The 68,784-nt window shown below is 38.4% G+C and overlaps 30 non-coding genes and 2 pseudogenes across 30 annotated transcripts; all 32 read left to right on the top strand.

Moving 5' to 3' along the window:
* The first annotated feature begins 7,978 nt into the window (after positions 1-7,978).
* On the top strand, positions 7,979-8,052 carry TRNAN-GUU (transfer RNA asparagine (anticodon GUU)). The gene has a single exon. It is a non-coding gene; the product is annotated as a tRNA-Asn (tRNA).
* A 16,299-nt stretch (positions 8,053-24,351) lies between these two features.
* Positions 24,352-24,425, top strand: TRNAN-AUU (transfer RNA asparagine (anticodon AUU)). The gene has a single exon. It is a non-coding gene; the product is annotated as a tRNA-Asn (tRNA).
* Positions 24,426-29,072: 4,647 nt separating this feature from the next.
* On the top strand, positions 29,073-29,236 carry LOC135030542 (U1 spliceosomal RNA). Its single transcript, XR_010226532.1, has one exon. It is a non-coding gene; the product is annotated as a U1 spliceosomal RNA (small nuclear RNA).
* Positions 29,237-29,388: 152 nt separating this feature from the next.
* Positions 29,389-29,530, top strand: LOC135030497 (U1 spliceosomal RNA; annotated as a pseudogene).
* Positions 29,531-30,222: 692 nt separating this feature from the next.
* LOC135030510 (U1 spliceosomal RNA) lies at positions 30,223-30,386 on the top strand. Its single transcript, XR_010226502.1, has one exon. It is a non-coding gene; the product is annotated as a U1 spliceosomal RNA (small nuclear RNA).
* A 152-nt stretch (positions 30,387-30,538) lies between these two features.
* LOC135030487 (U1 spliceosomal RNA) lies at positions 30,539-30,701 on the top strand. Its single transcript, XR_010226484.1, has one exon. It is a non-coding gene; the product is annotated as a U1 spliceosomal RNA (small nuclear RNA).
* Positions 30,702-31,366: 665 nt separating this feature from the next.
* LOC135030509 (U1 spliceosomal RNA) lies at positions 31,367-31,530 on the top strand. Its single transcript, XR_010226501.1, has one exon. It is a non-coding gene; the product is annotated as a U1 spliceosomal RNA (small nuclear RNA).
* A 152-nt stretch (positions 31,531-31,682) lies between these two features.
* On the top strand, positions 31,683-31,845 carry LOC135030477 (U1 spliceosomal RNA). Its single transcript, XR_010226474.1, has one exon. It is a non-coding gene; the product is annotated as a U1 spliceosomal RNA (small nuclear RNA).
* A 671-nt stretch (positions 31,846-32,516) lies between these two features.
* LOC135030508 (U1 spliceosomal RNA) lies at positions 32,517-32,680 on the top strand. The gene has a single exon (XR_010226500.1). It is a non-coding gene; the product is annotated as a U1 spliceosomal RNA (small nuclear RNA).
* A 152-nt stretch (positions 32,681-32,832) lies between these two features.
* On the top strand, positions 32,833-32,995 carry LOC135030489 (U1 spliceosomal RNA). The gene has a single exon (XR_010226486.1). It is a non-coding gene; the product is annotated as a U1 spliceosomal RNA (small nuclear RNA).
* Positions 32,996-33,667: 672 nt separating this feature from the next.
* LOC135030531 (U1 spliceosomal RNA) lies at positions 33,668-33,831 on the top strand. The gene has a single exon (XR_010226522.1). It is a non-coding gene; the product is annotated as a U1 spliceosomal RNA (small nuclear RNA).
* Positions 33,832-33,983: 152 nt separating this feature from the next.
* On the top strand, positions 33,984-34,125 carry LOC135030502 (U1 spliceosomal RNA; annotated as a pseudogene).
* Positions 34,126-34,817: 692 nt separating this feature from the next.
* On the top strand, positions 34,818-34,981 carry LOC135030526 (U1 spliceosomal RNA). The gene has a single exon (XR_010226517.1). It is a non-coding gene; the product is annotated as a U1 spliceosomal RNA (small nuclear RNA).
* A 152-nt stretch (positions 34,982-35,133) lies between these two features.
* LOC135030470 (U1 spliceosomal RNA) lies at positions 35,134-35,296 on the top strand. The gene has a single exon (XR_010226467.1). It is a non-coding gene; the product is annotated as a U1 spliceosomal RNA (small nuclear RNA).
* Positions 35,297-35,967: 671 nt separating this feature from the next.
* On the top strand, positions 35,968-36,131 carry LOC135030524 (U1 spliceosomal RNA). The gene has a single exon (XR_010226515.1). It is a non-coding gene; the product is annotated as a U1 spliceosomal RNA (small nuclear RNA).
* Positions 36,132-36,283: 152 nt separating this feature from the next.
* Positions 36,284-36,446, top strand: LOC135030481 (U1 spliceosomal RNA). The gene has a single exon (XR_010226478.1). It is a non-coding gene; the product is annotated as a U1 spliceosomal RNA (small nuclear RNA).
* A 671-nt stretch (positions 36,447-37,117) lies between these two features.
* On the top strand, positions 37,118-37,281 carry LOC135030518 (U1 spliceosomal RNA). The gene has a single exon (XR_010226510.1). It is a non-coding gene; the product is annotated as a U1 spliceosomal RNA (small nuclear RNA).
* A 151-nt stretch (positions 37,282-37,432) lies between these two features.
* On the top strand, positions 37,433-37,595 carry LOC135030476 (U1 spliceosomal RNA). Its single transcript, XR_010226473.1, has one exon. It is a non-coding gene; the product is annotated as a U1 spliceosomal RNA (small nuclear RNA).
* A 671-nt stretch (positions 37,596-38,266) lies between these two features.
* On the top strand, positions 38,267-38,430 carry LOC135030540 (U1 spliceosomal RNA). Its single transcript, XR_010226530.1, has one exon. It is a non-coding gene; the product is annotated as a U1 spliceosomal RNA (small nuclear RNA).
* Positions 38,431-38,582: 152 nt separating this feature from the next.
* On the top strand, positions 38,583-38,745 carry LOC135030494 (U1 spliceosomal RNA). Its single transcript, XR_010226491.1, has one exon. It is a non-coding gene; the product is annotated as a U1 spliceosomal RNA (small nuclear RNA).
* A 671-nt stretch (positions 38,746-39,416) lies between these two features.
* On the top strand, positions 39,417-39,580 carry LOC135030507 (U1 spliceosomal RNA). Its single transcript, XR_010226499.1, has one exon. It is a non-coding gene; the product is annotated as a U1 spliceosomal RNA (small nuclear RNA).
* Positions 39,581-39,732: 152 nt separating this feature from the next.
* Positions 39,733-39,895, top strand: LOC135030484 (U1 spliceosomal RNA). The gene has a single exon (XR_010226481.1). It is a non-coding gene; the product is annotated as a U1 spliceosomal RNA (small nuclear RNA).
* A 671-nt stretch (positions 39,896-40,566) lies between these two features.
* On the top strand, positions 40,567-40,730 carry LOC135030517 (U1 spliceosomal RNA). Its single transcript, XR_010226509.1, has one exon. It is a non-coding gene; the product is annotated as a U1 spliceosomal RNA (small nuclear RNA).
* A 152-nt stretch (positions 40,731-40,882) lies between these two features.
* LOC135030475 (U1 spliceosomal RNA) lies at positions 40,883-41,045 on the top strand. Its single transcript, XR_010226472.1, has one exon. It is a non-coding gene; the product is annotated as a U1 spliceosomal RNA (small nuclear RNA).
* A 671-nt stretch (positions 41,046-41,716) lies between these two features.
* On the top strand, positions 41,717-41,880 carry LOC135030534 (U1 spliceosomal RNA). Its single transcript, XR_010226525.1, has one exon. It is a non-coding gene; the product is annotated as a U1 spliceosomal RNA (small nuclear RNA).
* Positions 41,881-42,032: 152 nt separating this feature from the next.
* Positions 42,033-42,195, top strand: LOC135030545 (U1 spliceosomal RNA). The gene has a single exon (XR_010226535.1). It is a non-coding gene; the product is annotated as a U1 spliceosomal RNA (small nuclear RNA).
* A 671-nt stretch (positions 42,196-42,866) lies between these two features.
* Positions 42,867-43,030, top strand: LOC135030516 (U1 spliceosomal RNA). The gene has a single exon (XR_010226508.1). It is a non-coding gene; the product is annotated as a U1 spliceosomal RNA (small nuclear RNA).
* Positions 43,031-43,182: 152 nt separating this feature from the next.
* LOC135030474 (U1 spliceosomal RNA) lies at positions 43,183-43,345 on the top strand. Its single transcript, XR_010226471.1, has one exon. It is a non-coding gene; the product is annotated as a U1 spliceosomal RNA (small nuclear RNA).
* A 671-nt stretch (positions 43,346-44,016) lies between these two features.
* On the top strand, positions 44,017-44,180 carry LOC135030533 (U1 spliceosomal RNA). The gene has a single exon (XR_010226524.1). It is a non-coding gene; the product is annotated as a U1 spliceosomal RNA (small nuclear RNA).
* Positions 44,181-44,332: 152 nt separating this feature from the next.
* LOC135030473 (U1 spliceosomal RNA) lies at positions 44,333-44,495 on the top strand. The gene has a single exon (XR_010226470.1). It is a non-coding gene; the product is annotated as a U1 spliceosomal RNA (small nuclear RNA).
* A 671-nt stretch (positions 44,496-45,166) lies between these two features.
* On the top strand, positions 45,167-45,330 carry LOC135030506 (U1 spliceosomal RNA). The gene has a single exon (XR_010226498.1). It is a non-coding gene; the product is annotated as a U1 spliceosomal RNA (small nuclear RNA).
* A 152-nt stretch (positions 45,331-45,482) lies between these two features.
* On the top strand, positions 45,483-45,645 carry LOC135030499 (U1 spliceosomal RNA). The gene has a single exon (XR_010226493.1). It is a non-coding gene; the product is annotated as a U1 spliceosomal RNA (small nuclear RNA).
* The last annotated feature ends 23,139 nt before the right edge of the window (positions 45,646-68,784 follow it).

The following is a 68,784-nucleotide window of genomic DNA, read 5'->3' as shown; positions in this document are numbered from 1 at the left end:
TTTTATAAAAACAGCTTGGAAGCACAATTTAGCAGTGGGTTGCAGAGAAAAAAAATATGCTGGCAGAAAAATCCAATTGAGTGATTAAACAGTTTTTTATTTTCTGGCTTTATTTTTATGCTAACAAATTTGTTCTCTGAAAAGTGTCCACAAAGCCAAGTCTCTGATTAACACCTTTGTAAGGATGGTTTTTCACCTATTACTAAATTAAACTTGCTTCATTGGAAAGGCAGCAAGATGCATCCTCATTTCAATGTCTACTGAAATAATACAGGTTGACACCAGGAAACATTAACGCCACTGCATCCTTGCTGCTTTCTCATGTGGAAGTCTGTTTAATGTGAAAACAAGGTGATATCTAATTAGCACACAGGTAAGGAATTAAGAAAATCTTTATTTAAGGGTGAAGATGTTTCTCACAAAATCGTTGCCCCAATGCATCATTGAAATTATAGCTGGAAAGATGATTTTAATATATCACTTGTACATTTTGTATTGCTCTTCTGGTGACAATGTAGTTTGTTTTTGTCAATTACCATTTTAATAATAGGGTAAAGAAAATGAAGTGGATTTTTGAAAGAAAACAATACTGTCAATATACTATTAAAACAAATTAAAATGGTAAAAGTTATTGTACTTTAAGTAAAAATAAAAGAGACAAAATATCAATCCCAGTTTTGGATTACTTTAATTAACAAACAAAAAAATGCATATAGCAGAGGATAGTTTCAATCTGCCTACCTCTGGGTTATGGGCCCAGCATGCTTCCATTGCAGTACTCTGCTGCACATGTAAGTGCAAGAGATCCTGAAGCACTCACTCATCATGGGAAAGTACCAATGTGTTTCTTCGTTGGTTGATGGAAGAAACATCTTACAAAAACTCTCCTGATTATTGACTTTTTAAAGTTTTTCTAGGAAACGTTTTAGATGAATGCTTATTAGCCTTTGTCAGTATGAACTTTTGCAAAGTGTCTCTGTGGCGCAATCAGTTAGTATGTACGGCTATTAACCAAAAGGTTGTTGGTTCAATCCCACCCAGGGACCTAATTGACCTTGTTATCAGATTTTGGTGATCTTTAAGTAGACAAGTCAAATTTCATACCCCCTGTTATGGTGTAGGGTACCTGGCCTTCTCTGATGTAATCAGAGTTAGATTTGATTCAGTGATTTTATAAAAACATCTAGGAAGCACAATTTAGCAGTGGGTTGCAGAGAAAAAGAAATATGCTGGCAAAAAAATCAAATTGCGTGATTAAACAGCTCTTCATTTTCTGGCTTTATTTTTATGCTAACAAATTTGTTCTCTGAAAAGTGTCCACAAAGCCAAGTCTCTGATTAACACCTTTGTAGGGATGGTTTTTCACCTATTACTAAATTAAACTTGCTTCATTGGAAAGGCAGCAAGATGCATCCTCATTTCAATGTCTACTGAAATAATACAGGTTGACACCAGGAAACATTAACGCCACTGCATCCTTGCTGCTTTCTCATGTGGAAGTCTGTTTAATGTGAAAACAAGGTGATATCTAATTAGCACACAGGTAAGAAATTACGAAAATCTTTATTTAAGGGTGAAGATGTTTCTCACAAAATTGTTGCCCCAATGCATCATTGAAATTCAAGCTGGAAAGATGATTTTAATATATCACTTGTACATTTTGTATTGCTCTTCTGGTGACAATGTAGTTTTTTTTGTCAATTACCATTTTAATAATAGGGTAAAGAAAATTAAGTGGATTTTTGAAAGAAAACTATACTGTCAATATACTATTAAAACAAATTAAAATGGTAAAAGTTATTGTACTTTAAGTAAAAATAAAAGAGCAAAAATATCAATCCCAGTTTTGATTACTTAAATTAACCAAAAAAAATGCATATAGCAAAGGATAGTTTCAATCTGCCTACCTCTGGGTTATGGGTCCAGCATGCTTCCATTGCAGTACTCTGCTGCACATGTAAGTGCAAGAGATCCTGAAGCACTCCCTCATCATGGGAAAGTACCAATGTGTTTATTCATTGGTTGATGGAAGAAACATCTTACAAAAACTCTCCAGATTATTGATTTTTTAATATTTTTCTAGGAAACGTTCTAGATGTATGCTTATTAGCCTTTGTCAGTATGTACTGTTTGCAAAGTGTCTCGGTGGCGCAATCGGTTAGTGTGTTCGGCTATTAACCAAAAGGTTGGTGGTTCAATCCCACCCAGGGACGTAATTGACCTTGTGATCAGATTTTGGTGATATTTAAGTAGACAAGTCAAAATTTCAAACCCCCTCTTATTGTGTAGGGTACCTGGCCTTCTCTGATGTAATCAGAGTTAGATTTGATTCAGTGATTTTATAAAAAACAGCTAGGAAGCACAATTTAGCAGTGGGTTGCAGAGAAAAAAAATATGCTGGCAGAAAAATCCAATTGAGTGATTAAACAGCTCTTCATTTTCTGGAATTTATTTTTATGCTAACAAATTTGTTCTCTGAAAAGTGTCCACAAAGCCAAGTCTCTGATTAACACCTTTGTAAGGATGGTTTTTCACCTATTACTAAATTAAACTTGCTTCATTGGAAAGGCAGCAAGATGCATCCTCATTTCAATGTCTACTGAAATAATACAGGTTGACACCAGGAAACATTAACGCCACTGCATCTTTGCTGCTTTCTCACATGGAAGTCTGTTTAATGTGAAAACAAGGTGATATCTAATTAGCACACAGGTAAGGAATTACGAAAATCTTTATTTAAGGGTGAAGATGTTTCTCACAAAATTGTTGCCCCAATGCATCATTGAAATTCAAGCTGGAAAGATGATTTTAATATATCACTTGTACATTTTGTATTGCTCTTCTGGTGACAATGTAGTTTTTTTGTCAATTACCATTTTAATAACAGGGTAAAGAAAATTAAGTGGATTTTTGAAAGAAAACTATACTGTCAATATACTATTAAAACAAATTAAAATGGTAAAAGTTATTGTACTTTAAGTAAAAATAAAAGAGCAAAAATATCAATCCCAGTTTTGATTACTTAAATTAACAAAAAAAATGCATATAGCAAAGGATAGTTTCAATCTGCCTACCTCTGGGTTATGGGTCCAGCATGCTTCCATTGCAGTACTCTGCTGCCCATGTAAGTGCAAGAGATCCTGAAGCACTCACTCATCATGGGAAAGTACCAATGTGTTTATTTGTTGGTTGATGGAAGAAACATCTTACAAAAACTCTCCAGATTATTGATTTTTTAATGTTTTTCTAGGAAACGTTCTAGATGTATGCTTATTAGCCTTTGTCAGTATGTACTGTTTGCAAAGTGTCTCTGTGGCGCAATCGGTTAGTGTGTTCGGCTATTAACCAAAAGGTTGGTGGTTCAATCCCACCCAGGGACGTAATTAACCTTGTGATCAGATTTTGGTGATATTTAAGTAGACAAGTCAAAATTTCAAACCTCCTCTTATGGTGTAGGGTACATGGCCTTCTCTGATGTAATCAGAGTTAGATTTGATTCAGTGATTTTATAAAAAACAGCTAGGAAGCACAATTTAGCAGTGGGTTGCAGAGAAAAAAAATATGCTGGCAGAAAAATCCAATCGAGTGATTAAACAGCTCTTCATTTTCTGGCTTTATTTTTATGCTAACAAATTTGTTCTCTGAAAAGTGTCCACAAAGCCAAGTCTCTGATTAACACCTTTGTAAGGATGGTTTTTCACCTATTACTAAATTAAACTTGCTTCATTGGAAAGGCAGCAAGATGCATCCTCATTTCAATGTCTACTGAAATAATACAAGTTGACACCAGGAAACATTAACGCCACTGCATCCTTGCTGCTTTCTCATGTGGAAGTCTGTTTAATGTGAAAACAAGGTGATATCTAATTAGCACACAGGTAAGGAATTAAGAAAATCTTTATTTAAGGGTGAAGATGTTTCTCACAAAATTGTTGACCCAATGCATCATTGAAATTCAAGCTGGAAAGATGATTTTAATATATCACTTGTACATTTTGTATTGCTCTTCTGGTGACAATGTAGTTTGTTTTTGTCAATTACCATTTTAATAATAGGGTAAAGAAAATTAAGTGGATTTTTGAAAGAAAACAATACTGTCAATATACTATTAAAACAAATTAAAATGGTAAAAGTTATTGTACTTTAAGTAAAAATAAAAGAGACAAAATATCAATCCCAGTTTTGGATTACTTTAATTAACAAAAAAAAAATGCATATAGCAGAGGATAGTTTCAATCTGCCTACCTCTGGGTTATGGGCCCAGCATGCTTCCATTGCAGTACTCTGCTGCACATGTAAGTTCAAGAGATCCTGAAGCACTCACTCATCATGGGAAAGTACCAATGTGTTTCTTCGTTGGTTGATGGAAGAAACATCTTACAAAAACTCTCCAGATTATTGACTTTTTAAAGTTTTGCTAGGAAACGTTTTAGATGAATGCTTATTAGCCTTTGTCAGTATGGAAATTTGCAAAGTGTCTCTGTGGCGCAATCAGTTAGTATGTACGGCTTTTAACCAAAAGGTTGGTGGTTTAATCCCACCTAGGGACCTAATTGACCTTGTTATCAGATTTTGGTGATCTTTAAGTAGACAAGTCAAAATTTCAAACCCCCTGTTAAGGTGTAGGATACTTGGCCTTCTCTGATGTAATCAGAGTTAGATTTGATTCAGTGATTTTATAAAAACAGCTAGGAAGCACAATTTAGCAGTGGGTTGCAGAGAAAAAAAATATGCTGGCAGAAAAATCCAATTGAGTGATTAAACAGCTCTTTATTTTCTGGCTTTATTTTTATGCTAACAAATTTGTTCTCTGAAAAGTGTCCACAAAGCCAAGTCTCTGATTAACACCTTTGTAAGGATGGTTTTTCACCTATTACTAAATTAAACTTGCTTCATTGGAAAGGCAGCAAGATGCATCCTCATTTCAATGTCTACTGAAATAATACAGGTTGACACCAGGAAACATTAACGCCACTGCATCCTTGCTGCTTTCTCATGTAAAAGTCTGTTTAATATGAAAACAAGGTGATATCTAATTAGCACACAGGTAAGGAATTAAGAAAATCTTTATTTAAGGGTGAAGATGTTTCTCACAAAATCGTTGCCCCAATGCATCATTGAAATTCAAGCTGGAAAGATGATTTTAATATATCACTTGTACATTTTGTATTGCTCTTCTGGTGACAATGTAGTTTGTTTTTGTCAATTACCATTTTAATAATAGGGTAAAGAAAATGAAGTGGATTTTTGAAAGAAAACAATACTGTCAATATACTATTAAAACAAATTAAAATGGTAAAAGTTATTGTACTTTAAGTAAAAATAAAAGAGCCAAAATATCAATCCCAGTTTTGGATTACTTTAATTAACAAAAAAAAATGCATATAGCAGAGGATAGTTTCAATCTGCCTACCTCTGGGTTATGGGCCCAGCATGCTTCCATTGCAGTACTCTGCTGCACATGTAAGTGCAAGAGATCCTGAAGCACTCACTCATCATGGGAAAGTACCAATGTGTTTCTTCGTTGGTTGATGGAAGAAACATCTTACAAAAACTCTCCAGATTATTGACTTTTTAAAGTTTTTCTAGGAAACGTTTTAGATGAATGCTTATTAGCCTTTGTCAGTATGAACTTTTGCAAAGTGTCTCTGTGGCGCAATCAGTTAGTATGTACGGCTATTAACCAAAAGGTTGGTGGTTCAATCCCACCCAGGGACCTAATTGACCTTGTTATCAGATTTTGGTGATCTTTAAGTAGACAAGTCAAATTTCATACCCCCTGTTATGGTGTAGGGTACCTGGCCTTCTCTGATGTAATCAGAGTTAGATTTGATTCAGTGATTTTATAAAAACATCTAGGAAGCACAATTTAGCAGTGGGTTGCAGAGAAAAAGAAATATGCTGGCAAAAAAATCAAATTGCGTGATTAAACAGCTCTACATTTTCTGGCTTTATTTTTATGCTAACAAATTTGTTCTCTGAAAAGTGTCCACAAAGCCAAGTCTCTGATTAACACCTTTGTAGGGATGGTTTTTCACCTATTACTAAATTAAACTTGCTTCATTGGAAAGGCAGCAAGATGCATCCTCATTTCAATGTCTACTGAAATAATACAGGTTGACACCAGGAAACATTAACGCCACTGCATCCTTGCTGCTTTCTCATGTGGAAGTCTGTTTAATGTGAAAACAAGGTGATATCTAATTAGCACACAGGTAAGAAATTACGAAAATCTTTATTTAAGGGTGAATATGTTTCTCACAAAATTGTTGCCCCAATGCATCATTGAAATTCAAGCTGGAAAGATGATTTTAATATATCACTTGTACATTTTGTATTGCTCTTCTGGTGACAATGTAGTTTTTTTTGTCAATTACCATTTTAATAATAGGGTAAAGAAAATTAAGTGGATTTTTGAAAGAAAACTATACTGTCAATATACTATTAAAACAAATTAAAATGGTAAAAGTTATTGTACTTTAAGTAAAAATAAAAGAGCAAAAATATCAATCCCAGTTTTGATTACTTAAATTAACAAAAAAAAATGCATATAGCAAAGGATAGTTTCAATCTGCCTACCTCTGGGTTATGGGTCCAGCATGCTTCCATTGCAGTACTCTGCTGCACATGTAAGTGCAAGAGATCCTGAAGCACTCCCTCATCATGGGAAAGTACCAATGTGTTTATTCATTGGTTGATGGAAGAAACATCTTACAAAAACTCTCCAGATTATTGATTTTTTAATATTTTTCTAGGAAACGTTCTAGATGTATGCTTATTAGCCTTTGTTAGTATGTACTGTTTGCAAAGTGTCTTGGTGGCGCAATCGGTTAGTGTGTTCGGCTATTAACCAAAAGGTCGGTGGTTCAATCCCACCCAGGGACGTAATTGACCTTGTGATCAGATTTTGGTGATATTTAAGTAGACAAGTCAAAATTTCAAACCCCCTCTTATTGTGTAGGGTACCTGGCCTTCTCTGATGTAATCAGAGTTAGATTTGATTCAGTGATTTTATAAAAAACAGCTAGGAAGCACAATTTAGCAGTGGGTTGCAGAGAAAAAAAATATGCTGGCAGAAAAATCCAATTGAGTGATTAAACAGCTCTTCATTTTCTGGAATTTATTTTTATGCTAACAAATTTGTTCTCTGAAAAGTGTCCACAAAGCCAAGTCTCTGATTAACACCTTTGTAAGGATGGTTTTTCACCTATTACTAAATTAAACTTGCTTCATTGGAAAGGCAGCAAGATGCATCCTCATTTCAATGTCTACTGAAATAATACAGGTTGACACCAGGAAACATTAACGCCACTGCATCTTTGCTGCTTTCTCACATGGAAGTCTGTTTAATGTGAAAACAAGGTGATATCTAATTAGCACACAGGTAAGGAATTACGAAAATCTTTATTTAAGGGTGAAGATGTTTCTCACAAAATTGTTGCCCCAATGCATCATTGAAATTCAAGCTGGAAAGATGATTTTAATATATCACTTGTACATTTTGTATTGCTCTTCTGGTGACAATGTAGTTTTTTTGTCAATTACCATTTTAATAACAGGGTAAAGAAAATTAAGTGGATTTTTGAAAGAAAACTATACTGTCAATATACTATTAAAACAAATTAAAATGGTAAAAGTTATTGTACTTTAAGTAAAAATAAAAGAGCAAAAATATCAATCCCAGTTTTGATTACTTAAATTAACAAAAAAAATGCATATAGCAAAGGATAGTTTCAATCTGCCTACCTCTGGGTTATGGGTCCAGCATGCTTCCATTGCAGTACTCTGCTGCCCATGTAAGTGCAAGAGATCCTGAAGCACTCACTCATCATGGGAAAGTACCAATGTGTTTATTCGTTGGTTGATGGAAGAAACATCTTACAAAAACTCTCCAGATTATTGATTTTTTAATGTTTTTCTAGGAAACGTTCTAGATGTATGCTTATTAGCCTTTGTCAGTATGTACTTTTTGCAAAGTGTCTCTGTGGCGCAATCGGTTAGTGTGTTTGGCTGTTAACCAAAAGGTTGGTGGTTCAATCCCACCCAGGGACGTAATTAACCTTGTGATCAGATTTTGGTGATATTTAAGTAGACAAGTCAAAATTTCAAACCTCCTCTTATGGTGTAGGGTACATGGCCTTCTCTGATGTAATCAGAGTTAGATTTGATTCAGTGATTTTATAAAAAACAGCTAGGAAGCACAATTTAGCAGTGGGTTGCAGAGAAAAAAAATATGCTGGCAGAAAAATCCAATCGAGTGATTAAACAGCTCTTCATTTTCTGGCTTTATTTTTATGCTAACAAATTTGTTCTCTGAAAAGTGTCCACAAAGCCAAGTCTCTGATTAACACCTTTGTAAGGATGGTTTTTCACCTATTACTAAATTAAACTTGCTTCATTGGAAAGGCAGCAAGTTGCATCCTCATTTCAATGTCTACTGAAATAATACAAGTTGACACCAGGAAACATTAACGCCACTGCATCCTTGCTGCTTTCTCATGTGGAAGTCTGTTTAATGTGAAAACAAGGTGATATCTAATTAGCACACAGGTAAGGAATTAAGAAAATCTTTATTTAAGGGTGAAGATGTTTCTCACAAAATTGTTGACCCAATGCATCATTGAAATTCAAGCTGGAAAGATGATTTTAATATATCACTTGTACATTTTGTATTGCTCTTCTGGTGACAATGTAGTTTGTTTTTGTCAATTACCATTTTAATAATAGGGTAAAGAAAATGAAGTGGATTTTTGAAAGAAAACAATACTGTCAATATACTATTAAAACAAATTAAAATGGTAAAAGTTATTGTACTTTAAGTAAAAATAAAAGAGACAAAATATCAATCCCAGTTTTGGATTACTTTAATTAACAAAAAAAAATGCATATAGCAGAGGATAGTTTCAATCTGCCTACCTCTGGGTTATGGGCCCAGCATGCTTCCATTGCAGTACTCTGCTGCACATGTAAGTGCAAGAGATCCTGAAGCACTCACTCATCATGGGAAAGTACCAATGTGTTTCTTCGTTGGTTGATGGAAGAAACATCTTACAAAAACTCTCCAGATTATTGACATTTTAAAGTTTTTCTAGGAAACGTTTTAGATGAATGCTTATTAGCCTTTGTCAGTATGGAAATTTGCAAAGTGTCTCTGTGGCGCAATCAGTTAGTATGTATGGCTTTTAACCAAAAGGTTGGTGGTTTAATCCCACCCAGGGACCTAATTGACCTTGTTATCAGATTTTGGTGATCTTTAAGTAGACAAGTCAAAATTTCAAACCCCCTGTTATGGTGTAGGGTACTTGGCCTTCTCTGATGTAATCAGAGTTAGATTTGATTCAGTGATTTTATAAAAACAGCTAGGAAGCACAATTTAGCAGTGGGTTGCAGAGAAAAAAAATATGCTGGCAGAAAAATCCAATTGAGTGATTAAACAGCTCTTTATTTTCTGGCTTTATTTTTATGCTAACAAATTTGTTCTCTGAAAAGTGTCCACAAAGCCAAGTCTCTGATTAACACCTTTGTAAGGATGGTTTTTCACCTATTACTAAATTAAACTTGCTTCATTGGAAAGGCAGCAAGATGCATCCTCATTTCAATGTCTACTGAAATAATACAGGTTGACACCAGGAAACATTAACGCCACTGCATCCTTGCTGCTTTCTCATGTAAAAGTCTGTTTAATATGAAAACAAGGTGATATCTAATTAGCACACAGGTAAGGAATTAAGAAAATCTTTATTTAAGGGTGAAGATGTTTCTCACAAAATCGTTGCCCCAATGCATCATTGAAATTCAAGCTGGAAAGATGATTTTAATATATCACTTGTACATTTTGTATTGCTCTTCTGGTGACAATGTAGTTTTTTTTTGTCAATTACCATTTTAATAATAGGGTAAAGAAAATTAAGTGGATTTTTGAAAGAAAACTATACTGTCAATATACTATTAAAACAAATTAAAATGGTAAAAGTTATTGTACTTTAAGTAAAAATAAAAGAGCAAAAATATCAATCCCAGTTTTGATTACTTAAATTAACAAAAAAAATGCATATAGCAAAGGATAGTTTCAATCTGCCTACCTCTGGGTTATGGGTCCAGCATGCTTCCATTGCAGTACTCTGCTGCACATGTAAGTGCAAGAGATCCTGAAGCACTCACTCATCATGGGAAAGTACCAATGTGTTTATTCATTGGTTGATGGAAGAAACATCTTACAAAAACTCTCCAGATTATTGATTTTTTAATATTTTTCTAGGAAACGTTCTAGATGTATGCTTATTAGCCTTTGTCAGTACGTACTGTTTACAAAGTGTCTCGGTGGCGCAATCGGTTAGTGTGTTCGGCTATTAACCAAAAGGTTGGTGGTTCAATCCCACCCAGGGACGTAATTGACCTTGTGATCAGATTTTGGTGATATTTAAGTAGACAAGTCAAAATTTCAAACCCCCTCTTATTGTGTAGGGTACCTGGCCTTCTCTGATGTAATCAGAGTTAGATTTGATTCAGTGATTTTATAAAAAACAGCTAGGAAGCACAATTTAGCAGTGGGTTGCAGAGAAAAAAAATATGCTGGCAGAAAAATCCAATCGAGTGATTAAACAGCTCTTCATTTTCTGGCTTTATTTTTATGCTAACAAATTTGTTCTCTGAAAAGTGTCCACAAAGCCAAGTCTCTGATTAACACCTTTGTAAGGATGGTTTTTCACCTATTACTAAATTAAACTTGCTTCATTGGAAAGGCAGCAAGATGCATCCTCATTTCAATGTCTACTGAAATAATACAAGTTGACACCAGGAAACATTAACGCCACTGCATCCTTGCTGCTTTCTCATGTGGAAGTCTGTTTAATGTGAAAACAAGGTGATATCTAATTAGCACACAGGTAAGGAATTAAGAAAATCTTTATTTAAGGGTGAAGATGTTTCTCACAAAATTGTTGACCCAATGCAACATTGAAATTCAAGCTGGAAAGATGATTTTAATATATCACTTGTACATTTTGTATTGCTCTTCTGGTGACAATGTAGTTTGTTTTTGTCAATTACCATTTTAATAATAGGGTAAAGAAAATGAAGTGGATTTTTGAAAGAAAACAATACTGTCAATATACTATTAAAACAAATTAAAATGGTAAAAGTTATTGTACTTTAAGTAAAAATAAAAGAGACAAAATATCAATCCCAGTTTTGGATTACTTTAATTAACAAAAAAAAAATGCATATAGCAGAGGATAGTTTCAATCTGCCTACCTCTGGGTTATGGGCCCAGCATGCTTCCATTGCAGTACTCTGCTGCACATGTAAGTTCAAGAGATCCTGAAGCACTCACTCATCATGGGAAAGTACCAATGTGTTTCTTCGTTGGTTGATGGAAGAAACATCTTACAAAAACTCTCCAGATTATTGACTTTTTAAAGTTTTTCTAGGAAACGTTTTAGATGAATGCTTATTAGCCTTTGTCAGTATGGACTTTTGCAAAGTGTCTCTGTGGCGCAATCAGTTAGTATGTACGGCTATTAACCAAAAGGTTGGTGGTTCAATCCCACCCAGGGACCTAATTGACCTTGTTATCAGATTTTGGTGATCTTTAAGTAGACAAGTCAAAATTTCAAACCCCCTGTTATGGTGTAGGGTACCTGGCCTTCTCTGATGTAATCAGAGTTAGATTTGATTCAGTGATTTTATAAAAAACAGCTAGGAAGCACAATTTAGCAGTGGGTTGCAGAGAAAAAAAATATGCTGGCAGAAAAATCCAATCGAGTGATTAAACAGCTCTTCATTTTCTGGCTTTATTTTTATGCTAACAAATTTGTTCTCTGAAAAGTGTCCACAAAGCCAAGTCTCTGATTAACACCTTTGTAAGGATGGTTTTTCACCTATTACTAAATTAAACTTGCTTCATTGGAAAGGCAGCAAGATGCATCCTCATTTCAATGTCTACTGAAATAATACAAGTTGACACCAGGAAACATTAACGCCACTGCATCCTTGCTGCTTTCTCATGTGGAAGTCTGTTTAATGTGAAAACAAGGTGATATCTAATTAGCACACAGGTAAGGAATTACGAAAATCTTTATTTAAGGGTGAAGATGTTTCTCACAAAATTGTTGACCCAATGCAACATTGAAATTCAAGCTGGAAAGATGATTTTAATATATCACTTGTACATTTTGTATTGCTCTTCTGGTGACAATGTAGTTTGTTTTTGTCAATTACCATTTTAATAATAGGGTAAAGAAAATGAAGTGGATTTTTGATAGAAAACTATACTGTCAATATACTATTAAAACAAATTAAAATGGTAAAAGTTATTGTACTTTAAGTAAAAATAAAAGAGACAAAATATCAATCCCAGTTTTGGATTACTTTAATTAACAAAAAAAAAAAATGCATATAGCAGAGGATAGTTTCAATCTGCCTACCTCTGGGTTATGGGCCCAGCATGCTTCCATTGCAGTACTCTGCTGCACATGTAAGTTCAAGAGATCCTGAAGCACTCACTCATCATGGGAAAGTACCAATGTGTTTCTTCGTTGGTTGATGGAAGAAACATCTTACAAAAACTCTCCAGATTATTGACTTTTTAAAGTTTTTCTAGGAAACGTTTTAGATGAATGCTTATTAGCCTTTGTCAGTATGGACTTTTGCAAAGTGTCTCTGTGGCGCAATCAGTTAGTATGTACAGCTATTAACCAAAAGGTTGGTGGTTCAATCCCACCCAGGGACCTAATTGACCTTGTTATCAGATTTTGGTGATCTTTAAGTAGACAAGTCAAATTTCATATCCCCCTGTTATGGTGTAGGGTACCTGGCCTTCTCTGATGTAATCAGAGTTAGATTTGATTCAGTGATTTTATAAAAACATCTAGGAAGCACAATTTAGCAGTGGGTTGCAGAGAAAAAGAAATATGCTGGCAAAAAAATCAAATTGCGTGATTAAACAGCTCTTCATTTTCTGGCTTTATTTTTATGCTAACAAATTTGTTCTCTGAAAAGTGTCCACAAAGCCAAGTCTCTGATTAACACCTTTGTAGGGATGGTTTTTCACCTATTACTAAATTAAACTTGCTTCATTGGAAAGGCAGCAAGATGCATCCTCATTTCAATGTCTACTGAAATAATACAGGTTGACACCAGGAAACATTAACGCCACTGCATCCTTGCTGCTTTCTCATGTGGAAGTCTGTTTAATGTGAAAACAAGGTGATATCTAATTAGCACACAGGTAAGAAATTACGAAAATCTTTATTTAAGGGTGAAGATGTTTCTCACAAAATTGTTGCCCCAATGCATCATTGAAATTCAAGCTGGAAAGATGATTTTAATATATCACTTGTACATTTTGTATTGCTCTTCTGGTGACAATGTAGTTTTTTTTGTCAATTACCATTTTAATAATAGGGTAAAGAAAATTAAGTGGATTTTTGAAAGAAAACTATACTGTCAATATACTATTAAAACAAATTAAAATGGTAAAAGTTATTGTACTTTAAGTAAAAATAAAAGAGCAAAAATATCAATCCCAGTTTTGATTACTTAAATTAACAAAAAAAAATGCATATAGCAAAGGATAGTTTCAATCTGCCTACCTCTGGGTTATGGGTCCAGCATGCTTCCATTGCAGTACTCTGCTGCACATGTAAGTGCAAGAGATCCTGAAGCACTCACTCATCATGGGAAAGTACCAATGTGTTTATTCATTGGTTGATGGAAGAAACATCTTACAAAAACTCTCCAGATTATTGATTTTTTAATATTTTTCTAGGAAACGTTCTAGATGTATGCCTATTAGCCTTTGTCAGTATGTACTGTTTGCAAAGTGTCTCGGTGGCGCAATCGGTTAGTGTGTTTGGCTATTAACCAAAAGGTTGGTGGTTCAATCCCACCCAGGGACGTAATTGACCTTGTGATCAGATTTTGGTGATATTTAAGTAGACAAGTCAAAATTTCAAACCCCCTTTTATTGTGTAGGGTACCTGGCCTTCTCTGATGTAATCAGAGTTAGATTTGATTCAGTGATTTTATAAAAAAACAGCTAGGAAGCACAATTTAGCAGTGGGTTGCAGAGAAAAAAAATATGCTGGCAGAAAAATCCAATTGAGTGATTAAACAGCTCTTCATTTTCTGGAATTTATTTTTATGCTAACAAATTTGTTCTCTGAAAAGTGTCCACAAAGCCAAGTCTCTGATTAACACCTTTGTAAGGATGGTTTTTCACCTATTACTAAATTAAACTTGCTTCATTGGAAAGGCAGCAAGATGCATCCTCATTTCAATGTCTACTGAAATAATACAGGTTGACACCAGGAAACATTAAAGCCACTGCATCCTTGCTGCTTTCTCATGTGGAAGTCTGTTTAATGTGAAAACAAGGTGATATCTAATTAGCACACAGGTAAGAAATTACGAAAATCTTTATTTAAGGGTGAAGATGTTTCTCACAAAATTGTTGCCCCAATGCATCATTGAAATTCAAGCTGGAAAGATGATTTTAATATATCACTTGTACATTTTGTATTGCTCTTCTGGTGACAATGTAGTTTTTTTTGTCAATTACCATTTTAATAATAGGGTAAAGAAAATTAAGTGGATTTTTGAATGAAAACTATACTGTCAATATACTATTAAAACAAATTAAAATGGTAAAAGTTATTGTACTTTAAGTAAAAATAAAAGAGCAAAAATATCAATCCCAGTTTTGATTACTTAAATTAACAAAAAAAAATGCATATAGCAAAGGATAGTTTCAATCTGCCTACCTCTGGGTTATGGGTCCAGCATGCTTCCATTGCAGTACTCTGCTGCACATGTAAGTGCAAGAGATCCTGAAGCACTCACTCATCATGGGAAAGTACCAATGTGTTTATTCATTGGTTGATGGAAGAAACATCTTACAAAAACTCTCCAGATTATTGATTTTTTAATATTTTTCTAGGAAACGTTCTAGATGTATGCTTATTAGCCTTTGTCAGTATGTACTTTTTGCAAAGTGTCTCGGTGGCGCAATCGGTTAGTGTGTTTGGCTATTAACCAAAAGGTTGGTGGTTCAATCCCACCCAGGGACGTAATTGACCTTGTGATCAGATTTTGGTGATATTTAAGTAGACAAGTCAAAATTTCAAACCCCCTCTTATTGTGTAGGGTACCTGGCCTTCTCTGATGTAATCAGAGTTAGATTTGATTCAGTGATTTTATAAAAAAACAGCTAGGAAGCACAATTTAGCAGTGGGTTGCAGAGAAAAAAAAATATGCTGGCAGAAAAATCCAATTGAGTGATTAAACAGCTCTTCATTTTCTGGAATTTATTTTTATGCTAACAAATTTGTTCTCTGAAAAGTGTCCACAAAGCCAAGTCTCTGATTAACACCTTTGTAAGGATGGTTTTTCACATATTACTAAATTAAACTTGCTTCATTGGAAAGGCAGCAAGATGCATCCTCATTTCAATGTCTACTGAAATAATACAGGTTGACACCAGGAAACATTAAAGCCACTGCATCCTTGCTGCTTTCTCATGTGGAAGTCTGTTTAATGTGAAAACAAGGTGATATCTAATTAGCACACAGGTAAGGAATTACGAAAATCTTTATTTAAGGGTGAAGATGTTTCTCACAAAATTGTTGCCCCAATGCATCATTGAAATTCAAGCTGGAAAGATGATTTTAATATATCACTTGTACATTTTGTATTGCTCTTCTGGTGACAATGTAGTTTTTTTGTCAATTACCATTTTAATAACAGGGTAAAGAAAATTAAGTGGATTTTTGAAAGAAAACTATACTGTCAATATACTATTAAAACAAATTAAAATGGTAAAAGTTATTGTACTTTAAGTAAAAATAAAAGAGCCAAAATATCAATCCCAGTTTTGGATTACTTTAATTAACAAACAAAAAAATGCATATAGCAGAGGATAGTTTCAATCTGCCTACCTCTGGGTTATGGGCCCAGCATGCTTCCATTGCAGTACTCTGCTGCACATGTAAGTGCAAGAGATCCTGAAGCACTCACTTATCATGGGAAAGTACCAATGTGTTTCTTCGTTGGTTGATGGAAGAAACATCTTACAAAAACTCTCCAGATTATTGACTTTTTAAAGTTTTTCTAGGAAACGTTTTAGATGAATGCTTATTAGCCTTTGTCAGTATGGACTTTTGCAAAGTGTCTCTGTGGCGCAATCAGTTAGTGTGTTTGGCTATTAACCAAAAGGTTGGTGGTTCAATCCCACCCAGGGACGTAGTTAACCTTGTGATCAGATTTTGGTGATATTTAAGTAGACAAGTCAAAATTTCAAACCTCCTCTTATGGTGTAGGGTACATGGCCTTCTCTGATGTAATCAGAGTTAGATTTGATTCAGTGATTTTATAAAAAACAGCTAGGAAGCACAATTTAGCAGTGGGTTGCAGAGAAAAAAAATATGCTGGCAGAAAAATCCAATCGAGTGATTAAACAGCTCTTCATTTTCTGGCTTTATTTTTATGCTAACAAATTTGTTCTCTGAAAAGTGTCCACAAAGCCAAGTCTCTGATTAACACCTTTGTAAGGATGGTTTTTCACCTATTACTAAATTAAACTTGCTTCATTGGAAAGGCAGCAAGATGCATCCTCATTTCAATGTCTACTGAAATAATACAAGTTGACACCAGGAAACATTAACGCCACTGCATCCTTGCTGCTTTCTCATGTGGAAGTCTGTTTAATGTGAAAACAAGGTGATATCTAATTAGCACACAGGTAAGGAATTAAGAAAATCTTTATTTAAGGGTGAAGATGTTTCTCACAAAATTGTTGACCCAATGCAACATTGAAATTCAAGCTGGAAAGATGATTTTAATATATCACTTGTACATTTTGTATTGCTCTTCTGGTGACAATGTAGTTTGTTTTTGTCAATTACCATTTTAATAATAGGGTAAAGAAAATGAAGTGGATTTTTGAAAGAAAGCAATACTGTCAATATACTATTAAAACAAATTAAAATGGTAAAAGTTATTGTACTTTAAGTAAAAATAAAAGAGACAAAATATCAATCCCAGTTTTGGATTACTTTAATTAACAAAAAAAAAAATGCATATAGCAGAGGATAGTTTCAATCTGCCTACCTCTGGGTTATGGGCCCAGCATGCTTCCATTGCAGTACTCTGCTGCACATGTAAGTTCAAGAGATCCTGAAGCACTCACTCATCATGGGAAAGTACCAATGTGTTTCTTCGTTGGTTGATGGAAGAAACATCTTACAAAAACTCTCCAGATTATTGACTTTTGAAAGTTTTTCTAGGAAACGTTTTAGATGAATGCTTATTAGCCTTTGTCAGTATGGACTTTTGCAAAGTGTCTCTGTGGCGCAATCAGTTAGTATGTACGGCTATTAACCATAAGGTTGGTGGTTCAATCCCACCCAGGGACCTAATTGACCTTGTTATCAGATTTTTGTGATCTTTAAGTAGACAAGTCAAAATTTCAAACCCCCTGTTATGGTGTAGGGTACCTGGCCTTCTCTGATGTAATCAGAGTTAGATTTGATTCAGTGATTTTATAAAAACAGCTAGGAAGCACAATTTAGCAGTGGGTTGCAGAGAAAAAAAATATGCTGGCAGAAAAATCCAATTGAGTGATTAAACAGCTCTTTATTTTCTGGCTTTATTTTTATGCTAACAAATTTGTTCTCTGAAAAGTGTCCACAAAGCCAAGTCTCTGATTAACACCTTTGTAAGGATGGTTTTTCACCTATTACTAAATTAAACTTGCTTCATTGGAAAGGCAGCAAGATGCATCCTCATTTCAATGTCTACTGAATTAATACAGGTTGACACCAGGAAACATTAACGCCACTGCATCCTTGCTGCTTTCTCTTGTGGAAGTCTGTTTAATGTGAAAACAAGGTGATATCTAATTAGCACACAGGTAAGGAATTAAGAAAATCTTTATTTAAGGGTGAAGATGTTTCTCACAAAATCGTTGCCCCAATGCATCATTGAAATTCAAGCTGGAAAGATGATTTTAATATATCACTTGTACATTTTGTATTGCTCTTCTGGTGACAATGTAGTTTGTTTTTGTCAATTACCATTTTAATAATAGGGTAAAGAAAATTAAGTGGATTTTTGAAAGAAAACAATACTGTCAATATACTATTAAAACAAATTAAAATGGTAAAAGTTATTGTACTTTAAGTAAAAATAAAAGAGCCAAAATATCAATCCCAGTTTTGGATTACTTTAATTAACAAACAAAAAAATGCATATAGCAGAGGATAGTTTCAATCTGCCTACCTCTGGGTTATGGGCCCAGCATGCTTCCATTGCTGTACTCTGCTGCACATGTAAGTGCAAGAGATCCTGAAGCACTCACTCATCATGGGAAAGTACCAATGTGTTTCTTCGTTGGTTGATAGAAGAAACATCTTACAAAAACTCTCCAGATTATTGACTTTTTTAAGTTTTTCTAGGAAACGTTTTAGATGAATGCTTATTAGCATTTGTCAGTATGTGCTTTTGCAAAGTGTCTCTGTGGCGCAATCAGTTAGTGTGTACGGCTATTAACCAAAAGGTTGGTGGTTCAATCCCACCCAGGGACGTAATTGACCTTGTTATCAGATTTTGGTGATCTTTAAGTAGACAAGTCAAATTTCATACCCCCTGTTATGGTGTAGGGTACCTGGCCTTCTCTGATGTAATCAGAGTTAGATTTGATTCAGTGATTTTATAAAAACATCTAGGAAGCACAATTTAGCAGTGGGTTGCAGAGAAAAAGAAATATGCTGGCAAAAAAATCAAATTGCGTGATTAAACAGCTCTTCATTTTCTGGCTTTATTTTTATGCTAACAAATTTGTTCTCTGAAAAGTGTCCACAAAGCCAAGTCTCTGATTAACACCTTTGTAGGGATGGTTTTTCACCTATTACTAAATTAAACTTGCTTCATTGGAAAGGCAGCAAGATGTATCCTCATTTCAATGTCTACTGAAATAATACAGGTTGACACCAGGAAACATTAACGCCACTGCATCCTTGCTGCTTTCTCATGTGGAAGTCTGTTTAATGTGAAAACAAGGTGATATCTAATTAGCACACAGGTAAGGAATTAAGAAAATCTTTATTTAAGGGTGAAGATGTTTCTCACAAAATTGTTGACCCAATGCAACATTGAAATTCAAGCTGGAAAGATGATTTTAATATATCACTTGTACATTTTGTATTGCTCTTCTGGTGACAATGTAGTTTGTTTTTGTCAATTACCATTTTAATAATAGGGTAAAGAAAATGAAGTGGATTTTTGAAAAAAAACAATACTGTCAATATACTATTAAAACAAATTAAAATGGTAAAAGTTATTGTACTTTAAGTAAAAATAAAAGAGACAAAATATCAATCCCAGTTTTGGATTACTTTAATTAACAAAAAAAAATGCATATAGCAGAGGATAGTTTCAATCTGCCTACCTCTGGGTTATGGGCCCAGCATGCTTCCATTGCAGTACTCTGCTGCACATGTAAGTGCAAGAGATCCTGAAGCACTCACTCATCATGGGAAAGTACCAATGTGTTTCTTCGTTGGTTGATGGAAGAAACATCTTACAAAAACTCTCCAGATTATTGACTTTTGAAAGTTTTTCTAGGAAACGTTTTAGATGAATGCTTATTAGCCTTTGTCAGTATGTGCTTTTGCAAAGTGTCTCTGTGGCGCAATCAGTTAGTGTGTACGGCTATTAACCAAAAGGTTGGTGGTTCAATCCCACCCAGGGACCTAATTGACCTTGTTATCAGATTTTGGTGATCTTTAAGTAGACAAGTCAAAATTTCAAACCCCCTGTTATGGTGTAGGGTACCTGGCCTTCTCTGATGTAATCAGAGTTAGATTTGATTCAGTGATTTTATAAAAACAGCTAGGAAGCACAATTTAGCAGTGGGTTGCAGAGAAAAAAAATATGCTGGCAGAAAAATCCAATTGAGTGATTAAACAGCTCTTTATTTTCTGGCTTTATTTTTATGCTAACAAATTTGTTCTCTGAAAAGTGTCCACAAAGCCAAGTCTCTGATTAACACCTTTGTAAGGATGGTTTTTCACCTATTACTAAATTAAACTTGCTTCATTGGAAAGGCAGCAAGATGCATCCTCATTTCAATGTCTACTGAATTAATACAGGTTGACACCAGGAAACATTAACGCCACTGCATCCTTGCTGCTTTCTCTTGTGGAAGTCTGTTTAATGTGAAAACAAGGTGATATCTAATTAGCACACAGGTAAGGAATTAAGAAAATCTTTATTTAAGGGTGAAGATGTTTCTCACAAAATCGTTGCCCCAATGCATCATTGAAATTCAAGCTGGAAAGATGATTTTAATATATCACTTGTACATTTTGTATTGCTCTTCTGGTGACAATGTAGTTTGTTTTTGTCAATTACCATTTTAATAATAGGGTAAAGAAAATTAAGTGGATTTTTGAAAGAAAACAATACTGTCAATATACTATTAAAACAAATTAAAATGGTAAAAGTTATTGTACTTTAAGTAAAAATAAAAGAGCCAAAATATCAATCCCAGTTTTGGATTACTTTAATTAACAAACAAAAAAATGCATATAGCAGAGGATAGTTTCAATCTGCCTACCTCTGGGTTATGGGCCCAGCATGCTTCCATTGCTGTACTCTGCTGCACATGTAAGTGCAAGAGATCCTGAAGCACTCACTCATCATGGGAAAGTACCAATGTGTTTCTTCGTTGGTTGATAGAAGAAACATCTTACAAAAACTCTCCAGATTATTGACTTTTTTAAGTTTTTCTAGGAAACGTTTTAGATGAATGCTTATTAGCATTTGTCAGTATGTGCTTTTGCAAAGTGTCTCTGTGGCGCAATCAGTTAGTGTGTACGGCTATTAACCAAAAGGTTGGTGGTTCAATCCCACCCAGGGACGTAATTGACCTTGTTATCAGATTTTGGTGATCTTTAAGTAGACAAGTCAAATTTCATACCCCCTGTTATGGTGTAGGGTACCTGGCCTTCTCTGATGTAATCAGAGTTAGATTTGATTCAGTGATTTTATAAAAACATCTAGGAAGCACAATTTAGCAGTGGGTTGCAGAGAAAAAGAAATATGCTGGCAAAAAAATCAAATTGCGTGATTAAACAGCTCTTCATTTTCTGGCTTTATTTTTATGCTAACAAATTTGTTCTCTGAAAAGTGTCCACAAAGCCAAGTCTCTGATTAACACCTTTGTAGGGATGGTTTTTCACCTATTACTAAATTAAACTTGCTTCATTGGAAAGGCAGCAAGATGTATCCTCATTTCAATGTCTACTGAAATAATACAGGTTGACACCAGGAAACATTAACGCCACTGCATCCTTGCTGCTTTCTCATGTGGAAGTCTGTTTAATGTGAAAACAAGGTGATATCTAATTAGCACACAGGTAAGGAATTAAGAAAATCTTTATTTAAGGGTGAAGATGTTTCTCACAAAATTGTTGACCCAATGCAACATTGAAATTCAAGCTGGAAAGATGATTTTAATATATCACTTGTACATTTTGTATTGCTCTTCTGGTGACAATGTAGTTTGTTTTTGTCAATTACCATTTTAATAATAGGGTAAAGAAAATGAAGTGGATTTTTGAAAAAAAACAATACTGTCAATATACTATTAAAACAAATTAAAATGGTAAAAGTTATTGTACTTTAAGTAAAAATAAAAGAGACAAAATATCAATCCCAGTTTTGGATTACTTTAATTAACAAAAAAAAAATGCATATAGCAGAGGATAGTTTCAATCTGCCTACCTCTGGGTTATGGGCCCAGCATGCTTCCATTGCAGTACTCTGCTGCACATGTAAGTGCAAGAGATCCTGAAGCACTCACTCATCATGGGAAAGTACCAATGTGTTTCTTCGTTGGTTGATGGAAGAAACATCTTACAAAAACTCTCCAGATTATTGACTTTTGAAAGTTTTTCTAGGAAACGTTTTAGATGAATGCTTATTAGCCTTTGTCAGTATGTGCTTTTGCAAAGTGTCTCTGTGGCGCAATCAGTTAGTGTGTACGGCTATTAACCAAAAGGTTGGTGGTTCAATCCCACCCAGGGACCTAATTGACCTTGTTATCAGATTTTGGTGATCTTTAAGTAGACAAGTCAAAATTTCAAACCCCCTGTTATGGTGTAGGGTACCTGGCCTTCTCTGATGTAATCAGAGTTAGATTTGATTCAGTGATTTTATAAAAACAGCTAGGAAGCACAATTTAGCAGTGGGTTGCAGAGAAAAAAAATATGCTGGCAGAAAAATCCAATTGAGTGATTAAACAGCTCTTCATTTTCTGGCTTTATTTTTATGCTAACAAATTTGTTCTCTGAAAAGTGTCCACAAAGCCAAGTCTCTGATTAACACCTTTGTAAGGATGGTTTTTCACCTATTACTAAATTAAACTTGCTTCATTGGAAAGGCAGCAAGATGCATCCTCATTTCAATGTCTACTAAAATAATACAAGTTGACACCAGGAAACATTAACGCCACTGCATCCTTGCTGCTTTCTCATGTGGAAGTCTGTTTAATATGAAAACAAGGTGATATCTAATTAGCACACAGGTAAGGAATTAAGAAAATCTTTATTTAAGGGTGAAGATGTTTCTCACAAAATCGTTGCCCCAATGCATCATTGAAATTCAAGCTGGAAATGTGATTTTAATATATCACTTGTACATTTTGTATTGCTCTTCTGGTGACAATGTAGTTTGTTTTTGTCAATTACCATTTTAATAATAGGGTAAAGAAAATGAAGTGGATTTTTGAAAGAAAACAATACTGTCAATATACTATTAAAACAAATTAAAATGGTAAAAGTTATTGTACTTTAAGTAAAAATAAAAGAGACAAAATATCAATCCCAGTTTTGGATTACTTTAATTAACAAAAAAAAATGCATATAGCAGAGGATAGTTTCAATCTGCCTACCTCTGGGTTATGGGCCCAGCATGCTTCCATTGCAGTACTCTGCTGCACATGTAAGTTCAAGAGATCCTGAAGCACTCACTCATCATGGGAAAGTACCAATGTGTTTCTTCGTTGGTTGATGGAAGAAACATCTTACAAAAACTCTCCAGATTATTGACTTTTTAAAGTTTTTCTAGGAAACGTTTTAGATGAATGCTTATTAGCCTTTGTCAGTATAGACTTTTGCAAAGTGTCTCTGTGGCGCAATCAGTTAGTATGTACGGCTATTAACCAAAAGGTTGGTGGTTCAATCCCACCCAGGGACCTAATTGACCTTGTTATCAGATTTTGGTGATCTTTAAGTAGACAAGTCAAAATTTCAAACCCCCTGTTATGGTGTAGGGTACCTGGCCTTCTCTGATGTAATCAGAGTTAGATTTGATTCAGTGATTTTATAAAAACAGCTAGGAAGCACAATTTAGCAGTGGGTTGCAGAGAAAAAAAATATGCTGGCAGAAAAATCCAATTGAGTGATTAAACAGCTCTTTATTTTCTGGCTTTATTTTTATGCTAACAAATTTGTTCTCTGAAAAGTGTCCACAAAGCCAAGTCTCTGATTAACACCTTTGTAAGGATGGTTTTTCACCTATTACTAAATAAAACTTGCTTCATTGGAAAGGCAGCAAGATGCATCCTCATTTCAATGTCTACTGAAATAATACAGGTTGACACCAGGAAACATTAACGCCACTGCATCCTTGCTGCTTTCTCATGTGGAAGTCTGTTTAATGTGAAAACAAGGTGATATCTAATTAGCACACAGGTAAGGAATTAAGAAAATCTTTATTTAAGGGTGAAGATGTTTCTCACAAAATCGTTGCCCCCATGCATCATTGAAATTCAAGCTGGAAAGATGATTTTAATATATCACTTGTACATTTTGTATTGCTCTTCTGGTGACAATGTAGTTTGTTTTTGTCAATTACCATTTTATTATAGGGTAAAGAAAATTAAGTGGATTTTTGAAAGAAAACAATACTGTCAATATACTATTAAAACAAATTAAAATGGTAAAAGTTATTGTACTTTAAGTAAAAATAAAAGAGCCAAAATATCAATCCCAGTTTTGGATTACTTTAATTAACAAACAAAAAAATGCATATAGCAGAGGATAGTTTCAATCTGCCTACCTCTGGGTTATGGGCCCAGCATGCTTCCATTGCAGTACTCTGCTGCACATGTAAGTGCAAGAGATCCTGAAGCACTCACTTATCATGGGAAAGTACCAATGTGTTTCTTCGTTGGTTGATGGAAGAAACATCTTACAAAAACTCTCCAGATTATTGACTTTTTAAAGTTTTTCTAGGAAACGTTTTAGATGAATGCTTATTAGCCTTTGTCAGTATGAACTTTTGCAAAGTGTCTCTGTGGCGCAATCGGTTAGTGTGTTTGGCTATTAACCAAAAGGTTGGTGGTTCAATCCCACCCAGGGACGTAATTAACCTTGTGATCAGATTTTGGTGATATTTAAGTAGACAAGTCAAAATTTCAAACCTCCTCTTATGGTGTAGGGTACATGGCCTTCTCTGATGTAATCAGAGTTAGATTTGATTCAGTGATTTTATAAAAAACAGCTAGGAAGCACAATTTAGCAGTGGGTTGCAGAGAAAAAAAATATGCTGGCAGAAAAATCCAATCGAGTGATTAAACAGCTCTTCATTTTCTGGCTTTATTTTTATGCTAACAAATTTGTTCTCTGAAAAGTGTCCACAAAGCCAAGTCTCTGATTAACACCTTTGTAAGGATGGTTTTTCACCTATTACTAAATTAAACTTGCTTCATTGGAAAGGCAGCAAGATGCATCCTCATTTCAATGTCTACTGAAATAATACAAGTTGACACCAGGAAACATTAACGCCACTGCATCCTTGCTGCTTTCTCATGTGGAAGTCTGTTTAATGTGAAAACAAGGTGATATCTAATTAGCACACAGGTAAGGAATTAAGAAAATCTTTATTTAAGGGTGAAGATGTTTCTCACAAAATTGTTGACCCAATGCAACATTGAAATTCAAGCTGGAAAGATGATTTTAATATATCACTTGTACATTTTGTATTGCTCTTCTGGTGACAATGTAGTTTGTTTTTGTCAATTACCATTTTAATAATAGGGTAAAGAAAATTAAGTGGATTTTTGAAAGAAAACAATACTGTCAATATACTATTAAAACAAATTAAAATGGTAAAAGTTATTGTACTTTAAGTAAAAATAAAAGAGACAAAATATCAATCCCAGTTTTGGATTACTTTAATTAACAAAAAAAAAAATGCATATAGCAGAGGATAGTTTCAATCTGCCTACCTCTGGGTTATGGGCCCAGCATGCTTCCATTGCAGTACTCTGCTGCACATGTAAGTTCAAGAGATCCTGAAGCACTCACTCATCATGGGAAAGTACCAATGTGTTTCTTCGTTGGTTGATGGAAGAAACATCTTACAAAAACTCTCCAGATTATTGACTTTTGAAAGTTTTTCTAGGAAACGTTTTAGATGAATGCTTATTAGCCTTTGTCAGTATGGACTTTTGCAAAGTGTCTCTGTGGCGCAATCAGTTAGTATGTACGGCTATTAACCATAAGGTTGGTGGTTCAATCCCACCCAGGGACCTAATTGACCTTGTTATCAGATTTTTGTGATCTTTAAGTAGACAAGTCAAAATTTCAAACCCCCTGTTATGGTGTAGGGTACCTGGCCTTCTCTGATGTAATCAGAGTTAGATTTGATTCAGTGATTTTATAAAAACAGCTAGGAAACACAATTTAGCAGTGGGTTGCAGAGAAAAAAAATATGCTGGCAGAAAAATCCAATTGAGTGATTAAACAGCTCTTTATTTTCTGGCTTTATTTTTATGCTAACAAATTTGTTCTCTGAAAAGTGTCCACAAAGCCAAGTCTCTGATTAACACCTTTGTAAGGATGGTTTTTCACCTATTACTAAATTAAACTTGCTTCATTGGAAAGGCAGCAAGATGCATCCTCATTTCAATGTCTACTGAATTAATACAGGTTGACACCAGGAAACATTAACGCCACTGCATCCTTGCTGCTTTCTCTTGTGTAAGTCTGTTTAATGTGAAAACAAGGTGATATCTAATTAGCACACAGGTAAGGAATTAAGAAAATCTTTATTTAAGGGTGAAGATGTTTCTCACAAAATCGTTGCCCCAATGCATCATTGAAATTCAAGCTGGAAAGATGATTTTAATATATCACTTGTACATTTTGTATTGCTCTTCTGGTGACAATGTAGTTTGTTTTTGTCAATTACCATTTTAATAATAGGGTAAAGAAAATTAAGTGGATTTTTGAAAGAAAACAATACTGTCAATATACTATTAAAACAAATTAAAATGGTAAAAGTTATTGTACTTTAAGTAAAAATAAAAGAGCCAAAATATCAATCCCAGTTTTGGATTACTTTAATTAACAAACAAAAAAATGCATATAGCAGAGGATAGTTTCAATCTGCCTACCTCTGGGTTATGGGCCCAGCATGCTTCCATTGCTGTACTCTGCTGCACATGTAAGTGCAAGAGATCCTGAAGCACTCACTCATCATGGGAAAGTACCAATGTGTTTCTTCGTTGGTTGATAGAAGAAACATCTTACAAAAACTCTCCAGATTATTGACTTTTTTAAGTTTTTCTAGGAAACGTTTTAGATGAATGCTTATTAGCATTTGTCAGTATGTACTTTTGCAAAGTGTCTCTGTGGCGCAATCAGTTAGTGTGTACGGCTATTAACCAAAAGGTTGGTGGTTCAATCCCACCCAGGGACGTAATTGACCTTGTTATCAGATTTTGGTGATCTTTAAGTAGACAAGTCAAATTTCATACCCCCTGTTATGGTGTAGGGTACCTGGCCTTCTCTGATGTAATCAGAGTTAGATTTGATTCAGTGATTTTATAAAAACATCTAGGAAGCACAATTTAGCAGTGGGTTGCAGAGAAAAAGAAATATGCTGGCAAAAAAATCAAATTGCGTGATTAAACAGCTCTTCATTTTCTGGCTTTATTTTTATGCTAACAAATTTGTTCTCTGAAAAGTGTCCACAAAGCCAAGTCTCTGATTAACACCTTTGTAGGGATGGTTTTTCACCTATTACTAAATTAAACTTGCTTCATTGGAAAGGCAGCAAGATGTATCCTCATTTCAATGTCTACTGAAATAATACAGGTTGACACCAGGAAACATTAACGCCACTGCATCCTTGCTGCTTTCTCATGTGGAAGTCTGTTTAATGTGAAAACAAGGTGATATCTAATTAGCACACAGGTAAGGAATTAAGAAAATCTTTATTTAAGGGTGAAGATGTTTCTCACAAAATTGTTGACCCAATGCATCATTGAAATTCAAGCTGGAAAGATGATTTTAATATATCACTTGTACATTTTGTATTGCTCTTCTGGTGACAATGTAGTTTGTTTTTGTCAATTACCATTTTAATAATAGGGTAAAGAAAATGAAGTGGATTTTTGAAAGAAAACAATACTGTCAATATACTATTAAAACAAATTAAAATGGTAAAAGTTATTGTACTTTAAGTAAAAATAAAACAGACAAAATATCAATCCCAGTTTTGGATTACTTTAATTAACAAACAAAAAAATGCATATAGCAGAGGATAGTTTCAATCTGCCTACCTCTGGGTTATGGGCCCAGCATGCTTCCATTGCAGTACTCTGCTGCACATGTAAGTTCAAGAGATCCTGAAGCACTCACTCATCATGGGAAAGTACCAATGTGTTTCTTCGTTGGTTGATGGAAGAAACATCTTACAAAAACTTTCCAGATTATTGACTTTTTAAAGTTTTTCTAGGAAACGTTTTAGATGAATGCTTATTAGCCTTTGTCAGTATGGACTTTTGCAAAGTGTCTCTGTGGCGCAATCAGTTAGTATGTACGGCTATTAACCAAAAGGTTGGTGGTTCAATCCCACCCAGGGACCTAATTGACCTTGTTATCAGATTTTGGTGATCTTTAAGTAGACAGTCAAAATTTCATACCCCCTTTTATGGTGTAGGGTACCTGGCCTTCTCTGATGTAATCAGAGTTAGATTTGATTCAGTGATTTTATAAAAACAGCTAGGAAGCACAATTTAGCAGTGGGTTGCAGAGAAAAAAAATATGCTGGCAGAAAAATCCAATTGAGTGATTAAACAGCTCTTTATTTTCTGGCTTTATTTTTATGCTAACAAATTTGTTCTCTGAAAAGTGTCCACAAAGCCAAGTCTCTGATTAACACCTTTGTAAGGATGGTTTTTCACCTATTACTAAATTAAACTTGCTTCATTGGAAAGGCAGCAAGATGCATCCTCATTTCAATGTCTACTGAAATAATACAGGTTGACACCAGGAAACATTAACGCCACTGCATCCTTGCTGCTTTCTCATGTGGAAGTCTGTTTAATGTGAAAACAAGGTGATATCTAATTAGCACACAGGTAAGGAATTAAGAAAATCTTTATTTAAGGGTGAAGATGTTTCTCACAAAATCGTTGCCCCAATGCATCATTGAAATTCAAGCTGGAAAGATGATTTTAATATATCACTTGTACATTTTGTATTGCTCTTCTGGTGACAATGTAGTTTGTTTTTGTCAATTACCATTTTAATAATAGGGTAAAGAAAATGAAGTGGATTTTTGAAAGAAAACAATACTGTCAATATACTATTAAAACAAATTAAAATGGTAAAAGTTATTGTACTTTAAGTAAAAATAAAAGAGACAAAATATCAATCCCAGTTTTGGATTACTTTAATTAACACAAAAAAAATGCATATAGCAGAGGATAGTTTCAATCTGCCTACCTCTGGGTTATGGGCCCAGCATCACTGTATGCAAATCCGTCTTCTGCAGACCTTCCCCCAGGAATGCTTGTACTAGTTGTTGCATTTGGTTTGTTGTTTGGGGGTGCTTCAGTATTAGGCAGCCTTCTGCCCTCCCATGTTCATTTGAAAATATGTGTTCTCCCTGCAGTTGTTGTCCCCAGATGAGAGTTCCCTTGTGCTGCCTCAGTTGAATCGCCTTTACTTGACAGAGATGTGCCTGAGCAGCGGCCCTCCCCAGCCCTATCCCAAATCATACTTATTTTGCATAGGAGATATCATGGTCATGAAGATTGTTCTCCCAGGGTGAGGTTCATTCATTGCATTCTGGGTATGATGACCCCTGTGATTTCCCCAAATATGGGAAACTCGACTGCATTATTTGTGGTAGTGGGGGACTGTGTTTGTGCTTTCCTCTGGTCAGCTCTGGTAAAAGTCAGATTTCTTTGTCTCAGATCTTCCTCTAGCCTTGTTCTTCTTTCGAGAGTTCCCTTGTGCTGCCTCAGTTGGATCTCCTTCACTTGACAGGGGGGTGCCCGAGCAGCGACCCTCCCCAGCTCTAGCCCAACTCCTACTTACCTGCCAGGTGAGATACTATGATCAGGAAGGTGCTTCTCCCAGGGCAAGGCTCACCCATTGCACTCTGGGTGTGCTGCCCCTTTGATTTCCCCAAATGTGGGACACTTGACTGCATAATTTGTGTTTCCCCTGGTCGGCTCTCATATAATTCAGATCTCTTTGTCTCAGGTCTCTCTTCAGCCTAGTTTGCTGTCTGTTTCCACTTCTCTTTTCTTGAGCCGCTCCCTTCTATGCCCTTGCACACTAGCCTGACTTCTCCCATCTGCTTACTTTGTGCCTTCCAACGCACAATGCGAACTACAGGTAGTGCTGCAGGGCCCACACCCTTTTACTTGCCTTACAGAGCAGCTCTGGAGCTGTTACAGTGCCCAGCTGCTGCAAGAAATCAGCTTGAATGCTTCAGGGGCTGGGGCATAGCCAACATGAGCCCCACACCGAAGGAGGGTGGAGGTGTTTAATGCGAACTAGGGGTCATCCAAGCGCCGCAAAAGGCCGCCATGCCCTGCATGCCCCTTTTCTCTTTTCATATGCAGACGAGGGTTGAAGCCAACTTTGACCCACTGCTTGGATGACATCACCATATGCAAATCCATCTGCTGCAGGCCTTCCCCCAGGAATGCTTGCACTAGTTGTTGCATTTGGTTTGTTGTTTGGGGGTGCTTCAGTATTAGGCAGCCTTCTGCCCTCCCATGTTCATCTGAAAATATGTGTTCTCCCTGCAGTTGTTGTCCCCAGATGAGAGTTCCCTTGTGCTGCCTCAGTTGAATCTCCTTTACTTGACAGAGATGTGCCTGAGCAGCGGCCCTCCCCAGCCCTATCCCAAATCATACTTATTTTGCATAGGAGATACCATGGTCATGAAGATTGTTCTCCCAGGGTGAGGTTCATTCATTGCATTCTGGGTATGCTGACCCCTGTGATTTCCCCAAATGTGGGAAACTCGACTGCATTATTTGTGGTAGTGGGGGACTGTGTTTGTGCTTTCCTCTGGTCAGCTCTGGTAAAAGTCAGATTTCTTTGTCTCAGATCTTCCTCTAGCCTTGTTCTTCTTTCGAGAGTTCCCTTGTGCTGCCTCAGTTGGATCTCCTTCACTTGACAGGGGGGTGCCCGAGCAGCGACCCTCCCCAGCTCTAGCCCAACTCCTACTTACCTGCCAGGTGAGATACTATGATCATGAAGGTGCTTCTCCCAGGGCAAGGCTCATCCATTGCACTCTGGGTGTGCTGCTCCTGTGATTTCCCCAAATGTGGGAAACTTGACTGCATAATTTGTGTTTCCACTGGTCGGCTTTCATATAATTCAGATCTCTTTGTCTCAGGTCTCTCTCCAGCCTAGTTTGCTGTCTGTTTCCACTTCTTTTTTTTTGAGCCCCTCCCTTCTATACCCTTGTGCACTATCCTGACTTCTACTCCTGTCTGCTTACTTTGTGCCTTCCAATGCACAATGCAAACTACAGGTAGTGCTGCAGGGCCCACAACCTTTTACTTGCCTTACAGAGCAGCTCTGGAGCTGTTACAGTGCCAAGCTGCTGCAAGAAATCAGCTTGAATGCTGGGGCATTGCCAATATGAGCCCCACACCGAAGGAGGGTGGGGGTGTTTAATGCGAACTAAGGGTCATCCAAGCGCCGCAAAAGGCCGCCATGCCCTGCATACCCCTTTTCTCTTTTCATATGCAGATGAGGGTTCCAGCCAACTTTGGCCCACTGCTTGGATGACATCACTGTATGCAAATCCGTCTTCTGCAGACCTTCCCCCAGGAATGCTTGTACTAGTTGTTGCATTTGGTTTGTTGTTTGGGGGTGCTTCAGTATTAGGCAGCCTTCTGCCCTCCCATGTTCATTTGAAAATATGTGTTCTCCCTGCAGTTGTTGTCCCCAGATGAGAGTTCCCTTGTGCTGCCTCAGTTGAATCTCCTTTACTTGACAGAGATATGCCTGAGCAGCGGCCCTCCCCAGCCCTATCCCAAATCATACTTATTTTGCATAGGAGATACCATGGTCATGAAGATTGTTCTCCCAGGGTGAGGTTCATTCATTGCATTCTGGGTATGCTGACCCCTGTGATTTCCCCAAATGTGGGAAACTCGACTGCATTATTTGTGGTAGTGGGGGACTGTGTTTGTGCTTTCCTCTGGTCAGCTCTGGTAAAAGTCAGATTTCTTTGTCTCAGATCTTCCTCTAGCCTTGTTCTTCTTTCGAGAGTTCCCTTGTGCTGCCTCAGTTGGATCTCCTTCACTTGACAGGGGGGTGCCCGAGCAGCGACCCTCCCCAGCTCTAGCCCAACTCCTACTTACCTGCCAGGTGAGATACTATGATCAGGAAGGTGCTTCTCCCAGGGCAAGGCTCACCCATTGCACTCTGGGTGTGCTGCTCCTGCGATTTCCCCAAATGTGGGACACTTGACTGCATAATTTGTGTTTCCTCTGGTCGGCTCTCGTATAATTCAGATCTCTTTGTCTCAGGTCTCTCTCCAGCCTAGTTTGCTGTCTGTTTCCACTTCTCTTTTCTTGAGCCGCTCCCTTCTATGCCCTTGCGCACTATCCTGACTTCTCCCGTCTGCTTACTTTGTGCCTTCCAACGCACAATGCGAACTACAGGTAGTGCTGCAGGGCCCACACCCTTTTAGTTGCCTTACAGAGCAGCTCTGGAGCTGTTACAGTGCCCAGCTGCTGCAAGAAATCAGCTGGAATGCTTCAGGGGCTGGGGCATTGCCAACATGAGCCCCACACCGAAGGAGGGTGGGGGTGTTTAATGCGAACTGAGGGTCATCCAAGCGCCGCAAAAGGCCGCCATGCCCTGCATACCCCTTTTCTCTTTTCATATGCAGATGAGGGTTCCAGCCAACTTTGGCCCACTGCTTGGATGACATCACTGTATGCAAATCCGTCTTCTGCAGACCTTCCCCCAGGAATGCTTGTACTAGTTGTTGCATTTGGTTTGTTGTTTGGGGGTGCTTCAGTATTAGGCAGCCTTCTGCCCTCCCATGTTCATTTGAAAATATGTGTTCTCCCTGCAGTTGTTGTCCCCAGATGAGAGTTCCCTTGTGCTGCCTCAGATGAATCTCCTTTACTTGACAGATATATGCCTGAGCAGCGGCCCTCCCCAGCCCTATCCCAAATCATACTTATTTTGCATAGGAGATACCATGGTCATGAAGATTGTTCTCCCAGGGTGAGGTTCATTCATTGCATTCTGGGTATGCTGACCCCTGTGATTTCCCCAAATGTGGGAAACTCGACTGCATTATTTGTGGTAGTGGGGGACTGTGTTTGTGCTTTCCTCTGCTCAGCTCTGGTAAAAGTCAGATTTCTTTGTCTCAGATCTTCCTCTAGCCTTGTTCTTCTTTCGAGAGTTCCCTTGTGCTGCCTCAGTTGGATCTCCTTCACTTGACAGGGGGGTGCCCTAGCAGCGACCCTCCCCAGCTCTAGCCCAACTCCTACTTACCTGCCTGGTGAGATATTATGATCAGGAAGGTGCTTCTCCCAGGGCAAGGCTCACCCATTGCACTCTGGGTGTGCTGCTCCTGCGATTTCCCCAAATGTGGGGCACTTGACTGCATAATTTGTGTTTCCTCTGGTCGGCTCTCGTATAATTCAGATCTCTTTGTCTCAGGTCTCTCTCCAGCCTAGTTTGCTGTCTGTTTCCACTTCTCTTTTCTTGAGCCGCTCCCTTCTATGCCCTTGCGCACTATCCTGACTTCTCCCGTCTGCTTACTTTGTGCCTTCCAACGCACAATGCGAACTACAGGTAGTGCTGCAGGGCCCACACCCTTTTACTTGCCTTACAGAGCAGCTCTGGAGCTGTTACAGTGCCCAGCTGCTGCAAGAAATCAGCTTGAATGCTTCAGGTGCTGGGGCATAGCCAACATGAGCCCCACACCGAAGGAGGGTGGAGGTGTTTAATGCGAATTAGGGGTCATGCAAGCGCCGCAAAAGGCCGCCATGCCCTGCACATCCCTTTTTTCTTTTCATATGCAGACGAGGGTTGAAGCCAACTTTGACCCACTGCTTGGATGACATCACCATATGCAAATCCATCTGCTGCAGGCCTTCCCCCAGGAATGCTTGCACTAGTTGTTGCATTTGGTTTGTTGTTTTTTGGGTGCTTCAGTATTAGGCAGCCTTCTGCCCTCCCATGTTCATCTGAAAATATGTGTTCTCCCTGCAGTTGTTGTCCCCAGATGAGAGTTCCCTTGTGCTGCCTCAGTTGAATCGCCTTTACTTGACAGAGATGTGCCTGAGCAGCGGCCCTCCCCAGCCCTATACCAAATCATACTTATTTTGCATAGGAGATATCATGGTCATGAAGATTGTTCTCCCAGGGTGAGGTTCATTCATTGCATTCTGGGTATGATGACCCCTGTGATTTCCCCAAATGTGGGAAACTCGACTGCATTATTTGTGGTAGTGGGGGACTGTGTTTGTGCTTTCCTCTGGTCAGCTCTGGTAAAAGTCAGATTTCTTTGTCTCAGATCTTCCTCTAGCCTTGTTCTTCTTTCGAGAGTTCCCTTGTGCTGCCTCAGTTGGATCTCCTTCACTTGACAGGGGGGTGCCCGAGCAGCGACCCTCCCCAGCTCTAGCCCAACTCCTACTTACCTGCCAGGTGAGATACTATGATGATGTAGGTGCTTCTCCCAGGGCAAGGCTCACCCATTGCACTCTGGGTGTGCTGCCCCTTTGATTTCCCCAAATGTGGGAAACTTGACTGCATAATTTGTGTTTCCCCTGGTCGGCTCTCATATAATTCAGATCTCTTTGTCTCAGGTCTCTCTTCAGCCTAGTTTGCTGTCTGTTTCCACTTCTCTTTTCTTGAGCCGCTCCCTTCTATGCCCTTGCGCACTATCCTGACTTCTCCCATCTGCTTACTTTGTGCCTTCCAACGCACAATGCGAACTACAGGTAGTGCTGCAGGGCCCACACCCTTTTACTTGCCTTACAGAGCAGCTCTGGAGCTGTTACAGTGCCCAGCTGCTGCAAGAAATCAGCTTGAATGCTTCAGGGGCTGGGGCATAGCCAACATGAGCCCCACACCGAAGGAGGGTGGAGGTGTTTAATGCGAACTAGGGGTCATCCAAGCGCCGCAAAAGGCCGCCATGCCCTGCACGCCCCTTTTCTCTTTTCATATGCAGATGAGGGTTGAAGCCAACTTTGACCCACTGCTTGGATGACATCACCATATGCAAATCCATCTGCTGCAGGCCTTCCCCCAGGAATGCTTGTACTAGTAGTTGCATTTGGTTTGTTGTTTGGGGGTGCTTCAGTATTAGGCAGCCTTCTGCCCTCCCATGTTCATCTGAAAATATGTGTTCTCCCTGCAGTTGTTGTCCCCAGATGAGAGTTCCCTTGTGCTGCCTCAGTTGAATCTCCTTTACTTGACAGAGATGTGCCTGAGCAGCGGCCCTCCCCAGCCCTATCCCAAATCATACTTATTTTGCATAGGAGATACCATGGTCATGAAGATTGTTCTCCCAGGGTGAGGTTCATTCATTGCATTCTGAGTATGCTGACCCCTGTGATTTCCCCAAATGTGGGAAACTCGACTGCATTATTTGTGGTAGAGGGGGACTATGTTTGTGCTTTCCTCTGGTCAGCTCTGTTAAAAGTCAGATTTCTTTGTCTCAGATCTTCCTCTAGCCTTGTTCCTCTTTCGAGAGTTCCCTTGTGCTGCCTCAGTTGGATCTCCTTCACTTGACAGGGGGGTTCCCGAGCAGCGACCCTCCCCAGCTCTAGCCCAACTCCTACTTACCTGCCAGGTGAGATACTATGATCATGAAGGTGCTTCTCCCAGGGCAAGGCTCACCCATTGCACTCTGGGTGTGCTGCTCCTGCAATTTCCCCAAATGTGGGACACTTGACTGCATAATTTGTGTTTCCTCTGGTCGGCTCTCGTATAATTCAGATCTCTTTGTCTCAGGTCTCTCTCCAGCCTAGTTTGCTGTCTGTTTCCACTTCTCTTTTCTTGAGCCGCTCCCTTCTATGCCCTTGCGCACTATCCTGACCTCTCCCGTCTGCTTACTTTGTGCCTTCCAACGCACAATGCATACTACAGGTAGTGCTGCAGGGCCCACACCCTTTTACATGCTTTACAGAACAGCTCTGGAGCTGTTACAGTGCCCAGCTGCTGCAAGAAATCATCTTGAATGCTTCAGGGGCTGGGGCATAGCCAACATGAGCCCCACACCGAAGGAGGGTGGAGATGTTTAATGCGAATTAAGGGTCATCCAAGCGCCACAAAAGGACGCCATGCCCTGCACATCCCTTTTTTCTTTTCATATGCAGACGAGGGTTGAAGCCAACTTTGACCCACTGCTTGGATGACATCACCATATGCAAATCCATCTGCTGCAGGCCTTCCCCCAGGAATGCTTACACTAGTTGTTGCATTTGGTTTGTTGTTTGGGGGTGCTTCAGTATTAGGCAGCCTTCTGCCCTCCCATGTTCATCTGAAAATATGTGTTCTCCCTGCAGTTGTTGTCCCCAGATGAGAGTTCCCTTGTGCTGCCTCAGTTGAATCTCCTTTACTTGACAGAGATGTGCCTGAGCAGCGGCCCTCCCCAGCCCTATCCCAAATCATACTTATTTTGCATAGGAGATACCATGGTCATGAAGATTGTTCTCCCAGGGTGAGGTTCATTCATTGCATTCTGGGTATGCTGACCCCTGTGATTTCCCCAAATGTGGGAAACTCGACTGCATTATTTGTGGTAGTGGGGGACTGTGTTTGGGCTTTCCTCTGCTCAGCTCTGGTAAAAGTCAGATTTCTTTGTCTCAGATCTTCCTCTAGCCTTGTTCTTCTTTCGAGAGTTCCCTTGTGCTGCCTCAGTTGGATCTCCTTCACTTGACAGGGGGGTGCCCGAGCAGCGACCCACCCCAGCTCTAGCCCAACTCCTACTTACCTGCCAGGTGAGATACTATGATCAGGAAGGTGCTTCTCCCAGGGCAAGGCTCACCCATTGCACTCTGGGTGTGCTGCTCCTGTGATTTCCCCAAATGTGGGAAACTTGACTGCATAATTTGTGTTTCCTCTGGTCGGCTCTCGTATAATTCAGATCTCTTTGTCTCAGGTCTTTCTCCAGCCTAGTTTGCTGTCTGTTTCCACTTCTCTTTTCTTGAGCCGCTCCCTTCTATGCCCTTGCGCACTATCCTGACCTCTCCCGTCTGCTTACTTTGTGCCTTCCAACGCACAATGCATACTACAGGTAGTGCTGCAGGGCCCACACCCTTTTACATGCTTTACAGAACAGCTCTGGAGCTGTTACAGTGCCCAGCTGCTGCAAGAAATCATCTTGAATGCTTCAGGGGCTGGGGCATAGCCAACATGAGCCCCACACCGAAGGAGGGTGGAGATGTTTAATGCGAATTAAGGGTCATCCAAGCGCCACAAAAGGACGCCATGCCCTGCACATCCCTTTTTTGTTTTCATATGCAGACGAGGGTTGAAGCCAACTTTGACCCACTGCTTGGATGACATCACCATATGCAAATCCATCTGCTGCAGGCCTTCCCCCAGGAATGCTTACACTAGTTGTTGCATTTGGTTTGTTGTTTGGGGGTGCTTCAGTATTAGGCAGCCTTCTGCCCTCCCATGTTCATCTGAAAATATGTGTTCTCCCTGCAGTTGTTGTCCCCAGATGAGAGTTCCCTTGTGCTTCCTCAGTTGAATCTCCTTTACTTGACAGAGCTGTGCCTGAGCAGCGGCCCTCCCCAGCCCTATCCCAAATCATACTTATTTTGCATAGGAGATACCATGGTCATGAAGATTGTTCTCCCAGGGTGAGGTTCATTCATTGCATTCTGGGTATGCTGACCCCTGTGATTTCCCCAAATGTGGGAAACTCGACTGCATTATTTGTGGTAGTGGGGGACTGTGTTTGTGCTTTCTTCTGGTCAACTCTGGTAAAAGTCAGATTTCTTTACTCAGATCTTCCTCTAGCCTTGTTCTTCTTTCGAGAGTTCCCTTGTGCTGCCTCAGTTGGATCTCCTTCACTTGACAGGGGGGTGCCCGAGCAGCGACCCTCCCCAGCTCTAGCCCAACTCCTACTTACCTGCCAGGTGAGATACTATGATCAGGAAGGTGCTTCTCCCAGGGCAAGGCTCACCCATTGCACTCTGGGTGTGCTGCTCCTGCGATTTCCCCAAATGTGGGACACTTGACTGCATAATTTGTGTTTCCTCTGGTCGGCTCTCGTATAATTCAGATCTCTTTGTCTCAGGTCTCTCTCCAGCCTAGTTTGCTGTCTGTTTCCACTTCTCTTTTCTTGAGCCGCTCCCTTCTATGCCCTTGCGCACTATCCTGACTTCTCCCGTCTGCTTACTTTGTGCCTTCCAACGCACAATGCGAACTACAGGTAGTGCTGCAGGGCCCACACCCTTTTAGTTGCCTTACAGAGCAGCTCTGGAGCTGTTACAGTGCCCAGCTGCTGCAAGAAATCAGCTTGAATGCTTCAGGTGCTGGGGCATAGCCAACATGAGCCCCACACCTAAGGAGGGTGGAGGTGTTTAATGCGAATTAGGGGTCATGCAAGCGCCGAAAAAGGCCGCCATGCCCTGCACATCCCTTTTTTCTTTTCATATGCAGACGAGGGTTGAAGCCAACTTTGACCCACTGCTTGGATGACATCACCATATGCAAATCCATCTGCTGCAGGCCTTCCCCCAGGAATGCTTGCACTAGTTGTTGCATTTGGTTTGTTGTTTGGGGGTGCTTCAGTATTAGGCAGCCTTCTGCCCTCCCATGTTCATCTGAAAATATGTGTTCTCCCTGCAGTTGTTGTCCCCAGATGAGAGTTCCCTTGTGCTGCCTCAGTTGAATCTCCTTTACTTGACAGAGATGTGCCTGAGCAGCGGCCCTCCCCAGCCCTATCCCAAATCATACTTATTTTGCATAGGAGATACCATGGTCATGAAGATTGTTCTCCCAGGGTGAGGTTCATTCATTGCATTCTGGGTATGATGACCCCTGTGATTTCCCCAAATGTGGGAAACTCGACTGCATTATTTGTGGTAGTGGGGGACTGTGTTTGTGCTTTCTTCTGGTCAACTCTGGTAAAAATCAGATTTCTTTGTCTCAGATCTTCCTCTAGCCTTGTTCCTCTTTCGAGAGTTCCCTTGTGCTGCCTCAGTTGGATCTCCTTCACTTGACAGGGGGGTACCCGAGCAGCGACCCTCCCCAGCTCTAGCCCAACTCCTACTTACCTGCCAGGTGAGATACTATGATCATGTAGGTGCTTCTCCCAGGGCAAGGCTCACCCATTGCACTCTGGGTGTGCTGCCCCTGTGATTTCCCCAAATGTGGGAAACTTGACTGCATAATTTGTGTTTCCCCTGGTCGTCTCTCGTATAATTCAGATCTCTTTGTCTCAGGTCTCTCTCCAGCCTAGTTTGCTGTCTGTTTCCACTTCTCTTTTCTTGAGCCGCTCCCTTCTATGCCCTTGCGCACTATCCTGACTTCTCCCGTCTGCTTACTTTGTGCCTTCCAACACACAATGCAAACTACAGGTAGTGCTGCAGGGCCCACACCCTTTTACTTGCCTCACAGAGCAGCTCTGGAGCTGTTACAGTACCCAGCTGCTGCAAGAAATCAGCTTGAATGCTTCAGGGGCTGGGGCATTGCCAACATGAGCCCCACACCGAAGGAGGGTGGAGGTGTTTAATGCGAACTAAGGGTCACCCAAGCGCCGCAAAAGGCCGCCATGCCCTGCACGCCCCTTTTCTCTTTTCATATGCAGACGAGGGTTGAAGCCAACTTTGACCCACTGCTTGGATGGCATTACCATATGCAAATCAATCTGCTGCAGGCCTTCCCCCAGGAATGCTTGCACTAGTTGTTGCATTTGGTTTGTTGTTTGGGGGTGCTTCGGTATTAGGCAGCCTTCTGCCCTCCCATGTTCATCTGAAAATATGTGTTCTCCCTGCAGTTGTTGTCCCCAGATGAGAGTTCCCTTGTGCTGCCTCAGTTGAATCTCCTTTACTTGACAGAGATGTGCCTGAGCAGCGGCCCTCCCCAGCCCTATCCCAAATCATACTTATTTTGCATAGGAGATACCATGGTCATGAAGATTGTTCTCCCAGGGTGAGGTTCATTCATTGCATTCTGGGTATGCTGACCCCTGTGATTTCCCCAAATGTGGGAAACTCGACTGCATTATTTGTGGTAGTGGGGGACTGTGTTTGTGCTTTCCTCTGCTCAGCTCTGGTAAAAGTCAGATTTCTTTGTCTCAGATCTTCCTCTAGCCTTGTTCTTCTTTCGAGAGTTCCCTTGTGCTGCCTCAGTTGGATCTCCTTCACTTGACAGGGGGGTGCCCGAGCAGCGACCCTCCCCAGCTCTAGCCCAACTCCTACTTACCTGCCAGGTGAGATACTATGATCAGGAAGGTGCTTCTCTCAGGGCAAGGCTCACCCATTGCACTCTGGGTGTGCTGCTACTGCGATTTCCCCAAATGTGGGAAACTTGACTGCATAATTTGTGTTTCCTCTGGTCGGCTCTCGTATAATTCAGATCTCTTTGTCTCAGGTCTTTCTCCAGCCTAGTTTGCTGTCTGTTTCCACTTCTCTTTTCTTGAGCCGCTCCCTTCTATGCCCTTGCGCACTATCCTGACCTCTCCCGTCTGCTTACTTTGTGCCTTCCAACGCACAATGCATACTACAGGTAGTGCTGCAGGGCCCACACCCTTTTACATGCTTTAAAGAACAGCTCTGGAGCTGTTACAGTGCCCAGCTGCTGCAAGAAATCATCTTGAATGCTTCAGGGGCTGGGGCATAGCCAACATGAGCCCCACACCGAAGGAGGGTGGAGATGTTTAATGCGAATTAAGGGTCATCCAAGCGCCACAAAAGGACGCCATGCCCTGCACATCCCTTTTTTCTTTTCATATGCAGACGAGGGTTGAAGCCAACTTTGACCCATTGCTTGGATGACATCACCATATGCAAATCCATCTGCTGCAGGCCTTCCCCCAGGAATGCTTACACTAGTTGTTGCATTTGGTTTGTTGTTTGGGGGTGCTTCAGTATTAGGCAGCCTTCTGCCCTCCCATGTTCATCTGAAAATATGTGTTCTCCCTGCAGTTGTTGTCCCCAGATGAGAGTTCCCTTGTGCTGCCTCAGTTGAATCTCCTTTACTTGACAGAGATGTGCCTGAGCAGCGGCCCTCCCCAGCCCTATCCCAAATCATACTTATTTTGCATAGGAGATACCATGGTCATGAAGATTGTTCTCCCAGGGTGAGGTTCATTCATTGCATTCTGGGTATGCTGACCCCTGTGATTTCCCCAAATGTGGGAAACTCGACTGCATTATTTGTGGTAGTGGGGGACTGTGTTTGTGCTTTCTTCTGGTCAACTCTGGTAAAAGTCAGATTTATTTGTCTCAGATCTTCCTCTAGCCTTGTTCTTCTTTCGAGAGTTCCCTTGTGCTGCCTCAGTTGGATCTCCTTCACTTGACAGGGGGGTGCCCGAGCAGCGACCCTCCCCAGCTCTAGCCCAACTCCTACTTACCTGCCAGGTGAGATACTATGATCAGGAAGGTGCTTCTCCCAGGGCAAGGCTCACCCATTGCACTCTGGGTGTGCTGCTCCTGCGATTTCCCCAAATGTGGGACACTTGACTGCATAATTTGTGTTTCCTCTGGTCGGCTCTCGTATAATTCAGATCTCTTTGTCTCAGGTCTCTCTCCAGCCTAGTTTGCTGTCTGTTTCCACTTCTCTTTTCTTGAGCCGCTCCCTTCTATGCCCTTGCGCACTATCCTGACTTCTCCTGTCTGCTTACTTTGTGCCTTCCAACGCACAATGCGAACTACAGGTAGTGCTGCAGGGCCCACACCCTTTTAGTTGCCTTACAGAGCAGCTCTGGAGCTGTTACAGTGCCCAGCTGCTGCAAGAAATCAGCTTGAATGCTTCAGGTGCTGGGGCATAGCCAACATGAGCCCCACACCTAAGGAGGGTGGAGGTGTTTAATGCGAATTAGGGGTCATGCAAGCGCCGCAAAAGGCCGCCATGCCCTGCACATCCCTTTTTTCTTTTCATATGCAGACGAGGGTTGAAGCCAACTTTGACCCACTGCTTGGATGACATCACCATATGCAAATCCATCTGCTGCAGGCCTTCCCCCAGGAATGCTTGCACTAGTTGTTGCATTTGGTTTGTTGTTTGGGGGTGCTTCAGTATTAGGCAGCCTTCTGCCCTCCCATGTTCATCTGAAAATATGTGTTCTCCCTGCAGTTGTTGTCCCCAGATGAGAGTTCCCTTGTGCTGCCTCAGTTGAATCGCCTTTACTTGACAGAGATGTGCCTGAGCAGCGGCCCTCCCCAGCCCTATCCCAAATCATACTTATTTTGCATAGGAGATATCATGGTCATGAAGATTGTTCTCCCAGGGTGAGGTTCATTCATTGCATTCTGGGTATGATGACCCCTGTGATTTCCCCAAATGTGGGAAACTCGACTGCATTATTTGTGGTAGAGGGGGACTGTGTTTGTGCTTTCCTCTGGTCAGCTCTGGTAAAAGTCAGATTTCTTTGTCTCAGATCTTCCTCTAGCCTTGTTCTTCTTTCGAGAGTTCCCTTGTGCTGCCTCAGTTGGATCTCCTTCACTTGACAGGGGGGTGCCCGAGCAGCGACCCTCCCCAGCTCTAGCCCAACTCCTACTTACCTGCCAGGTGAGATACTATGATCAGGAAGGTGCTTCTCCCAGGGCAAGGCTCACCCATTGCACTCTGGGTGTGCTGCTCCTGCGATTTCCCCAAATGTGGGAAACTTGACTGCATAATTTGTGTTTCCTCTGGTCGGCTCTCGTATAATTCAGATCTCTTTGTCTCAGGTCTTTCTCCAGCCTAGTTTGCTGTCTGTTTCCACTTCTCTTTTCTTGAGCCGCTCCCTTCTATGCCCTTGCGCACTATCCTGACCTCTCCCGTCTGCTTACTTTGTGCCTTCCAACGCACAATGCATACTACAGGTAGTGCTGCAGGGCCCACACCCTTTTACATGCTTTAAAGAACAGCTCTGGAGCTGTTACAGTGCCCAGCTGCTGCAAGAAATCATCTTGAATGCTTCAGGGGCTGGGGCATAGCCTACATGAGCCCCACACCGAAGGAGGGTGGAGATGTTTAATGCGAATTAAGGGTCATCCAAGCGCCACAAAAGGACGCCATGCCCTGCACATCCCTTTTTTCTTTTCATATGCAGACGAGGGTTGAAGCCAACTTTGACCCATTGCTTGGATGACATCACCATATGCAAATCCATCTGCTGCAGGCCTTCCCCCAGGAATGCTTACACTAGTTGTTGCATTTGGTTTGTTGTTTGGGGGTGCTTCAGTATTAGGCAGCCTTCTGCCCTCCCATGTTCATCTGAAAATATGTGTTCTCCCTGCAGTTGTTGTCCCCAGATGAGAGTTCCCTTGTGCTGCCTCAGTTGAATCTCCTTTACTTGACAGAGATGTGCCTGAGCAGCGGCCCTCCCCAGCCCTATCCCAAATCATACTTATTTTGCATAGGAGATACCATGGTCATGAAGATTGTTCTCCCAGGGTGAGGTTCATTCATTGCATTCTGGGTATGCTGACCCCTGTGATTTCCCCAAATGTGGGAAACTCGACTGCATTATTTGTGGTAGTGGGGGACTGTGTTTGTGCTTTCTTCTGGTCAACTCTGGTAAAAGTCAGATTTCTTTGTCTCAGATCTTCCTCTAGCCTTGTTCTTCTTTCGAGAGTTCCCTTGTGCTGCCTCAGTTGGATCTCCTTCACTTGACAGGGGGGTGCCCGAGCAGCGACCCTCCCCAGCTCTAGCCCAACTCCTACTTACCTGCCAGGTGAGATACTATGATCAGGAAGGTGCTTCTCCCAGGGCAAGGCTCACCCATTGCACTCTGGGTGTGCTGCTCCTGCGATTTCCCCAAATGTGGGACACTTGACTGCATAATTTGTGTTTCCTCTGGTCGGCTCTCGTATAATTCAGATCTCTTTGTCTCAGGTCTCTCTCCAGCCTAGTTTGCTGTCTGTTTCCACTTCTCTTTTCTTGAGCCGCTCCCTTCTATGCCCTTGCGCACTATCCTGACTTCTCCTGTCTGCTTACTTTGTGCCTTCCAACGCACAATGCGAACTACAGGTAGTGCTGCAGGGCCCACACCCTTTTAGTTGCCTTACAGAGCAGCTCTGGAGCTGTTACAGTGCCCAGCTGCTGCAAGAAATCAGCTTGAATGCTTCAGGTGCTGGGGCATAGCCAACATGAGCCCCACACCTAAGGAGGGTGGAGGTGTTTAATGCGAATTAGGGGTCATGCAAGCGCCGCAAAAGGCCGCCATGCCCTGCACATCCCTTTTTTCTTTTCATATGCAGACGAGGGTTGAAGCCAACTTTGACCCACTGCTTGGATGACATCACCATATGCAAATCCATCTGCTGCAGGCCTTCCCCCAGGAATGCTTGCACTAGTTGTTGCATTTGGTTTGTTGTTTGGGGGTGCTTCAGTATTAGGCAGCCTTCTGCCCTCCCATGTTCATCTGAAAATATGTGTTCTCCCTGCAGTTGTTGTCCCCAGATGAGAGTTCCCTTGTGCTGCCTCAGTTGAATCGCCTTTACTTGACAGAGATGTGCCTGAGCAGCGGCCCTCCCCAGCCCTATCCCAAATCATACTTATTTTGCATAGGAGATATCATGGTCATGAAGATTGTTCTCCCAGGGTGAGGTTCATTCATTGCATTCTGGGTATGATGACCCCTGTGATTTCCCCAAATGTGGGAAACTCGACTGCATTATTTGTGGTAGAGGGGGACTGTGTTTGTGCTTTCCTCTGGTCAGCTCTGGTAAAAGTCAGATTTCTTTGTCTCAGATCTTCCTCTAGCCTTGTTCTTCTTTCGAGAGTTCCCTTGTGCTGCCTCAGTTGGATCTCCTTCACTTGACAGGGGGGTGCCCGAGCAGCGACCCTCCCCAGCTCTAGCCCAACTCCTACTTACCTGCCAGGTGAGATACTATGATCAGGAAGGTGCTTCTCCCAGGGCAAGGCTCACCCATTGCACTCTGGGTGTGCTGCTCCTGCGATTTCCCCAAATGTGGGACACTTGACTGCATAATTTGTGTTTCCTCTGGTCGGCTCTCGTATAATTCAGATCTCTTTGTCTCAGGTCTCTCTCCAGCCTAGTTTGCTGTCTGTTTCCACTTCTCTTTTCTTGAGCCGCTCCCTTCTATGCCCTTGCGCACTATCCTGACTTCTCCCGTCTGCTTACTTTGTGCCTTCCAACGCACAATGCGAACTACAGGTAGTGCTGCAGGGCCCACACCCTTTTACTTGCCTTACAGAGCAGCTCTGGAGCTGTTACAGTGCCCAGCTGCTGCAAGAAATCAGCTTGAATGCTTCAGGTGCTGGGGCATAGCCAACATGAGCCCCACACCTAAGGAGGGTGGAGGTGTTTAATGCGAATTAGGGGTCATGCAAGCGCCGCAAAAGGCCGCCATGCCCTGCACATCCCTTTTTTCTTTTCATATGCAGACGAGGGTTGAAGCCAACTTTGACCCACTGCTTGGATGACATCACCATATGCAAATCCATCTGCTGCAGGCCTTCCCCCAGGAATGCTTGCACTAGTTGTTGCATTTGGTTTGTTGTTTGGGGGTGCTTCAGTATTAGGCAGCCTTCTGCCCTCCCATGTTCATCTGAAAATATGTGTTCTCCCTGCAGTTGTTGTCCCCAGATGAGAGTTCCCTTGTGCTGCCTCAGTTGAATCTCCTTTACTTGACAGAGATGTGCCTGAGCAGCGGCCCTCCCCAGCCCTATCCCAAATCATACTTATTTTGCATAGGAGATACCATGGTCATGAAGATTGTTCTCCCAGGGTGAGGTTCATTCATTGCATTCTGGGTATGCTGACCCCTGTGATTTCCCCAAATGTGGGAAACTCGACTGCATTATTTGTGGTAGTGGGGGACTGTGTTTGTGCTTTCCTCTGGTCAGCTCTGGTAAAAGCCAGATTTCTGTGTCTCAGATCTTCCTCTAGCCTTGTTCTTCTTTCGAGAGTTCTCTTGTGCTGCCTCAGTTGGATCTCCTTCACTTGACAGGGGGGTGCCCGAGCAGCGACCCTCCTCAGCTCTTGCCCAACTCCTACTTACCTGCCAGGTGAGATACTATGATCATGAAGGTGCTTCTCCCAGGGCAAGGCTCACCCATTGCACTCTGTGTGTGCTGCTCCAGCTATTTCCCCAAATGTGGGAAACTCGACTGCATAATTTGTGTTTCCCCTGGTCGGCTCTCGTATAATTCAGATCTCTTTGTCTCAGGTCTCTCTCCAGCCTAGTTTGCTGTCAGTTTCCACTTCTCTTTTCTTGAGCCGCTCCCTTCTATGCCCTTGCGCACTATCCTGACTTCTCCCGTCTGCTTACTTTGTGCCTTCCAACGCACAATGCGAACTACAGGTAGTGCTGCAGGGCCCACACCCTTTTAGTTGCCTTACAGAGCAGCTCTGGAGCTGTTACAGTGCCCAGCTGCTGCAAGAAATCAGCATGAATGTTCTTCGTTGATTGATGGAAGAAACATCTTACAAAAACTCTCCAGATTATTGACTTTTTAAAGTTTTTCTAGGAAACGTTCTAGATGAATGCTTATTAGCGTTTGTCAGAATGTAAGTTTGCAAAGTGTCTCTGTGGCGCAATCAGTTAGCGTGTTCGGTTATTATCTAAAAGGTTGGTGGTTCAATCCCACCCAGGGACGTAATTTACCTTGTGATCAGATTTTGGTGATCTTAAAGTAGACAAGTCAAAATTTCAAACCCCCTGTTATGGTGTGGGTACCTGGCCTTCCCTGATGTAATCAGAGTTAGATTTGATTCAGTGATTTTATAAAAACAGCTAGGAAGCACAATTTAGCAGTAGGTTGCAGAGAAAAAAAAATATGCTGGCAGAAAAATCCAATTGAGTGAATAAACAGCTCTTCATTTTCTGGCTTTATTTTTATGCTAACAAATTTGTTCTCTGAAAAGTGTCCACAAAGCCAAGTCTCTGATTAACACCTTTGTAAGGATGGTTTTTCACCTATTACTAAATTAAACTTGCTTCATTGGAAAGGCAGCAAGATGCATCCTCATTTCAATGTCTACTGAAATAATACAGGTTGACACCAGGAAACATTAACGGCACTGCATCCTTGCTGCTTTCTCATGTGGAAGTCTGTTTAATGTGAAAACAAGGTGATATCTAATTAGCACACAGGTAAGCAATTAAGAAAATCTTTATTTAAGGGTGAAGATGTTTCTCACAAAATCGTTGCCCCAATGCATCATTGAAATTCAACCTGGAAAGATGATTTTAATATATCACTTGTACATTTTGTATTGCTCTTCTGGTGACAATGTAGTTTGTTTTTGTCAATTACCATTTTAATAATAGGGTAAAGAAAATTAAGTGGATTTTTGAAAGAAAACAATACTGTCAATATACTATTAAAACAAATTAAAATGGTAAAAGTTATTGTACTTTAAGTAAAAATAAAAGAGCAAAAATATCCATCCCAGTTTTGGATTACTTTAATTAACAAAAAAAATGCATATAGCAAAGGATAGTTTCAATCTGCCTACCTCTGGGTTATGGGCCCAGCATGCTTCCATTGCAGTACTCTGCTGCACATGTAAGTGCAAGAGATCCTGAAGCACTCACTCATCATGGGAAAGTACCAATGTGTTTCTTTGTTGGTTGATGGAAGAAACATCTTACAAAAACTCTCCAGATTATTGACTTTTTAAAGTTTTTCTAGGAAACGTTCTAGATGAATGCTTATTAGCCTTTGTCAGTATGTACTTTTTGCAAAGTGTCTCTGTGGCGCAATTGGTTAGTGTGTACGGCTATTAACCAAAAGGTTGGTGGTTAAATCCTACCCAGGGACGTAATTGACCTTGTGATCAGATTTTGGTAATATTTAAGTAGACAAGTCAAAATTTCAAACCCCCTCTTATTGTGTAGGGTACCTAGCCTTCTCTGATGTAATCAGAGTTAGATTTGATTCAGTGATTTTATAAAAACAGCTAGGAAGCACAATTTAGCAGTGGGTTGCAGAGAAAAAGAAATATGCTGGCAAAAAAATCCAATTGAGTGATTAAACAGCTCTTCATTTCTGGCTTTATTTTTATGCTAACAAATTTGTTCTCTGAAAAGTGTCCACAAAGCCAAGTCTCTGATTAACACCTTTGTAGGGATGGTTTTTCACGTATTACTAAATTAAACTTGCTTCATTGGAAAGGCAGCAAGATGCATCCTCATTTCAATGTCTACTGAAATAATACAAGTTGACACCAGGAAACATTAACGCCACTGCATCCTTGCTGCTTTCTCATGTGGAAGTCTGTTTAATGTGAAAACAAGGTGATATCTAATTAGCACACAGGTAAGGAATTAAGAAAATCTTTATTTAAGGGTGAAGATGTTTCTCACAAAATCGTTGCCCCAATGCATCATTGAAATTCAAGCTGGAAAGATGATTTTAATATATCACTTGTACATTTTGTATTGCTCTTCTGGTGACAATGTAGTTTGTTTTTGTCAATTACCATTTTAATAATAGGGTAAAGAAAATTAAGTGGATTTTTGAAAGAAAACAATACTGTCAATATACTATTAAAACAAATTAAAATGGTAAAAGTTATTGTACTTTAAGTAAAAATAAAAGAGCAAAAATATCAATCCCAGTTTTGGATTACTTTAATTAACAAAAAAAAATGCATATAGCAAAGGATAGTTTCAATCTGCCTACCTCTGGGTTATGGGCCCAGCATGCTTCCATTGCAGTACTCTGCTGCACATGTAAGTGCAAGAGATCCTGAAGCACTCACTCATCATGGGAAAGTACCAATGTGTTTCTTCGTTGGTTGATGGAAGAAACATCTTACAAAAACTCTCCAGATTATTGACTTTTTAAAGTTTTTCTAGGAAACGTTCTAGATGAATGCTTATTAGCCTTTGTCAGTATGTACTTTTGCAAAGTGTCTCTGTGGCGCAATTAGTTAGTGTGTAAGGCTATTAATCAAAAGGTTGGTGGTTCAATCTCACCCAGGAATGTAATTGACCTTGTGATCAGATTTTGGTGATATTTAAGTAGACAAGTCAAAATTTCAAACCCCCTCTTATTGTGTAGGGTACCTGGCCTTCTCTGATGTTATCAGAGTTAGATTTGATTCAGTGATTTTATAAAAAACAGCTAGGAAGCACAATTTAGCAGTGGGTTGCAGATAAAAAAAATATGCTGGCAGAAAAATCCAATTGAGTGATTAAACAGCTCTTCATTTTCTGGCTTTATTTTTATGCTAACAAATTTGTTCTCTGAAAAGTGTCCACAAAGCCATGTCTCTGATTAACACCTTTGTAGGGATGGTTTTTCACCTATTACTAAATTAAACTTGCTTCATTGGAAAGGCAGCAAGATGCATCCTCATTTCAATGTCTACTGAAATAATACAGGTTGACACCAGGAAACATTAACGCCACTGCATCCTTGCTGCTTTCTCATGTGGAAGTCTGTTTAATGTGAAAACAATGTGATATCTAATTAGCACACAGGTAAGGAATTAAGAAAATCTTTATTTAAGGGTGAAGATGTTTCTCACAAAATCGTTGCCCCAATGCATCATTGAAATTCAAGCTGGAAAGATGATTTTAATATATCACTTGTACATTTTGTATTGCTCTTCTGGTGACAATGTAGTTTGTTTTTGTCAATTACCATTTTAATAATAGGGTAAAGAAAATTAAGTGGATTTTTGAAAGAAAACAATACTGTCAATATACTATTAAAACAAATTAAAATGGTAAAAGTTATTGTACTTTAAGTAAAAATAAAAGAGCAAAAATATCAATCCCAGTTTTGGATTACTTTAATTAACAAAAAAAAATGCATATAGCAAAGGATAGTTTCAATCAGCCTACCTCTGGGTTATGGGCCCAGCATGCTTCCATTGCAGTACTCTGCTGCACATGTAAGTGCAAGAGATCCTGAAGCACTCACTCATCATGGGAAAGTACCAATGTGTTTCTTCATTGGTTGATGGAAGAAACATCTTACAAAAACTCTCCAGATTATTGACTTTTTAAAGTTTTTCTAGGAAACGTTCTAGATGAATGCTTATTAGCCTTTGTCAGTATGGACTTTTGCAAAGTGTCTCTGTGGCGCAATTGGTTAGTGTGTAAGGCTATTAACAAAAAGGTTGGTGGTTCAATCCCACCCAGGGACGTAATTGACCTTGTGATCAGATTTTGGTGATATTTAAGTAGACAAGTCAAAATTTCAAACCCCATCTTATTGTGTAGGGTACCTGGCCTTCTCTGATGTTATCAGAGTTAGATTTGATTCAGTGGTTTTATAAAAAACAGCTAGGAAGCACAATTTAGCAGTGGGTTGCAGAGAAAAAAAATATGCTGGCAAAAAAATCCAATTGAGTGATTAAACAGCTCTTCATTTTCTGGTTTATTTTTATGCTAACAAATTTGTTCTCTGAAAAGTGTCCACAAAGCCAAGTCTCTGATTAACACCTTTGTAGGGATGGTTTTTCACCTATTACTAAATTAAACTTGCTTCATTGGAAAGGCAGCAAGATGCATCCTCATTTCAATGTCTACTGAAATAATACAGGTTGACACCAGGAAACATTAACGCCACTGCATCCTTGCTGCTTTCTCATGTGGAAGTCTGTTTAATGTGAAAACAAGGTGATATCTAATTAGCACACAGGTAAGGAATTAAGAAAATCTTTATTTAAGGGTGAAGATGTTTCTCACAAAATCGTTGCCCCAATGCATCATTGAAATTCAAGCTGGAAAGATGATTTTAATATATCACTTGTACATTTTGTATTGCTCTTCTGGTGACAATGTAGTTTGTTTTTGTCAATTACCATTTTAATAATAGGGTAAAGAAAATTAAGTGGATTTTTGAAAGAAAACAATACTGTCAATATACTATTAAAACAAATTAAAATGGTAAAAGTTATTGTACTTTAAGTAAAAATAAAAGAGCAAAAATATCAATCCCAGTTTTGGATTACTTTAATTAACAAAAAAAAATGCATATAGCAAAGGATAATTTCAATCTGCCTACCTCTGGGTTATGAGCCCAGCATGCTTCCATTGCAGTACTCTGCTGCACATGTAAGTGCAAGAGATCCTGAAGCACTCACTCATCATGGGAAAGTACCAATGTGTTTCTTCGTTGGTTGATGGAAGAAACATCTTAAAAAACTCTCCAGATTATTGACTTTTTAAAGTTTTTCTAGGAAACGTTCTAGATGAATGCTTATTAGCCTTTGTCAGTATGTACTTTTGCAAAGTGTCTCTGTGGCGCAATTGGTTAGTGTGTAAGGCTATTAACAAAAGGTTGGTGGTTCAATCCCACCCAGGAATGTAATTGACCTTGTGATCAGATTTTGGTGATATTTAAGTAGACAAGTCAAAATTTCAAACCCCCTCTTATTGTGTAGGGTACCTGGCCTTCTCTGATGTAATCAGAGTTAGATTTGATTCAGTGATTTTATAAAAAACAGCTAGGAAGCACAATTTAGCAGTGGGTTGCAGATAAAAAAAATATGCTGGCAAAAAAATACAATTGAGTGATTAAACAGCTCTTCATTTTCTGGCTTTATTTTTATGCTAACAAATTTGTTCTCTGAAAAGTGTCCACAAAGCCAAGTCTCTGATTAACACCTTTGTAGGGATGGTTTTTCACCTATTACTAAATTAAACTTGCTTCATTGGAAAGGCAGCAAGATGCATCCTCATTTCAATGTCTACTGATATAATACAGGTTGACACCAGGAAACATTAACGCCACTGCATCCTTGCTGCTTTCTCATGTGGAAGTCTGTTTAATGTGAAAACAAGGTGATATCTAATTAGCACACAGGTAAGGAATTAAGAAAATCTTTATTTAAGGGTGAAGATGTTTCTCACAAAATCGTTGCCCCAATGCATCATTGAAATTCAAGCTGGAAAGATGATTTTAATATATCACTTGTACATTTTGTATTGCTCTTCTGGTGACAATGTAGTTTGTTTTTGTCAATTACCATTTTAATAATAGGGTAAAGAAAATTAAGTGGATTTTTGAAAGAAAACAATACTGTCAATATACTATCAAAACAAATTAAAATGGTAAAAGTTATTGTACTTTAAGTAAAAATAAAAGAGCCAAAATATCAATCCCAGTTTTGGATTACTTTAATTAACAAAAAAAATGCATATAGCAAAGGATAGTTTCAATCTGCCTACCTCTGGGTTATGGGCCCAGCATGCTTCTATTGCAGTACTCTGCTGCACATGTAAGTGCAAGAGATCCTGAAGCACTCACTCATCATGGGAAAGTACCAATGTGTTTCTTCATTGGTTGATGGAAGAAACATCTTACAAAAACTCTCCAGATTATTGACTTTTTAAAGTTTTTCTAGGAAACGTTCTAGATGAATGCTTATTAGCCTTTGTCAGTATGTACTTTTGCAAAGTGTCTCTGTGGCGCAATTGGTTAGTGTGTAAGGCTATTAACCAAAAGGTTGGTGGTTCAATCCCACCCAGGGACGTAATTGACCTTGTGATCAGATTTTGGTGATATTTAAGTAGACAAGTCAAAATTTCAAACCCCATCTTATTGTGTAGGGTACCTGGCCTTCTCTGATGTAATCAGAGTTAGATTTGATTCATTGATTTTATAAAAACAGCTAGGAAGCACAATTTAGCAGTGGTTTGCAGAGAAAAAAAATATGCTGGCAGAAAAATCCAATTGAGTGATTAAACAGATCTTCATTTTCTGGCTTTATTTTTATGCTAACAAATTTGTTCTCTGAAAAGTGTCCACAAAGCCAAGTCTCTGATTAACACCTTTGTAAGGATGGTTTTTCACCTATTACTAAATTAAACTTGCTTCATTGGAAAGGCAGCAAGATGCATCCTCATTTCAATGTCTACTGAAATAATACAGGTTGACACCAGGAAACATTAACGCCACTGCATGCTTGCTGCTTTCTCATGTGGAAGTCTGTTTAATGTGAAAACAAGGTGATATCTAATTAGCACACAGGTAAGGAATTAAGAAAATCTTTATTTAAGGGTGAAGATGTTTCTCACAAAATCGTTGCCCCAATGCATCATTGAAATTCAAGCTGGAAAGATGATTTTAATATATCACTTGTACATTTTGTATTGCTCTTCTGGTGACAATGTAGTTTGTTTTTGTCAATTACCATTTTAATAATAGGGTAAAGAAAATTAAGTGGATTTTTGAAAGAAAACAATACTGTCAATATACTATTAAAACAAATTAAAATGGTAAAAGTTATTGTACTTTAAGTAAAAATAAAAGAGCAAAAATATCAATCCCAGTTTTGGATTACTTTAATTAACAAAAAAAAATGCATATAGCAAAGGATAATTTCAATCTGCCTACCTCTGGGTTATGAGCCCAGCATGCTTCCATTGCAGTACTCTGCTGCACATGTAAGTGCAAAAGATCCTGAAGCACTCACTCATCATGGGAAAGTACCAATGTGTTTCTTCGTTGGTTGATGGAAGAAACATCTTACAAAAACTCTCCAGATTATTGACTTTTTAAAGTTTTTCTAGGAAACGTTCTAGATGAATGCTTATTAGCCTTTGTCAGTATGTACTTTTGTAAAGTGTCTCTGTGGCGCAATTGGTTAGTGTGTAAGGCTATTAACAAAAGGTTGGTGGTTCAATCCCACCCAGGAATGTAATTGACCTTGTGATCAGATTTTGGTGATATTTAAGTAGACAAGTCAAAATTTCAAACCCCCTCTTATTGTGTAGGGTACCTGGCCTTCTCTGATGTAATCAGAGTTAGATTTGATTCAGTGATTTTATAAAAAAACAGCTAGGAAGCACAATTTAGCAGTGGGTTGCAGATAAAAAAAATATGCTGGCAAAAAAATACAATTGAGTGATTAAACAGCTCTTCATTTTCTGGCTTTATTTTTATGCTAACAAATTTGTTCTCTGAAAAGTGTCCACAAAGCCAAGTCTCTGATTAACACCTTTGTAGGGATGGTTTTTCACCTATTACTAAATTAAACTTGCTTCATTGGAAAGGCAGCAAGATGCATCCTCATTTCAATGTCTACTGAAATAATACAGGTTGACACCAGGAAACATTAACGCCACTGCATCCTTGCTGCTTTCTCATGTGGAAGTCTGTTTAATGTGAAAACAAGGTGATATCTAATTAGCACACAGGTAAGGAATTAAGAAAATCTTTATTTAAGGGTGAAGATGTTTCTCACAAAATCGTTGCCCCAATGCATCATTGAAATTCAAGCTGGAAAGATGATTTTAATATATCACTTGTACATTTTGTATTGCTCTTCTGGTGACAATGTAGTTTGTTTTTGTCAATTACCATTTTAATAATAGGGTAAAGAAAATTAAGTGGATTTTTGAAAGAAAACAATACTGTCAATATACTATCAAAACAAATTAAAATGGTAAAAGTTATTGTACTTTAAGTAAAAATAAAAGAGCCAAAATATCAATCCCAGTTTTGGATTACTTTAATTAACAAAAAAAATGCATATAGCAAAGGATAGTTTCAATCTGCCTACCTCTGGGTTATGGGCCCAGCATGCTTCCATTGCAGTACTCTGCTGCACATGTAAGTGCAAGAGATCCTGAAGCACTCACTCATCATGGGAAAGTACCAATGTGTTTCTTCATTGGTTGATGGAAGAAACATCTTACAAAAACTCTCCAGATTATTGACTTTTTAAAGTTTTTCTAGGAAACGTTCTAGATGAATGCTTATTAGCCTTTGTCAGTATGTACTTTTGCAAAGTGTCTCTGTGGCGCAATTGGTTAGTGTGTAAGGCTATTAACCAAAAGGTTGGTGGTTCAATCCCACCCAGGGACGTAATTGACCTTGTGATCAGATTTTGGTGATATTTAAGTAGACAAGTCAAAATTTCAAACCCCATCTTATTGTGTAGGGTACCTGGCCTTCTCTGATGTAATCAGAGTTAGATTTGATTCATTGATTTTATAAAAACAGCTAGGAAGCACAATTTAGCAGTGGTTTGCAGAGAAAAAAAATATGCTGGCAGAAAAATCCAATTGAGTGATTAAACAGCTCTTCATTTTCTGGCTTTATTTTTATGCTAACAAATTTGTTCTCTGAAAAGTGTCCACAAAGCCAAGTCTCTGATTAACACCTTTGTAAGGATGGTTTTTCACCTATTACTAAATTAAACTTGCTTCATTGGAAAGGCAGCAAGATGCATCCTCATTTCAATGTCTACTGAAATAATACAAGTTGACACCAGGAAACATTAACGCCACTGCATCCTTGCTGCTTTCTCATGTGGAAGTCTGTTTAATGCGAAAACAAGGTGATATCTAATTATCACACAGGTAAGGAATTAAGAAAATCTTTATTTAAGGGTGAAGATGTTTCTCACAAAATCGTTGCCCTAATGCATCATTGAAATTCAAGCTGGAAAGATGATTTTAATATATCACTTGTACATTTTGTATTGCTCTTCTGGTGACAATGTAGTTTGTTTTTGTCAATTACCATTTTAATAATAGGGTAAAGAAAATTAAGTGGATTTTTGAAAGAAAACAATACTGTCAATATACTATCAAAACAAATTAAAATGGTAAAAGTTATTGTACTTTAAGTAAAAATAAAAGAGCCAAAATATCAATCCCAGTTTTGGATTACTTTAATTAACAAAAAAAATGCATTAAGCAAAGGATAGTTTCAATCTGCCTACCTCTGGGTTATGGGCCCAGCATGCTTCCATTGCAGTACTCTGCTGCACATGTAAGTGCAAAAGATCCTGAAGCACTCACTCATCATGGGAAAGTACCAATGTGTTTCTTCATTGGTTGATGGAAGAAACATCTTACAAAAACTCTCCAGATTATTGACTTTTTAAAGTTTTTCTAGGAAACGTTCTAGATGAATGCTTATTAGATTTTGTCAGTATGTACTTTTGCAAAGTGTCTCTGTGGCGCAATTGGTTAGTGTGTAAGGCTATTAACCAAAAGGTTGGTGGTTCAATCCCACCCAGGGACGTAATTGACCTTGTGTTCAGATTTTGGTGATCTTTAAGTAGACAAGTCAAAATTTCAAACCCCCTCTTATTGTGTAGGGTACCTGGCCTTCTCTGATGTTATCAGAGTTAGATTTGATTCAGTGATTTTATAAAAAACAGCTAGGAAGCACAATTTAGCAGTGGGTTGCAGAGAAAAAAATATGCTGGCAAAAAAATCCAATTGAGTGATTAAACAGCTCTTCATTTTCTGGTTTATTTTTATGCTAACAAATTTGTTCTCTGAAAAGTGTCCACAAAGCCAAGTCTCTGATTAACACCTTTGTAGGGATGGTTTTTCACCTATTACTAAATTAAACTTGCTTCATTGGAAAGGCAGCAAGATGCATCCTCATTTCAATGTCTACTGAAATAATACAGGTTGACACCAGGAAACATTAACGCCACTGCATCCTTACTGCTTTCTCATGTGGAAGTCTGTTTAATGCGAAAACAAGGTGATATCTAATTAGCACACAGGTAAGGAATTAAGAAAATCTTTATTTAAGGGTGAAGATGTTTCTCACAAAATCGTTGCCCCAATGCATCATTGAAATTCAAGCTGGAAAGATGATTTTAATATATCACTTGTACATTTTGTATTGCTCTTCTGGTGACAATGTAGTTTGTTTTTGTCAATTACCATTTTAATAATAGGGTAAAGAAAATTAAGTGGATTTTTGAAAGAAAACAATACTGTCAATATACTATTAAAACAAATTAAAATGGTAAAAGTTATTGTACTTTAAGTAAAAATAAAAGAGCCAAAATATCAATCCCAGTTTTGGATTACTTAAATTAAAAAAAAAAAGCATACAGCAGAGGATAGTTTCAATCTGCCTACCTCTGGGTTATGAGCCCAGCATGCTTCCATTGCTGTACTCTGCTGCACATGTAAGTGCAAGAGATCCTGAAGCACTCACTCATCATGGGAAAGTACCAATGTGTTTCTTCGTTGGTTGATGGAAGAAACATCTTACAAAAACTCTCCAGATTATTGACTTTTTAAAGTTTTTCTAGGAAACGTTTTAGATGAATGTTTATTAGCCTTTGTCAGTATGCACTTTCGCAAAGTGTCTCTGTGGCGCAATCAGTTAGTGTGTACGGCTATTAACTAAAAGGTTGGTGGTTCAATCCCACCCAGAGATGTAATTGATCTTGTTATCAGATTTTGGTGATCTTTCAGTAGACAAGTCAAAATTTCAAACCCCCTCTTATGGTGTAGGGTACCTGGCCTTCTCTGATGTAATCAGAGTTAGATTTGATTCATTGATTTTATAAAAACAGCTAGGAAGCACAATTTAGCAGTGGGTTGCAGAGAAAAAGAAATATGCTGGCAAAAAAATCAAATTGCGTGATTAAACAGCTCTTCATTTTCTGGCTTTATTTTTATGCTAACAAATTTGTTCTCTGAAAAGTGTCCACAAAGCCAAGTCTCTGATTAACACCTTTGTATGGATGGTTTTTCACCTATTACTAAATTAAACTTGCTTCATTGGAAAGGCAGCAAGATGCATCCTCATTTCAATGTCTACTGAAATAATACAGGTTGAAACCAGGAAACATTAACGCCACTGCATCCTTGCTGCTTTCTCATGTGGAAGTCTGTTTAATGTGAAAACAAGGTGATATCTAATTAGCACACAGGTAAGGAATTACGAAAATCTTTATTTAAGGGTGAAGATGTTTCTCACAAAATTGTTGCCCCAATGCATCATTGAAATTCAAGCTGGAAAGATGATTTTAATATATCACTTGTACATTTTGTATTGCTCTTCTGGTGACAATGTAGTTTTTTTTGTCAATTACCATTTTAATAATAGGGTAAAGAAAATGAAGTGGATTTTTGAAAGAAAACAATACTGTCAATATACTATTAAAACAAATTAAAATGGTAAAAGTTATTGTACTTTAAGTAAAAATAAAAGAGCAAAAATATCAATCCCAGTTTTGATTTCTTAAATTAACAAAAAAAAATGCATATAGCAAAGAATAGTTTCAATCTGCCTACCTCTGGGTTATGGGTCCAGCATGCTTCCATTGCAGTACTCTGCTGCACATGTAAGTGCAAGAGATCCTGAAGCACTCACTCATCATGGGAAAGTACCAATGTGTTTATTTGTTGGTTGATGGAAGAAACATCTTACAAAAACTCTCCAGATTATTGATTTTTTAATGTTTTTCTAGGAAACGTTCTAGATGTATGCTTATTAGCCTTTGTCAGTATGTACTTTTCGCAAAGTGTCTCTGTGGCGCAATCGGTTAGTGTGTTCGGCTATTAACCAAAAGGTTGGTGGTTCAATCCCACCCAGGGACGTAATTGACCTTGTGGTCAGATTTTGGTGATATTTAAGTAGACAAGTCAAATTTCAAACCCCCTCTTATTGTGTAGGGTACCTGGCCTTCTCTGATGTAATCAGAGTTAGATTTGATTCAGTGATTTTATAAAAAACAGCTAGGAAGCACAATTTAGCAGTGGGTTGCAGAGAAAAAAAATATGCTGGCAGAAAAATCCAATTGAGTGATTAAACAGCTCTTCATTTTCTGGCTTTATTTTTATGCTAACAAATTTGTTCTCTGAAAAGTGTGCACAAAGCCAAGTCTCTGATTAACACCTTTGTAAGGATGGTTTTTCACCTATTACTAAATTAAACTTGCTTCATTGGAAAGGCAGCAAGATGCATCCTCATTTCAATGTCTACTGAAATAATACAAGTTGACACCAGGAAACATTAACGCCACTGCATCCTTGCTGCTTTCTCATGTGGAAGTCTGTTTAATGTGAAAACAAGGTGATATCTAATTAGCACACGGGTAAGGAATTAAGAAAATCTTTATTTAAGGGTGAAGATGTTTCTCACAAAATTGTTGACCCAATGCATCATTGAAATTCATGCTGGAAAGATGAATTTAATATATCACTTGTACATTTTGTATTGCTCTTCTGGTGACAATGTAGTTTGTTTTTGTCAATTACCATTTTAATAATAGGGTAAAGAAAATGAAGTGGATTTTTGAAAGAAAACAATACTGTCAATATACTATTAAAACAAATTAAAATGGTAAAAGTTATTGTACTTTAAGTAAAAATAAAAGAGCCAAAATATCAATCCCAGTTTTGGATTACTTTAATTAACAAAAAAAAATGCATATAGCAGAGGATAGTTTCAATCTGCCTACCTCTGGGTTATGGGCCCAGCATGCTTCCATTGCTGTACTCTGCTGCACATGTAAGTGCAAGAGATCCTGAAGCACTCACTCATCATGGGAAAGTACCAATGTGTTTCTTCGTTGGTTGATAGGAGAAACATCTTACAAAAACTCTCCAGATTATTGACTTTTTTAAGTTTTTCTAGGAAACGTTTTAGATGAATGCTTATTAGCATTTGTCAGTATGTACTTTTGCAAAGTGTATCTGTGGCGCAATCAGTTAGTGTGTACGGCTATTAACCAAAAGGTTGGTGGTTCAATCCCACCCAGGGACGTAATTGACCTTGTTATCAGATTTTGGTGATCTTTAAGTAGACAAGTCAAATTTCATACCCCCTGTTATTGTGTAGGGTACCTGGCCTTCTCAGATGTAATCAGAGTTAGATTTGATTCAGTGATTTTATAAAAACATCTAGGAAGCACAATTTAGCAGTGGGTTGCAGAGAAAAAGAAATATGCTGGCAAAAAAATCAAATTGCGTGATTAAACAGCTCTTCATTTTCTGGCTTTATTTTTATGCTAACAAATTTGTTCTCTGAAAAATGTCCACAAAGCCAAGTCTCTGATTAACACCTTTGTAGGGATGGTTTTTCACCTATTACTAAATTAAACTTGCTTCATTGGAAAGGCAGCAAGATGCATCCTCATTTCAATGTCTACTGAAATAATACAGGTTGAAACCAGGAAACATTAACGCCACTGCATCCTTGCTGCTTTCTCATGTGGAAGTCTGTTTAATGTGAAAACAAGGTGATATCTAATTAGCACACAGGTAAGGAATTACGAAAATCTTTATTTAAGGGTGAAGATGTTTCTCACAAAATTGTTGCCCCAATGCATCATTGAAATTCAAGCTGGAAAGATGATTTTAATATATCACTTGTACATTTTGTATTGCTCTTCTGGTGACAATGTAGTTTTTTTTGTCAATTACCATTTTAATAATAGGGTAAAGAAAATTAAGTGGATTTTTGAAAGAAAACTATACTGTCAATATACTATTAAAACAAATTAAAATGGTAAAAGTTATTGTACTTTAAGTAAAAATAAAAGAGCAAAAATATCAATCCCAGTTTTGATTACTTAAATTAACAAAAAAAATGCATATAGCAAAGAATAGTTTCAATCTGCCTACCTCTGGGTTATGGGTCCAGCATGCTTCCATTGCAGTACTCTGCTGCACATGTAAGTGCAAGAGATCCTGAAGCACTCACTCATCATGGGAAAGTACCAATGTGTTTATTTGTTGGTTGATGGAAGAAACATCTTACAAAAACTCTCCAGATTATTGATTTTTTAATGTTTTTCTAGGAAACGTTCTAGATGTATGCTTATTAGCCTTTGTCAGTATGAACTTTTCACAAAGTGTCTCTGTGGCGCAATCGGTTAGTGTGTTCGGCTATTAACCAAAAGGTTGGTGGTTCAATCCCACCCAGGGACGTAATTGACCTTGTGGTCAGATTTTGGTGATATTTAAGTAGACAAGTCAAAATTTCAAACCCCCTCTTATTGTGTAGGGTACCTGGCCTTCTCTGATGTAATCAGAGTTAGATTTGATTCAGTGATTTTATAAAAACAGCTAGGAAGCACAATTTAGCAGTGGGTTGCAGAGAAAAAAAATATGCTGGCAGAAAAATCCAATTGAGTGATTAAACAGCTCTTCATTTTCTGGCTTTATTTTTATGCTAACAAATTTGTTCTCTGAAAAGTGTCCACAAAGCCAAGTCTCTGATTAACACCTTTGTAAGGATGGTTTTTCACCTATTACTAAATTAAACTTGCTTCATTGGAAAGGCAGCAAGATGCATCCTCATTTCAATGTCTACTGAAATAATACAAGTTGACACCAGGAAACATTAACGCCACTGCATCCTTGCTGCTTTCTCATGTGGAAGTCTGTTTAATGTGAAAACAAGGTGATATCTAATTAGCACACAGGTAAGGAATTAAGAAAATCTTTATTTAAGGGTGAAGATGTTTCTCACAAAATTGTTGACCCAATGCATCATTGAAATTCATGCTGGAAAGATGAATTTAATATATCACTTGTACATTTTGTATTGCTCTTCTGGTGACAATGTAGTTTGTTTTTGTCAATTACCATTTTAATAATAGGGTAAAGAAAATGAAGTGGATTTTTGAAAGAAAACAATACTGTCAATATACTATTAAAATAAATTAAAATGGTAAAAGTTATTGTACTTTAAGTAAAAATAAAAGAGACAAAATATCAATCCCAGTTTTGGATTACTTTAATTAACAAAAAAAAATGCATATAGCAGAGGATAGTTTCAATCTGCCTATCTCTGGGTTATGGGCCCAGCATGCTTCCATTGCAGTACTCTGCTGCACATGTAAGTGCAAGAGATCCTGAAGCACTCACTCATCATGGGAAAGTACCAATGTGTTTCTTCATTGGTTGATGGAAGAAACATCTTACAAAAACTCTCCAGATTATTGACTTTTTAAAGTTTTTCTAGGAAACGTTCTTGATGAATGCTTATTAGCCTTTGTCAGTATGTACTTCTTGCAATGTGTCTCTGTGGTGCAATTGGTTAGTGTGTAAGGCTAATAACCAAAAGGTTGGTGGTTCAATCCCACCCAGGAACGTAATTGACCTTGTGATCAGATTTTGGTGATATTTAAGTAGACAAGTCAAAATTTCAAACCCCCTCTTATTGTGTAGGGTACCTGGCCTTCTTTGATGTAATCAGAGTTAGATTTGATTCAGTGATTTTATAAAAAACAGCTAGGAAGCACAATTTAGCAGTGGGTTGCAGAGAAAAAAAATATGCTGGCAAAACAAATCCAATTGAGTGATTAAACAGCTCTTCATTTTCTGGCTTTATTTTTATGCTAACAAATTTGTTCTCTGAAAAGTGTCCACAAAGCCAAGTCTCTGATTAACACCTTTGTAGGGATGGTTTTTCACCTATTACTAAATTAAACTTGCTTCATTGGAAAGGCAGCAAGATGCATCCTCATTTCAATGTCTACTGAAATAATACAAGTTGACACCAGGAAACATTAACGCCACTGCATCCTTGCTGCTTTCTCATGTGGAAGTCTGTTTAATGCGAAAACAAGGTGATATCTAATTAGCACACAGGTAAGGAATTAAGAAAATCTTTATTTAAGGGTGAAGATGTTTCTCACAAAATCGTTGCCCCAATGCATCATTGAAATTCAAGCTGGAAAGATGATTTTAATATATCACTTGTACATTTTGTATTGCTCTTCTGGTGACAATGTAGTTTGTATTTGTCAATTACCATTTTAATAATAGGGTAAAGAAAATTAAGTGTATTTTTGAAAGAAAACAATACTGTCAATATACTATTAAAACAAATTAAAATGGTAAAAGTTATTGTACTTTAAGTAAAAATAAAAGAGCCAAAATATCAATCCCAGTTTTGGATTACTTTAATTAAAAAAAAAAGCATACAGCAGAGGATAGTTTCAATCTGCCTACCTCTGGGTTATGAGCCCAGCATGCTTCCATTGCTGTACTCTGCTGCACATGTAAGTGCAAGAGATCCTGAAGCACTCACTCATCATGGGAAAGTACCAATGTGTTTCTTCGTTGGTTGATGGAAGAAACATCTTACAAAAACTCTCCAGATTATTGACTTTTTAAAGTTTTTCTAGGAAACGTTTTAGATGAATGCTTATTAGCCTTTGTCAGTATGCACTTTCGCAAAGTGTCTCTGTGGCACAATCAGTTAGTGTGTACGGCTATTAACTAAAAGGTTGGTGGTTAAATCCCACCCAGGGATGTAATTGATCTTGTTATCAGATTTTGGTGATCTTTAAATTGACAAGTCAAAATTTCAAACCCCCTCTTATGGTGTAGGGTACCTGGCCTTCTCTGATGTAATCAGAGTTAGATTTGATTCATTGATTTTATAAAAACAGCTAGGAAGCACAATTTAGCAGTGGTTTGCAGAGAAAAAAAATATGCTGGCAGAAAAATTCAATTGAGTGATTAAACAGCTCTTCATTTTCTGGCTTTATTTTTATGCTAACAAATTTGTTCTCTGAAAAGTGTCCACAAAGCCAAGTCTCTGATTAACACCTTTGTAAGGATGGTTTTTCACCTATTACTAAATTAAACTTGCTTCATTGGAAAGGCAGCAAGATGCATCCTCATTTCAATGTCTACTGAAATAATACAAGTTGACACCAGGAAACATTAACGCCACTGCATCCTTGCTGCTTTCTCATGTGGAAGTCTGTTTAATGCGAAAACAAGGTGATATCTAATTATCACACAGGTAAGGAATTAAGAAATCTTTATTTAAGGGTGAAGATGTTTCTCACAAAATCGTTTCCCCAATGCATCATTGAAATTCAAGCTGGAAAGATGATTTTAATATATCACTTGTACATTTTGTATTGCTCTTCTGGTGACAATGTAGTTTGTTTTTGTCAATTACCATTTTAATAATAGGGTAAAGAAAATTAAGTGGATTTTTGAAAGAAAACAATACTGTCAATATACTATTAAAACAAATTAAAATGGTAAAAGTTATTGTACTTTAAGTAAAAATAAAAGAGCCAAAATATCAATCCCAGTTTTGGATTACTTTAATTAACAAAAAAAATGCATATAGCAGAGGATAGTTTCAATCTGCCTACCTCTGGGTTATGGGCCCAGCATGCTTCCATTGCTGTACTCTGCTGCACATGTAAGTGCAAGAGATCCTGAAGCACTCACTCATCATGGGAAAGTACCAATGTGTTTCTTCGTTGGTTGATAGAAGAAACATCTTACAAAAACTCTCCAGATTATTGATTTTTTAATGTTTTTCTAGGAAACGTTCTAGATGTATGCTTATTAGCCTTTGTCAGTATGCACTTTTTGCAAAGTGTCTCTGTGGCGCAATCGGTTAGTGTGTTTGGCTATTAACCGAAAGGTTGGTGGTTCAATCCCACCTAGGGACGTAATTAAACTTGTGATCAGATTTTGGTGATATTTAAGTAGACAAGTCAAAATTTCAAACCCCCTCTTATGGTGTAGGGTACATGGCCTTCTCTGATGTAATCAGAGTTAGATTTTATTCAGTGATTTTATAAAAAAACAGCTAGGAAGCACAATTTAGCAGTGGGTTGCAGAGAAAAAAAATATGCTGGCAGAAAAATCCAATCCAGTGATTAAACAGCTCTTCGTTTTCTGGCTTTATTTTTATGCTAACAAATTTGTTCTCTGAAAAGTGTCCACAAAGCCAAGTCTCTGATTAACACCTTTGTAAGGATGGTTTTTCACCTATTACTAAATTAAACTTGCTTCATTGGAAAGGCAGCAAGATGCATCCTCATTTCAATGTCTACTGAAATAATACAAGTTGATACCAGGAAACATTAACGCCACTGCTTCCTTGCTGCTTTCTCATGTGGAAGTCTGTTTAATGTGAAAACAAGGTGATATCTAATTAGCACACAGGTAAGGAATTAAGAAAATCTTTATTTAAGGGTGAAGATGTTTCTCACAAATTTGTTGACCCAATGCATCATTGAAATTCAAGCTGGAAAGATGATTTTAATATATCACTTGTACATTTTGTATTGCTCTTCTGGTGACAATGTAGTTTGTTTTTGTCAATTACCATTTTAATAATAGGGTAAAGAAAATTAAGTGGATTTTTGAAAGAAAACAATACTGTCAATATACTATTAAAACAAATTAAAATGGTAAAAGTTATTGTACTTTAAGTAAAAATAAAAGAGCCAAAATATCAATCCCAGTTTTGGATTACTTTAATTAACAAAAAAAATGCATATAGCAGAGGATAGTTTCAATCTGCCTACCTCTGGGTTATGGGCCCAGCATGCTTCCATTGCTGTACTCTGCTGCACATGTAAGTGCAAGAGATCCTGAAGCACTCACTCATCATGGGAAAGTACCAATGTGTTTCTTCGTTGGTTGATAGAAGAAACATCTTACAAAAACTCTCCAGATTATTGATTTTTTAATGTTTTTCTAGGAAACGTTCTAGATGTATGCTTATTAGCCTTTGTCAGTATGCACTTTTTGCAAAGTGTCTCTGTGGCGCAATCGGTTAGTGTGTTTGGCTATTAAACGAAAGGTTGGTGGTTCAATCCCACCTAGGGACGTAATTAAACTTGTGATCAGATTTTGGTGATATTTAAGTAGACAAGTCAAAATTTCAAACCCCCTCTTATGGTGTAGGGTACATGGCCTTCTCTGATGTAATCAGAGTTAGATTTTATTCAGTGATTTTATAAAAAAACAGCTAGGAAGCACAATTTAGCAGTGGGTTGCAGAGAAAAAAAATATGCTGGCAGAAAAATCCAATCCAGTGATTAAACAGCTCTTCGTTTTCTGGCTTTATTTTTATGCTAACAAATTTGTTCTCTGAAAAGTGTCCACAAAGCCAAGTCTCTGATTAACACCTTTGTAAGGATGGTTTTTCACCTATTACTAAATTAAACTTGCTTCATTGGAAAGGCAGCAAGATGCATCCTCATTTCAATGTCTACTGAAATAATACAAGTTGATACCAGGAAACATTAACGCCACTGCTTCCTTGCTGCTTTCTCATGTGGAAGTCTGTTTAATGTGAAAACAAGGTGATATCTAATTAGCACACAGGTAAGGAATTAAGAAAATCTTTATTTAAGGGTGAAGATGTTTCTCACAAATTTGTTGACCCAATGCATCATTGAAATTCAAGCTGGAAAGATGATTTTAATATATCACTTGTACATTTTGTATTGCTCTTCTGGTGACAATGTAGTTTGTTTTTGTCAATTACCATTTTAATAATAGGGTAAAGAAAATGAAGTGGATTTTTGAAAGAAAACAATACTGTCAATATACTATTAAAACAAATTAAAATGGTAAAAGTTATTGTACTTTAAGTAAAAATAAAAGAGCCAAAATATCAATCCCAGTTTTGGATTACTTTAATTAACAAAAAAAAAATGCATATAGCAGAGGATAGTTTCAATCTGCCTACCTCTGGGTTATGGGCCCAGCATGCTTCCATTGCTGTACTCTGCTGCACATGTAAGTGCAAGAGATCCTGAATCACTCATTCATCATGGGAAAGTACCAATGTGTTTCTTCGTTGGTTGATAGAAGAAACATCTTACAAAAACGCTCCAGATTATTGACTTTTTTAAGTTTTTCTAGGAAACGTTTTAGATGAATGCTTATTAGCATTTGTCAGTATGTACTTTTGAAAAGTGTCTCTGTGGCGCAATCAGTTAGTGTGTACGGCTATTAACCAAAAGGTTGGTGGTTCAATCCCACCCAGGGACGTAATTGACCTTGTTATCAGATTTTGGTGATCTTTAAGTAGACAAGTCAAATTTCATACCCCCTGTTATGGTGTAGGGTACCTGGCCTTCTCTGATGTAATCAGAGTTAGATTTGATTCAGTGATTTTATAAAAACAGCTAGGAAGCACAATTTAGCAGTGGGTTGCAGAGAAAAAGAAATATGCTGGCAAAAAAATCAAATTGCGTGATTCAACAGCTCTTCATTTTCTGGCTTTATTTTTATGCTAACAAATTTGTTCTCTGAAAAGTGTCCACAAAGCCAAGTCTCTGATTAACACCTTTGTAGGGATGGTTTTTCACCTATTACTAAATTAAACTTGCTTCATTGGAAAGGCAGCAAGATGTATCCTCATTTCAATGTCTACTGAAATAATACAGGTTGACACCAGGAAACATTAACGCCACTGCATCCTTGCTGCTTTCTCATGTGGAAGTCTGTTTAATGTGAAAACAAGGTGATATCTAATTAGCACACAGGTAAGGAATTAAGAAAATCTTTATTTAAGGGTGAAGATGTTTTCTCACAAAATCGTTGCCCCAATGCATCATTGAAATTCAAGCTGGAAAGATGATTTTAATATATCACTTGTACATTTTGTATTGCTCTTCTGGTGACAATGTAGTTTGTTTTTGTCAATTACCATTTTAATAATAGGGTAAAGAAAATGAAGTGGATTTTTGAAAGAAAACAATACTGTCAATATACTATTAAAACAAATTAAAATGGTAAAAGTTATTGTACTTTAAGTAAAAATAAAAGACAAAATATCAGTCCCAGTTTTGGATTACTTTAATTAACAAAAAAAAATGCATATAGCAGAGGATAGTTTCAATCTGCCTACCTCTGGGTTATGGGCCCAGCATGCTTCCATTGCAGTACTCTGCTGCACATGTAAGTGCAAGAGATCCTGAAGCACTCACTCATCATGGGAAAGTACCAATGTGTTTCTTCATTGGTTGATGGAAGAAACATCTTACAAAAACTCTCCAGATTATTGACTTTTTAAAGTTTTTCTAGGAAACGTTTTAGATGAATGCTTATTAGCCTTTGTCAGTAAGGACTTTTGCAAAGTGTCTCTGTGGCGCAATCAGTTAGTATGTACGGCTATTTACCATAAGGTTGGTGGTTCAATCCCACCCAGGGACCTAATTTCCCTTGTTATCAGATTTTGGTGATCTTTAAGTAGACAAGTCAAAATTTCAAACCCCCTGTTACGGTGTAGGGTACCTGGCCTTCTCTGATGTAATCAGAGTTAGATTTGATTCAGTGATTTTATAAAAACAGCTAGGAAGCACAATTTAGCAGTGGGTTGCAGAGAAAAAAAATATGCTGGCAGAAAAATCCAATTGAGTGATTAAACAGCTCTTCATTTTCTGGCTTTATTTTTATGCTAACAAATTTGTTCTCTGAAAAGTGTCCACAAAGCCAAGTCTCTGATTAACACCTTTGTAAGGATGGTTTTTCACCTATTACTAAATTAAACTTGCTTCATTGGAAAGGCAGCAAGATGCATCCTCATTTCAATGTCTACTGAAATAATACAAGTTGACACCAGGAAACATTAACGCCACTGCATCCTTGCTGCTTTCTCATGTGGAAGTCTGTTTAATATGAAAACAAGGTGATATCTAATTAGCACACGGGTAAGGAATTAAGAAAATCTTTATTTAAGGGTGAAGATGTTTCTCACAAAATCGTTGCCCCAATGCATCATTGAAATTCAAGCTGGAAATATGATTTTAATATATCACTTGTACATTTTGTATTGCTCTTCTGGTGACAATGTAGTTTGTTTTTGTCAATTACCATTTTAATAATAGGGTAAAGAAAATGAAGTGGATTTTTGAAAGAAAACAATACTGTCAATATACTATTAAAATAAATTAAAATGGTAAAAGTTGTTGTACTTTAAGTAAAAATAAAAGAGCCAAATATCAATCCCAGTTTTGGATTACTTTAATTAACAAACAAAAAAATGCATATAGCAGAGGATAGTTTCAATCTGCCTACCTCTGGGTTATGGGCCCAGCATGCTTCCATTGCTGTACTCTGCTGCACATGTAAGTGCAAGAGATCCTGAAGCACTCACTCATCATGGGAAAGTACCAATGTGTTTCTTCGTTGGTTGATGGAAGAAACATCTTACAAAAACTCTCCAGATTATTGACTTTTTAAAGTTTTTCTAGGAAACGTTTTAGATGAATGCTTATTAGCCTTTGTCAGTATGTACTTTTGCAAAGTGTCTCTGTGGCGCAATCAGTTAGTATGTACGGCTATTAACCAAAAGGTTGGTGGTTCAATCCCACCCAGGGACCTAATTGACCTTGTTATCAGATTTTGGTGATCTTTAAGTAGACAAGTCAAAATTTCAAACCCCCTGTTATGGTGTAGGGTACCTGGCCTTCTCTGATGTAATCAGAGTTAGATTTGATTCAGTGATTTTATAAAAACAGCTAGGAAGCACAATTTAGCAGTGGTTTGCAGAGAAAAAAAATATGCTGGCAGAAAAATCCAATTGAGTGATTAAACAGCTCTTTATTTTCTGGCTTTATTTTTATGCTAACAAATTTGTTCTCTGAAAAGTGTCCACAAAGCCAAGTCTCTGATTAACACCTTTGTAAGGATGGTTTTTCACCTATTACTAAATTAAACTTGCTTCATTGGAAAGGCAGCAAGATGCATCCTCATTTCAATGTCTACTGAAATAATACAAGTTGACACCAGGAAACATTAACGCCACTGCATCCTTGCTGCTTTCTCATGTGGAAGTCTGTTTAATATGAAAACAAGGTGATATCTAATTAGCACACGGGTAAGGAATT

This window comes from Pseudophryne corroboree, unplaced genomic scaffold (assembly GCF_028390025.1).
Source record: "Pseudophryne corroboree isolate aPseCor3 unplaced genomic scaffold, aPseCor3.hap2 scaffold_499, whole genome shotgun sequence".
Taxonomy (NCBI): domain Eukaryota; kingdom Metazoa; phylum Chordata; class Amphibia; order Anura; family Myobatrachidae; genus Pseudophryne; species Pseudophryne corroboree.
The sequence above is the reverse complement of the archived record's forward strand: the minus strand, read 5'-3'. Positions and strand labels throughout refer to the sequence as shown.